Source organism: Xenopus laevis, chromosome 8S (genome assembly GCF_017654675.1).
Source record: "Xenopus laevis strain J_2021 chromosome 8S, Xenopus_laevis_v10.1, whole genome shotgun sequence".
NCBI classification, from domain to species: domain Eukaryota; kingdom Metazoa; phylum Chordata; class Amphibia; order Anura; family Pipidae; genus Xenopus; species Xenopus laevis.
This window is the reverse complement of record NC_054386.1, coordinates 74,626,250-74,687,197: the sequence shown is the minus strand read 5'-3', so window position 1 is coordinate 74,687,197 and position 60,948 is coordinate 74,626,250. Positions and strand designations below refer to the sequence as shown.

Genomic DNA, 60,948 nt, shown 5'->3' with positions numbered 1-60,948 from the left:
CAGTAGAATTCTTAATGAATTAGATTAAAGTAAGAGTAGGACTGGCCAGACCAGGGATGACCCTTACATAATCAGCCAGCTTGAATATATTGTAATATATGGACAAACAATCCCTTCCTAACGGAAGGGAACTTTTGGTGGCTTTGTGCACAAAATGTCTTAATATATTTATAAATGTGGGTGCAGAGGGTCTCTTGTCTTTGTAGTTATCTGTAAATGTAATTGAAAATAAAAGCAGTATTATCTGCACTCACTGCTGCTTCATACATATGAAAAAATATAGCAGAAGGCAAATCTTTTCCTGTTAAGACTTTATTTCCGACAATAACTGGCATGCACCTTCACAGATTAACTCTGTAGAATGGACTTTAAACAACTGAAGCTGGCCATATGTGGCTGGTAGAATGGAAGGTGGGTGTAGCCCATTCTTCCACAATTGACAACTGTGCAATGCATATACATATTCGAGTATAAGCTGAGTTTTTCAGCATCCAAAATGTGCTGAAAAAGTCTACCTTGGCTTATACTCGAGTCACTAGGCAGTAGACGAGATTGCAGTCACTTTTAATTATTCCTATACCAACAGTTTGCTTGGGGAGAGACTGCAATATCACACAGCGCCCTCTGTTGGTTATATGAAAGAATAACAGTGACTGCAATATCACACAGCGCCATCTGTTGGTTATATGAAAGAATAACAGTGACTGCAATATCACACAGCACCCTCTGTTGGTTATATGAAAGAATAACAGTGCACCCTCTGTTGGTTATATGAAAGAATAACAGTGACTGCAATATCACACAGCACCCTCTGTTGGTTATATGAAAGAATAACAGTGCACCCTCTGTTGGTTATATGAAAGAATAACAGTGACTGCAATACCACACAGCGCCCTCTGTTGGTTATATGAAAGAATAACAGTGCACCCTCTGTTGGTTATATGAAAGAATAACAGTGACTGCAATATCACACAGTGCCATCTGTTGGTGATATGAAAGAATAACAGTGACTGCAATATCACACAGCGCCCTCTGTTGGTTATATGAAGGATTAACAGTTATGGCAATATTACACAGCACCCTCTGTTGGTTATACGAAAGATTAACAGTTATGGCAATATTACACAGCGCCCTCTGTTGGTTATACGAAAGATTAACAGTTATGGCAATATTACACAGCGCCCTCTGTTGGTTATACGAAAGATTAACAGTGATGGCAATATCAAACAGCACCCTCTGCACATGGTAGTGGGACAGTGGGACAATGCACACAGTAATCAGTTTTGCAATTCTCTGTCACCATCAACTTTGCAAAGAAGTCCGGTTGATGGCTGGGGGGGGTCGCTTTGGCGGAATGTGCGTTGCTGGGAGACAGGGCTGTAGTTGTGTCTAGGCTTATACTCGAGTCAATACGTTTTTCCAGTTTTCGTAGGTAAAATTAGGTACCTCGGCTTATACTCGGGTTGGCTTATACTCGAGTATATACGGTAAACGAGCTGAAGGGGGCAGGAGCAGTGCCTAGGCCAGTGATATAAATCAGCCACTTATTATTAACAGCCAAATATCCTTTTATATGCATTTCCTATATGACCCATAGAGTATAAACATACATTATGAAGAAAAATTGTACAGAGCTCTATTGTTCTTTGTGTAAACCCTGACCTGTGTATATTTTTACATGGTTAAAGGGATACTGTCTTGGGAAAAACTTATTTTTTCAAAATGCATTAGTTAATAGTGCTGCTTCAGCAGAATTCTGCACTGGAATCAGTTTCTCAATAGAGCAAACAGAACTTTTTATATTTAATTTTGAAATCTGACATGGGGCTAGACATATTGCTCATTTCATGTCATGTGACTTGTGCTCTGATAAACTTCAATCACTCTTTACTGCTGTACTGCAAGTGATATCACCCCTCCCTCCCCCCCAGCAGCCTTATTTGCAGTGTAAACAGAGTAATTTAGAAATAAAAAATAAATTAAAAAAAATCATGACAGAATTCCTTTAACAAACCCAGAGCATTGTTTTTGCCATGTTGATTCCCAAATATGAAAAATGAATAATAAGTTATCAAGAAACAAAGGGAGATAATGAGAAAAAAAACACATTGTCTGTGGGCAATCATTTTAAACTGAACCTCCCCTTACAAGAATTTTTAGATTAAAAAATAATTCACAGTGTGAAAAACAAAGGAACATTACCAGACAGGAAGGCATTATTAAACCTACTGAACAGAGAGGAAATCACCCTTCATCCCAAAGCTGCTATATTTGTGTATATTGGTAGGAGAGAATCTGTTTTGATCTGAATTTATTCAAGGAGAATGTTTACACTGTCAATTATGAAAAACTTTTCTACTACAGGTACCAAAAAATAATTGCTCCTAAGCTGGAGCTTTCTAATCAAAGATACAAAAACAATTGTAGACCTGCCAGTTCCTACGGCATGTTGATGCCAGGTAGAGACTAAACACGCTGCAATATTAAATATAAATCATCATGGATGCCAAAATACCAGGCATCCCCCAAGTTAATAGAATTGGTTTGTTTCATAGGCTGCTTGCCCATGTTAGTATAAGGTTGCACCAGCCTCCTTTGTAATAGAGTAAAAGTAGAGTGCCATCAGGAGGGTAGGCAGAAGAGGCACCTGCCTAGGGCACAAAAATAGGGGGGCTTGTGCCTACCCCTAGTCTGTATTTGCTGCCCTCAGTCGCTCTCCCTCCCCTCTGCTACGACACATGCATGGTCTAATGTGTGGTCGCGTTGGGGGCACACGTGCACGGGGGAATCTCAGTGGCCGGCCGGGTTGCCTAGGGTGCCCAGTCGGCTTGGACCGGCCAGGGTTCACTAGCATCAATGTATGCGCTTTCACTATTCTTCAAATCACAATGGACAGGCACATTATTTCTCTCAGCAAGTAGCACAAGTTGCTAATAGCAAACAAGAGGACAATAAATACTAAATTAATGCTTTGCACTTGCATTGCCAATGATATTTTCATGCTCCTGCACTGTTAGGTTACAAGACAGATAGCAATCTAAAAGATTTTCTTTATAAAATATATTATTCTGGCATACAAAGGGCAGACGTAACCTTTACATTAAAAGGGGCCTATATATTATGTTGTGTAAACATTGACAACCGAATACACCACATATCACCTGGCTTTAAAAACGTGTGTACTTATCAAGCTTTGAGTTTATTTTCAGCAATTGCTTACATCAGCAGCTGCTTGAAAATGCTATGTGAAAATATTTTGTTCATCGGTCATGTTTTTTTTCTCCAAATAATGTCATCAAATTTGGTGGTGTACAATAAAACACACGCCTTTATAAATTCACTATTTATTTTACACAGCTTTTTACACCACTTTTCACGCAGTATGATAAATAGGCCCTGAAATGTGTGGCTAATGATCACCAACCACCACTGCACAGAGGTGGCAACAGAGACTTGACATTATTATTATATATTATCTGGATACAATAGAACCCAGGGCCTGCAGAGATGCAATGTCTGTGTTGCTTTAATGGATTTAGTGGTAATGTCTTCGGTTTCTTTTTGGTTTGCTTATTTTAGTTGTAACTGGGCTTTTTCCACCGTTCTACTGTTCTCTTTGTTCTTGGGCGAAAACTTGGCATTGTGATGATGTGCAGCACATGGAATCTTTAAACTGGATACAGTAGCACACCAGGGTCTAAATGCAGTAAGTAGATGTGGGTGGAAAATCTTCAAGATCCTTGTTATTTGCAGAGTAAAAGTAGTATTTTCTCCCACTGTTCTACTCAATTTATTCCTCTCTTTGTGTTTGCAAAGATGTTTGGGTTGTCCACTGCTGGTTAACCAGATTTGACTTTGCACTTTGAAAGGAATCCATTACACCAAGTCATGTGGCATCCTATACTTCAAAAGACTACCAAAACATGGGCCAAGTTTTCGCCCAAGAACAAAGAGAGGACATTTTAACAGTAGAACGGTGGAAAAAGCCCAGTTACAACTAAAATAAGCAAACCAAAAAGTAACCGACTTACTGGTCATAACGCAGGTGGCAGTATGCAACAAACTGTCTAGCAGCATGATATACAGCTTAAATGCATTGCACTATAGGTATAATAAGGTAGTTAGAGTTGTGTTATTGTACTTGTTTCTGTGGCTTTGTGGTGACTTTTGTACATTTTAACCTCCCATTTATGGTGGCAATGCAGGCCCACACTGCAAATGATAGGCACGGAGGTCCATTAAGGGCAAATAAAAAAAAAACAATATGCAAGGCGACTCACTTCGAGAGTTTATTAGTGCAAAATACTCACAGCAAACAGCACTTAAAGAACATTATACTTAACAAACCACAAGGCAGTATCCTCCCTCTATCAGTAAACCTCCTGCCAAACACTCCCTCCTGACGCATTTTACGACGTGAAAGTCAACCATTGACCTGGCACTGATTTCCTTCTTTCAGGTCAGTGAAGACAAGACAAGTGAAGAGTATTCTGAGGCTCTCCAGCTTTTGCTGAACCACATCATGTAGCATCCCCCAATAACCTTTTTAAAAGAGAAACAAACAACTATAAAAAAAACCCTACCCACCTACTATGGGTAGACCAACCTCCCTCTTCCCCGAAAATTTTCGTGACATTTGGCACATGCATGTTCGTGACCGGAAATGTACTCCAACTGCGCATGCACCGAAATTCTGATCAGATTCTGAAGAAGGCCAAAAAAGAAGATTGGCTGTGGGGGAGGAGGGAGGTTGGTCTACGCAGAGTAGGGGAGTAGGGTTTTCTTCTAGTACGGGTTTGTTTCCTTCTTTAAGTATTTACCAGTGTGTTGCAAAGTACACGTGGCTGCATTTTCAGATTATGAAACAGACTTTTCAGATGTCTAAAAATGTCTTTTCTCTAGTCATGAATGCTTTTTTTTGTGTAATAACTGTGTTTTTAGTTCTCACTCCCTCATTTTTAGATTCTTCTTTCTCTTCTCTCTCTCTCTTCTCTAGTCTCTTCTGCTTTTTTTTTTTTTTTTTTTTTTTACATATTTTCAGTTTCACCATTGGGTAACAGATATTATTGAATTTTATATTCTTAAATAATAGTTGAGGTATCAGTGGCTCCTTACTAAGTGAGAGCATACATGTAAGCAGCAGTCACAGTATCATTTTAGTGCTTCAAGTGAAAGACACAATGGGTCTTAGAAGCAAGAGAGAATGAGCTGGAAGATGTTCTGTGAGATGCTGATGACAGACAAGTAGTTTTCGGTTATCTCTCCTCCCCTGTTACCAGTGTACACGATAACAACTTTTTGGAATCCTGCACACAGGGTCGGACTGGGGGGCCCGGGGCCCACCGGGACTCATGTCCAGGGCCCCCTCCGCCTCCTGCCCCCCTACTATGCCGCGCTGAGCACGCATGCGTGAAGGATCTGCTCAGCGCTCCTCAGTGAATAGGTGCTGCGAACATGCGCAGATGTTGCTGTGCTGCGCAGCGCCTAAATTTTTTTTTTTCTTTGTTGAATCTGATCGGGAGAGAGGCTGGTCCGCCGGGGGCCCATACCAGGGTCTTGGCCCAACGGGTTTTTTCCCGGTATCCCGCCGGGCCAGTCCGACACTGCCTGCACATACTTTACAGATACTCCTGTATTTCCTAAAAGCTCCACCACTCAAAGTCACACTGTAAATACTGACTTGCTGTCTCTCATGCCATTGGCATATTTCCTACCAGTACATTGCAGTCAGCAGAGAATCACTCAAAACCTTCTCATTATCATAACTGGCAAAGCATGGCAGCCCTTCTAGTGCTGCTTTCCCACCCAAAAAATATTCTGCTATGAAGCTGAAGTTCCAGCGCTGTCACTTATTTAAGTAGCACCTCTAAAATGCCAGGGGAGAATATGTTCCATATGCTATAAGCCTTATGATTTTACTTAAGCCATAAATAACTGAAATTGTATGATAAAACCAGTCCATTTTATAGCAGGATAGTCAGGCACACATCCCTCTAATTATGTTTAGACTAGAAAATCCAGCATTCACTGTCAGCCATCAGGCTTTGGTTGTTGGGCCCATCATTTTCAAAATCAGCATTATAATGCCATATGTTGCATGGATTAGACTTCTTTCCTTTGTCTTGCTCATTTTTGACAAAACTCTGCAACTTTTAATTACGACATTCCTACAGTATGTTACACTAGATACCACAAAACTGCTTTTACTTCCCCATAACACCATGTTCTAGTCCTAAACAACTGCAACCTTCCGTTTATTGACCTTCCTCCCCAAACACACACATTTACTTGCAACATAAACGTTACTGGTATATTTACGTATGTGAATAAAAGTAAAATGTGGTGTTCACATTACAACACACATTTTTTCAGTTGAGTTGTTTTCAGATTGTTCACCAGAAATAAAGACTTTTTTCAATTACTTTCCATCTTTTATTTTTTATCGTTTTTACAAAATTGAAGTTTAATATTTAACATTCCTGTCTCTAGTGTTTCAGTCTGGCAGGTCATTAATTAATATTTAGATTCTGAACTGTTACAATTTGATACATTTAATTGATACATTAGTTGATGCATATCTCAACAGTACCTTTGGAATATTAGCAACTATTGTATCAATTCTAACGCAGGGATTCTGCTCAGCAGGGACAAAGATTAGAAATGTATCAACTTAATGTATCAATTTAAACAGTTAAAGAGTTTGCGACCCCCTCCCAGAGCTGCTTTAGAAAGTGAAAACTTAAACTTACACTTCAATATTAGATAAATGATCACGTATAGAAAATAGAAAGTAATTGGAAACAGTATTTATTTCTGGTGAAAACAACTAAACTAGAAAAAAGTGTTTAAACAACCCCTTTAAGTAATGGAGAAAAGGATTTGTTTCTCTCTTAGACTCCTGTTAAGTCTTTTATCTGATTCAGTGCCTGGCACTGGGCTCCTAGAAAAAAAATGCAAAAATTACCATATGTTTTAGGGTAAGGTCACACTGGGAGATTCTGGGAGATTTAGTCGCCCATCGACTAATTGCCTCTTCATTGGGGCGACTAATCTCCACGAACTGCTTCCCCCTGTTTTCCGCCTGCTAGAATGAAGAAGCGGCATAGCACTCGCGGCGATTAGTTTTCCGAAGTCGCCCAAAGTTTCCTTGTGAGGCAACTTCGGGCGACTAGAGAAAACGAAGCTCCGCGAGTGCCACGCCGCAGGCGGTTGTTTATTCCAGCGATTTCTTCATTCTGGGCATCCACCTACCTCTCACTTATATATTATTCACTAAGCACAAGCATTAGCATCTATCGACACTGCGTTTTGTTTCACTAGAGGCTGACTTTAGTATCTCATTCAGTGGTGACAACTTGGTCCCAAAGATTATCCTTGGGTAAAGCACTTTTTTCAAACTTTTTGGCTCATTCAGGATTTTCTTAAGACATTTATATTCAAGCACAGCAGTGTGTGTCTTGTTTTGTCCTCCTGAAGAAATATATTGGAATACTGAACACAGACACACTTAGGGGCCAATTCACCAAGGGTCGAATATCGAGGGTTAATTAACCCTCGATATTTGACTGGGAATTAAAATCCTTCGACTTCGGTTATCGAAAATAACGCAAATAGTTTGATCCAATGACCGAAGGATTATTGTAACAACCTTACCTGGTGGTCTAGTGGGAGGGGGTCTGCAGGGACGCCCGCCACACTGTTCTTCTGGGCTGCAAATGGGAGATGTTTAGGGCACGCGCGGCGCGTCTCTTCCTGCTTTATGTGCGCATGCGCGCTGGCGTGTGATGTCAGCGCGCAGTGGCGCGAAATTTAAAGTATTAAAGGCACAGTTTGGATTTTTACATTGCCCGTGATAGGATTTCGTTCCTGGTGCTTTTGAGCTTTTGCTATATTCTGCTTTTGAGCTTTTGCTATATTTTGATTCCTGTTTTTGACCCCTGCCTGGCTATTTGACTATTCTGATTTCTGGATTCTGACCCTTGCCTGATTACTGACTACCGCCTCTGATTAACCCTCTGATTGACTCCCTGGTTTGACCCTTGCCTGTCTGATAACGATTATTCTCTGCCTGCCTCGACCCGGCCTGATCTGACTACTCCTTTGCCTAACGCCTTGTACTGCGATCTTCTGTCCAAAGACTTTGCTTTACTGTCGTGCCCCTCTGCCTATCCAGAACCCTCATCTTGCACCTCTCGTTTAAGTCCTGGTGGCATCCAAGTAAGCCAAAGGCTCCTCCCGAGGCCCAAAGGCGGTCACACTACTGGTGAAGCACGAGCCGAGACCAGGGTGCCTTGTGTTTGTTCTGGTGTTGGGTGCCGACCGTGACAATTATCCTTCAACCAAAAAAACTTAGGAAAGCCTATGAGGACCTTCCCCATAGGCTAACATTGACTTTGGTAGCTTTTAGATGGCGTACTAGGGGGTCGAAGTTTTTTCTTAAAGAGACAGTACTTCGACTATTGAATAGTCGAACGATTTTTAGTTTGAATCCTTCGATTCGAAGTCGAAGTAGTACAAAGGTCAAAGTAGCCAATTCGATGGTCGAAGTAGCCCAAAAAACACTTTGAAATTCGAAGTTTTTTTACTTTGAATCCTTTACTCGAAGTTAGTGAATCGGCCCCTTAGACATGCACATTGTTATCTGCAATCACATGTCCACTCATAGGTACAGCCTCCATATAAAATATTGTAGTTATTGGGTGTGTTGCCCCAGACCCAAAAATAGACCCTGGTTGAGCCATTGTGCTGCATTGCCATTTGCCAATTGAATGGACAGTTGGACATATTGCTTCCACAGACGGACATGACACACCACTACTTCTTTGCTGTGCAATTATTCCTTTGTTATGTCCGTCTGTGAAAGCATTTTTGCAATATGATGATGTGGCCATATGTCTAGGATTAGCACTACTGTGTAAGCCAGCTCTGAGTAGTGCTCCCTACCTATCTATATTTATATCAGTAGGTGTATGAGCAACATAAGGGCCTTCCCTGGAGTGCCTCATAGCATACTTAAAGAAGTGATTGATGGTTCACCTTAGTAATAAAGTTCATACAATCATTTCTGGTCACAAAACAACCCTTATTCTAATTTACAACCATTGTCTAAAATGTCACTTTTTCTGAGAAAACTGACCCGCAACATGCATTAAAGCCTCCTCAGGTTGGCTTTTTGAGAAAGGATCAATGACACCACTCCAATGTTTTTCCCACTCTTCTTCAGTGATGATTAAATCACACCCAACAAGGGCACCGTTAGCTTCAAGCATTTACTGCATGCTCAATAAACACTGTGCATAGTGTGGATTGGATGCTTCTGGTGTATTGAGCCAATAGCTAGCACTGATGGAGGGACTCACTAAAGGATAGTAGAGTAGTAAGGGCAACAGATTTGGGACAGATGTTGTGATGCTCAGGGTGGGGATGATGAGAAAGGAGTTTTTAAACACACCTACTGATTTTGCCACGGGGAAATACATTATTGTTTAAAAAGCTTTTTTTTTTTAAATTAAAAAGTCAGGAGTGAGCTGAGCTTTTATTACACTAAACATCATGATAGCATAAATTTTCTATCAAAGGTGAATCACCCTTTTAATATTTAGATACAAATGTTAGGAGAGGCCTAGCAGTGCTGCATTCTAAACCCAGATTTTCAGTCCAATGCAAATGCTGTGTGCTTGGGCCCTAATTAATTTTGCAACTCCAGGTGCTGAAGCAATTTGAGGTGCTATAGGAGTATATCAGAAACAAAGAGCCAGACATTCATGAAATACACTTCCAGGTTTTTTTGGAATAAAAAAAACAAGTAAAACGTTTTTGTAAGGAAATTAACCCTGATGTAGCCTTAAGTGTTTCATGCCCAGGCACTTAGTCACAGGCACATACTGTATTGTTATTTAACAGTAAAATGGTAAACGAGGCCCAGGTGGATTGCTTTTGTATGTTTTTTTGGTTTGGCAGTTGAAATTGTATACTTCCACTAGAACAGAATCACAGTGGGAGATGCACTGCGTGGCTATTTAGAAATTCATTTCGATGTATGCAGTCCAAATGTATTCTTGCAATATGCATGTAAATTGCTTATTAGTAATTTATATTTTGGACTAGGGTGTGGTGGAACACCTAGTTGGAGTCTAAAGTTTGAAATAAATTATACAACAAGAAATGACTGCCTACATAATTGTTTCCATAGAAATTGTTTTCTATATATAGAAAGAGAGAGAGAGAGAAAGGTCACACACACCCTTCCTTGTGCTTAGCCCTTCTTCTTCCACACCCTTGCACTATTCAGTAAACTGACAACCAGAATTCCCTTCTGTATACATGTTGTTTCATATTACATATCTTAATAAACACCCAAGATTCTTAGGTTATTAGATTAGAATATCTCTTTAATAAAGCCATTCATTTAAGGGGTAGCGGGGTGTATGCGGGTGTTGAGGCAATAAATCAGTTCATATCGACATCCTTTTACTGTATATAGCAACAATTTCAGAATATTGTTTGCTGAAGTGACTATTGTGCATCCCAAATCTGCATGTTACATTACATCTGGTCCCAATGTTCACAGCTCAAAGAGGATTTGAGGGGCACACACCTGGTTAATTTTCTCAATTGTTTGGGTGCCCCTCCCGCAGTTTCCTTCCCCACTGGAATACAGGAATCAGAGATGAAATGGGCAGCATTCCAGGATAAAGTTAAAAATTGCCTTTATTCACCAACAGCAGGGCAGCCCTGCTGTTGGTGAATAAAGGCAATTTTTAACTTTATCCTGGAGTGCTGCCCATTTTGTCTCTGATCCCCATGTTTACAGCTACCATCAATGGACTCCAAAATGAGGCATGCAGTGGAGGACCCCTAAAGACTACAAAATGGTCTTAATTGAGAACAGGCAGGGGTTAAGACCCATGTAGTATGGATTTATGACAACTGCTTCCTTATATATTCTATGATGAAGAAAAAAACAGTACTTGGTTAATTTGCCAAATGTTTGATAAATCACAAGTATGACATATAACAAAGGTTGGATTCACTGAAAATGTATCATTCCAGGCATAGAAGATCTTCTGAATCATATTGACAGGTACCCATGAAAAAGTTGTGCTCATTAATAAGGATTCCTTAAGGCTTGGGAATATTTTTCCCTGCAGTGCTGCAGAGCTTTTCATTTAGACCGATTCCTCTTGAAAATGACGCATGTGGCCTTGCATTATTCCAAGCTATTTTTTTTATTACAGTGCACACACTTCCCAAATGTGATTCATTTCATTGTGCAAAAAAGATTACAGTGGCTAATTCCATTGTAAGATAAAGGGGAACAATGATTCATTTCATTTTTATTGTGAGATAAATGGAAACAAGGGTTCAGTAATTATAGATACTCAAGCCACAGACCCAACAACCCATAGTCAGATTCTATGGCAGGTGTACATCAATGCTTTCTTCCTGAATCTGAGTTAGGAGCCCAGCTGCAGTAAAATTATAATATATTACTAATTATATATATTACTATATATATTAACTAATTTTATTCGGCCCCTTAACATTGTTTACACTGAGCACTTTCTCTCAGGTGGCAGTTGGAAATGATGGGTGCATGGTAAATTTTACAGTTAAAGGAGCTAACCCTGCAGTGAATAAAATATCTTGTCATTCTTAGGGAATTAATTGATCCACTGATTTCTGGGGAAATAGGCGTGTATGTGTGTTGGGGTGGTTTACAAGAGAAAAACATAGAGAATGTCGCAGGGGAGAATATGAGAGCAACAGCAGAAGAGAGCAGATCATTTATACATAGGAATAAGTGAGCAGCAGAGAAAAGGCAAAAGGAGCAGAAATGTGGCAACTGATGGATATAATAAAGCAGAAAAGAAGAAGTGGAGAATATAAACTAAAATAAAAATAGCCACGTAATAGTAAATAATGAATGATTGTCAGACAAAGTACTGAAGGCCAGATACGATATTTCTTAGCACAGGTACCTCTAAAACATACTAAAAGTTAATATAGGTGAAGATGGATGCTGGATTTTCATTTGGAGGAGTTGAACTTGATGGATTTTGTCTTTTTTCAACCAGATTTAACTATGCAACTATGTAACTATGATAGGTAAAAAGGGTGTGTACTTACAGAATGTTGAGGAAGAACATAAGCTTCAAACTTTGGTCCTCTAGAGTGGGACTGTCCAGCTGGAAGTCCATGGGCAGGATGTGGTCCTCCAATTTCTTTTTATGGTCTTCTGCCTGTATAGACTGTTATATATTATATCATCAGTTTAACATAATCTAGCCAATAAACATTTGTCAATTAATTGGCCCACTATATGGAAGGAGTTGGACATATATAGAGGAATATGTCCATGTAAGTGTAAGGCTCACCCTGGTGGTGCCCTCCAAACAACTCAATATACAACTAGATGTGTACATCTGCCTGTACGTGCATGAGCGCAGTACTCATGTTGATGCGTTAGAGAGCTTGCACATGTTTTGGCTCCAAGTGCCTCCCCTTTTAAGGATGATGAAGTCGCCAGTCAGCACATGGTTATCTGCCTAGCTCCCTTACTGTTAGCTTGCCTTGAATCACTTGTGTTTGACCTCTCATCTGATTTCAGATCTTGCCTTCTTGACCTTTGCTTGAATTGTTCTCTGCTAGAACTCTACCTGCCCTGACCTCCAGCCTGATTTTAACTTTGCCTGTCCTGACTAATTGCCTGTTTCTGACTATGTTCATATTCTACCTGCTTCAATCCTGATCTGCTTTGATTTAGATGATTCTGCTCTCCTCCACTACGTCTGGCTCCTAAGATACTATTCACATCATTGACCTTTGTCGAGTAAGATTGCACATTAAGATTGCATTGCTGCTATAGTGTGAAGGCCTCATGGTAATAATAATTTTTAGAATCAGGGAACTGTGCAACACCTTTCAACGGAATATGTTACATCTCAGCCATAACAATAAATGCAGTGCATAGTGCTAATCATTGTATCATTTCAAATTGCATTACCTATCCTGACATTATCTCTGTAGACAAATATAATTCCTAATTGACAATCCTCCTGATATTGTTATATTATTTCTCAAGAGATAAATAGCAGTTCATTTCCAGCAACATTTATATCTATACACAAACAAATTAAGCTCAAATTAAAAAAAAAAGCTTTTATCTTTAATAGAATCATTTAAAGCCTAATTTGTTTGGCAGAGTCCATCTATCTTGTCTCTAAGCTAAAATATATTCCTAAACCCACCTTTTAGCTGCAATACTTTGTAATGATATTATTAAGCTTTATAAAGCACCAACATTTTTCATAGTGCCATACAGAGATTATACAGCAATTACTGCTTTAGTCATACTTGGATGCACTCAGCTTCTCTCTGCCTGCAGTTTTCCACAGGGGGGAAAAAGCCCTCCACTGCTCTCGGTGAATGCACAGCCTGTGTGCCAACACACGGAGCAAATATCAGTACACAAATGGAAAACTATGCATGATTTTCTGATATCCATTCAATGTGTCTGTGCATAGGCCAACACTGACAGTGCAGAGGCACAGAACAGTGGAGCACATCAGCTTTTCTAAAGGAGGGAAAAATACAGATGAAGAGAAGCCATGGTGCAGCTCAGTTGGCCATGAGCCTTACATTGTAAAGTCCCTTTTACACACTACCGTCAATTACATCCGTAGCCAGTTAACCATCCTGTATGTTTTCAGAGTATGGAAGGAAATCAAAGTAGCTATAATATTGGAAAAACATAAAAGGGCCACTCCTTGCACTTCCCTTTAGTTCTCCTTGGCTCGAATTATACATCTGACTTCTGTTCTGAATCACACACCAGTGTGTATATTGACACAGGAGAACTCTGTTGCTACATCCATGGTTCCCACAGTGGGTAGCGTCAATATGTACAACATACTTGCACTTAAAGAATAAGTCATAGAAATCACATCACAACATTTACCTTTATTAAACCCCACCTGCTACATTTGGGACCCGCTTGCTATACTTTGCTATACTCTGGGGACCGTCTGCTAAATGATTATCTCTCCTCTGTCATAGATATATATTCTGTCTTTCAGACATTTGCTTCACTCTTATGTTACTTGTTCTATGTTCTAACATTGGGCAGTCTCCTATTGAATAGAGTATAACTGCTCATATGGAATTCCTTTTATTCCACAATCCATTAATTTGATACACATCTTGTGCCTTATCTTGTAGCAGTAAGTTTTTTTAATATGTGTCTCAATAATGGATCGATGGCAACATTAAATAAAAGAGGTGATAAAGGGCACCCTTGACACGTGCCTCTGTTGATTGGAAACCTCTCAGAGTTAGTATTATTAATTGTTAAATATGTGTTGGGTGTGGTATATAAAGTTTTATTTAGATTGAACATGTGAATGCTAAAGTGTTGAAATTTGAGCAAGTGATGTAAGTGATATCCTGTCAAAGGCTTTATCGGCATCTAAATTTATTAACATTCTATGTTTTCTTTTTTTCTAGGTTACTATAGTAAACTGCTGTTAATCTTGAAAAAGGAAACTAAAATGTTCTGAAAGCTTGTTTTGATTATCTTAGTTAGCCAATAAAGGTATTGTATACATTTTATTATTATACAAGCGCCTGAGGAAGGATCTTTGATCCGAAACATGTTGTGCATTTTCCAATAAAAGGATGACTGATGAAATAATGGATCTTCAGAGTGACATTATCTGTAATTTGTGAAAGCTTGGAAGGTCTGGCGGTGCCTTGTTCTGATGGTATAACCTCTTTTATACTCGATAACCAAGGATAGCATCATCCACATGGTGTGTATACCGTAGATTTTTTCCAGCAAATGTTTATTTTCCCTTTAGATGGGTGTTGTGGGGGGGGGGGTTGGATAGAAATACCCACTTCATCATAGCACAAAAGGTTACCAGTGGAGGGCTCTCTGTATGATACATTGCAATATGTTTTCATGGTACCTATTTTCTCCATTCAATAATTACAATCTAACTGCAGCAAGTAAGCTTTCCTTAAAGCTACCCATTACCCTGTTACAGATGCAAAAGATCCAACATTATGGCAGCCTTACACTGCTGTTTAATATAGGCAAATCATTGTACACTTTTGTATGACTGTATTGTCTTTGTATAACTATATTTCTCTTCAAGAAAACAAAGTCAGTGGGACATGGATTTTTCTATTGAGAGCTGTTCTTATGTCTACCAGGGAGCTGTTATCTGGTTACCTTCCTATTATTCTGCTGATGGGCTGCTGTGGGTGGGGGGTGATATCACCCCAACTTGCAGTGCAGCAGTAAATTGTGACAAGTTTATCAGAGTACAAGTCACATGACTGGGGGCACCTGAGAAACTGACAATATGGGGCGCATTTACATAGCTCGAGTAAGGAATAGAATAATTTTTGGCTACTTCGACCATCGAATTGGCTACTTTGACCTTCGACTACGACTTCGAACTAAAAATCGTTCGACTATTCGACCATTCCATAGTCGAAGTACTGTCTCTTTAAAAAAACTTCGACCTCCTACTTCGCCACCTAAAACCTACCGAGCATCAATGTTAGCCTATGCGGAAGGTCCCCATAGGCTTTCTAGCCAATTTCTAATAGAAGGAATTCTGTTTGATCGATGGATTAAAATCCTTTGAATCGTTCGATTATTCCTTTGATCGTTCGATCAAACGAATAGCACTAAATCCTTCGACTTCGATATTCGAAATCGAAGGATTTAATTCGAGGGTCAAATATCGAGGGTTAATTAACCCTCTATATTCAACCATTAGTAAATGTGCCCCTATGTCTAGCTCTTTGTAAGATTTCAAAATTGAATACTAATAAATCTGTTTGCTCTTTTGAAAAAAAAAAAAACAATTTCACTGCAGAAGTCTGCTGGAGCAGCACTATTACTGTAACTGCTGATTTTGAAATCATATGACAGTATCTCTTTAAGCGGCAATGCCTTAAAGGACAAAGAAAGTTAAACTAAAGAAGTAGGATAGAAATGTTGTATGTTATGTTTTAGGCTTCTGTACCAGCCCCAGGCAACCACAGCCCTTTAGCAGTAAAAATCTGTGCCTCCAAAGATGCCCTAGTAGCTCCCCATCATCTTTTCTGCTGATTCACTACACATGCTCTGTTACTGAGCTAAGGGACCAACTCAAAATATACAGTACACTTAGAATATAACACAGTATAAGGTTGACTAGTAATTAATATGGATAATTACTACCTGACACAACAGAAACCAGTGCAACTAGTATGAGAATTTAATAATTAGTCCTGTAGCATCAGCTTATATTACAGACAAACCTAATTTTCTGCTTGATAATTTGCAATGACCTCTAAGCTTTGCTTCTCAACAGCTGCTCAGAGCCCACTGAGCATGTGAGTGTTGCAGACACTTTCCAAGATGGTGACCCCCTGTGACAAGTTTGAAGTCCTGGATCATTGCTGCTATTGACAAGCTGAAACTTTAGGCTGGTGCAATAAGTTCAGTATATAAAACATGGCATTTTTAGCCCTATTCATTTTTTAGGGTTTAGTTCTCCTTTAACCTTGTGCACTTTTGCTTTCCAATTTGTGCCTGTTATCTACTCACTTAGATTGTAAGCTCTATGGGGGCAGGGACCTCCTTCCTACTGTTTCTCTTACCACATGGCACTTAAACTCTGTGTACGTAAATATTTACTGTATTGTATTTACTACTTGTCCTCCCTTTTATAAACAGGCATGGGGCCTGTTGTTTTCCGGATAAGGGATCTTTCTGTAATTTGGAACTCCATACCTTAACTCTATTTAAAAAACATTTGAAGATGAAATAAACTCAACAGGATTGTTTCGCTTCCAATAAGGATTAATTATATCGTTGCTGGGATCAAGTACAAAGTGGTTCAGAGAAAAAGGAAATTATTTTTAAAAATGCAAATTATTGGATTATAATGGAGTCATCCCAAAAACTCAGAGTTTTCTGGATAATGGGTTTCCAGATAATGGATCCTGTACTTTTGTAAGATTGTATAGCTCTGCGTATCTTTACATAAATAATGTTGTATGTTCAGTACATACATACACACTTATTCAATTTGTTTTGTAATTAAATATTACAATTTCAGATTTATCTCTCAGTTTGTTTTGTTGCCAATTAATCAAATGTGTTTAATGTCACAGATACAGACAACAACCAGGATCCACACTGGATGATTGTCTTGCAGTAGGAGGGCCACTGGCTTAAACAAAAGATCCTTTAACAATTCATCTCTGGGACAGCTGGGCTGTAGTGAAGCAACAACCGGGTGGAACTAAACACTATTATGAAGAATTTTTATTCATTTGGGTGTAGTGTAAGAATAAGAAGGAAAAGAACAAAAGAAGCAAACATAAAGAATAATATAGCTCTTAAACAAGAAAAGTCAAATACAGATGTGCAAAGAGATTTGTATTAATGGAAATGTGTTCAGGATCAGATTAGTTATGTAATGTAATATTTAAGTTCTGGCGGCAATGACTTTAGATTCTGTTAGTGACTTTCCCAGTAGCCAGCATGTCGTGGGAACTGACTTCAAAACAAATTGTTGTATTAGAAAAAATTGGGATCATTAAGACAATTATACTGAGATCTTAATATTTACATTTGGCTTCAGTTTTGTTCAGATATGTGGCCAAATCGCATGAGAAGGATTCTGTATTTATCTAAATATCTTAGATTTGGGGCATATAGTGTATGAACCTGGTCAGGAGTAGTGATGGGCGAATACATTTGCCAGACGCAAATTTGCTGTGAATTTCTGCGTTTCGCCACCAGAGAATGAATTCGCAAAGCTGCGTCGAAAATTCGCCAGCTGAAAATCCGCCGCTAGAAAATTATTCGGACACCCATTGACTTTAATGAATTTGGACAGAATAGACGTGTGTATAAAAATTGATGATGTCGTCAAAATAATTTTGACGCCGATTGACTTCAATGCGTTTTGCAAATTTCTCACATTAAATTCGCAAATTTCGCAGTAAATTCGCAAATTTTTCGACAAAGCAAACTGGAACAAATTCGCCCATCACTAGCCAGGAGTGATGTACCGCTAGTGATAGCAGACCCTGCAGTAACTGGACGGCCAGAAGTATAGAGGTCTTGCTGTGAGTCCTGACCAATGCACAGTTTCAGTATTTCATTGCAAAGCAGATTATTTTCCCCAAAGTGTTTAAACCTAATGCCTTTTAATTACGCTAATGGTTGAGGTTAGTGCCCCATATCTCTTCAGGGAAATCGGAGAATTGTTAGTGCAATTTGAGGAAGATATGAACACGAATTTAGCCAAGAATATTTTTGAAAACTTAAATAGTAACTATTTATTATAAAAAAAACTGAAATGCAATTTTTGCTTGTGTGAATTATTTTCATGACAAAATGTGACAGGGATATTTTGTCTGAATTTGTCCTTAAAATGCTTGAAAATAAAATAAAAAAATTTACAGGGGGAAAACGTATGAGTTTTGTGACAATTTTTTCCTATCTATCTCAAAATCTGATAAATATGCCCTTAATTAATGTTATAGCATACTTTACAGTAGTAAAACATTTATTTAGTACTACCAGTCTGGTAGCAGCACATAATCTGTAGGGCTACTTGTAAATCTCATATGTAATAAGTCGAAAAAAGTTTACTCAGATGCAGTATCCCATAGCAACCAATATAGTATGTTTGCTTTTAAATAGGTGCTGTTAACTGTTACCTGCTAATAAAATGAAATGCCACAGTATGTGTTGATTTCAGCACTGACCTGTCTGTATTCAGATCAGGACCATAGTTTTGCAGAAATACATTAGTCTAAATGCAGTTAAAACACATTTGCAGATGTTGAACATTCGAGCAAGCTTGATATACAGTACAGGTATGGGACCTGTTATCCAGAATGCTCAGGACCTGGGGCTTTCCGGATAACGGATCTTTCCATAATGTGGGTCTTCATGCCTAAAGTCTACTATAAATTCATTTAAACATTAAATAAACCCAATAGGCTGGTTTTGCTTCCAATAAGGATTAATTATATCTTAGTTGGGATCAAGTACAAGCTACTGTTTTATTATTACGGAGAAAAAGGAAATAATTTTTAAAAAATTGGATTATTTGGATAAAATTGAGTCTATTGGAGACAGCCATTCCATAATTCGGAGCTTTCTGGATATCGGGTTTCTGGATAAGGGATCCTATACATGTATATGTATCTCAATATGTTGGCTGAAATCAGAGACGGAACTAGGTGGGGGCGGGCCTTGGTGCAGGCCGTGCAGCCGGGCCCCGCCCCTACCCTCTTCCGTGCGGCGATGCAGCCGCTGCAGTGGGCGCGTGACTGCCAGGGGGCCCTGCGGGGTGCGGTCCCTGGTCCAATTGCACCCCCTGCACCCCCGGTAGTTACGCCACTGGCTAACTTCCCTTAGCAATCATGCATTTATTTAAATGGGAGACTGGAATAGGAATAAGAAGCCTGAATAGAAAGATGAGGAATAAAAAGTAACAATACATTTGTAGCCTTACAGAGCATTCATTTTTAGATGGCGCCAGTGACCCCCATTTGAAAGCTAGAAAGAATCAGATGATGAAGGCAAATAATTTAAAAAACTATAGAAAATAAATAATGAAGACCAATTGAAAAGTTCTATAACATACTGAAAGTTAACTTAAAGGTGAACCACCACTTTAATATTCAATATGCACTATAAAAGGGTCAAAGTGTTCCCAGCTCTATTAACAGATTGCAACTAATAACAACAATAACAACTGTTACTGACTGACTAGTTGCTATCAGACCAGTAGCAGAGTCTGCATCTTTTATTATTCCCCCCTCCCCAGTCTTATACATTATTTTTAAGCAAACATGAACTGAAAATATATAGAACAAGGCAGTAAGCTGTACATCAAAAAGTGCAAAAACCCCAACATGTAGCTACAAATACTTTGGTTCAATAACTGGAACAATTTCACATGGCTCTCATTTACCAGAAAACAAAGGTAATGTAATAAAAGGTACAACGTTTTGGTACAGGTTTATTAATCTGCAACAACCAATCATCACCTGGCATTTACTGGTCGGTGGTTGAAAAGCAAAAGCCTGTCTTGTAGCTATGGATTAGTGGGCCTTGGACAGACTTTTGCCTTTTTTTAATAACATTTAGCTAATTTGAGTAATTTAGTATGCAATAAATAGCATCAGTGAAGGAAACAGTAAAGGACATACCTCACCTTAGTCCTATGGGTCCCTATGGACTTGGCCAAGGGATAGTTTACTGACCCAAAATGATTTAATTTGCTCCCCACTTTAAATGTGGTGTGGTAAGTGGCCTGTATCGCCAAAAATTTAATGAAATGTGTCACTTCCTCTATGTTTTTTTTAAAGGAAGAATTTGATGTGAACTTTGCGTAGTAAATACATTAATTTCAGCTGTTAAATCTTACAAATCTTGCAAACAGCTTTTGTGTCAATGCATCTCTTTGTTTTCGGGATTCAAAAAAGACTTTTGGCTTCCCAAGTAAGCAGCTGATCCATTTTCTCAATATGCCATATTGGACAGATTGCATATTGTAATAACATAAGATTCATTGTCACCCCCAAGCTCACCCCAGTGAAAATTATTCAAACCTTTATTTGTTCCTCTACCGACCTTTGTTTGCTTTAATTCGTTTTCCTAAGAAATAGCATACATGGCAGCAATTATCATTAGTTTAGCGCAGTTAGAATAATGAAAACATCTGATTGGTTGCTGTAGATTAGTGGACCTAGAGCAAACTTTACACTTGTTACTGCTTAACCCATTTGTTTTCAGTTTGTCTTAACATTTTATACTACATATATTTATTTATTTGTATGCATACACTTATGTACATAGCTACAGTATATACAGTAAAACAGTGCAATTCAAATACATTAGAAATACATATTTGCCTTTAGATAATAACACATGCAGATATTTATCTAAAAGCTTTTTCTAAGCATCATTATATATTTTATAACATTTAGGTGCAACACTGATATTGCAGGATACATTCAAAATGGTTTACTTGTCTCTGCCTTTTTTGGTGAACTTTAATGATAGGATTATCTGCAGATTTGTTTGTGTTTAACATGAAACTGGCCATAAAAACTGCCAACTTTGCCTCTCTAGATTGAGGTGTCAGCTTATTGGTCCATAAATGCAGCCCCCCTGGCCCTGCCCGACTAATATCAATCCGGAAACCAACCAAATATCTATTAAGCAGGTTTGAGAATATTATCGAATGAGGACCACATTGTTGCATTGATGACTGATGGGTCTCTTTAAGCCCACAGTACAGTAAAAAAGACCTCACCAAATAAACAGATCTTTAAATTAACAACTTTAGGTGCAGAAAAATTAGGAGTAGCACCTCTGAAGCTGGTACTATGTTTGTTATTAGAGTCAGTAGCATGCACGTGCCCTTCAGTAGCAAATTATCATTTTGCTCTTATTTTTTGCCCTTGCATTAGTTTATACATGGAGTGAAATGCTTTTGGCTTCCAGTACCATATCTGTTGTGATTCTTTCAATATTGTACCAAATAGTATCTTACATGAGAACATTCAGTGGAACAGACTCAAATATGCATTCGATTTTTCAAAACAACTGTATAGTTTTCATTTTGTATTTCTTACAGAAGACTTTAAGTGTTATTATAGCTTTCACTGCTGTCTTGTTTCTCCTGCTCTTGGAATATTTCACTTTTCTCTTGTAAGCTAGCTGACTTATTTCTTTTACTCCCATGAGCAATACTGTTTACCGACCGCTTTCTAAGGGTGGAAAGCCTCCTCCTGAAGTTTTCTCCTGAAAAGAAGTACAGCAGTGGATCAAAGCAACAGTTGGATGCTGCCAGTGCAAGGGTTAATACAACTGTCTTCTGCCACGCTAAATTTTCTTTACAGTCCTTATTTTGTTTCAGAAAATGAAGGTGGACAGTGCGCTGGATATGATAAGGCATGAAGCTTAGAAAGAACACGGCCATAACTATGATGATCATTCGAATTGCCTTTTTACGGGAATCCTGTTGCTTTTTCATGGAGTTTTTCAGCAGTGTCCTTATGATCATGGTATAGCAGACCAGAATGGTGGTAAATGGAATGATGAAGCCAATGACAAGGGAAATATAATTGAGTATGATAATGTCTTTCTTTGCATCTTGAGAAGGTGGGGGTTCAAAACATTTTGTCCTGTTGCCAATTGTAAAGGATCCAGTCTTCAGAAATGGGGAGCTGGTTACAGTCACAAAAACCCATATCGCTGCACAGGCCCATTTGGCTCTTTTAACAGAGACTAGGTTTAAGTTTCTGACAGGAAAAACTATTGCGAGAAAACGAGTAATACTCATCGCTGTTAACATAAATATGCTGCAATACAAGTTCACGTAGAAGACATAAGAGCTTATCCTGCATAAGAAATCCCCAAAGTACCATTTTCCCTTGCTGACGTAATATACAATTCGAAATGGAAGAGTGCAAATGAAAAGAAGATCGGAAACGGCAAGATTTATCATGTAGATATGGAAAGCAGTTCTTTGCTTGTAGGTCTTTAGCAGAATAACTAAAGCAAAACTGTTACCAAAAAGGCCAAACAAAGTGAACATGGAATAAGCTGTTGAGTAGACTTTGTTCCGGAAATCATCGATGCTGCAGCTGTTATTATAGTCATATACGGATAATGGCGCATGCGTTGAATTTAACATGTTTGTATCGAAGTATACACTTTCAAGACCTAAAAAAAGAAGGAAAATACTGTTATATTTGTATGTAAAGTTAGTAAAAAATTTTCAAAGTTAAGATAAACTATATGTGTGAGCCGGATTCCAAAAGGTTTGTTTTGTTGTTCCTCCCTGATGGTTGCCTGATTCATGGTTTCACATTTACCTCAAGGGAGTATAAACATACAAACATGCCAAAAAGTTTGCTGTAGATTCTGGTAAAAGTGCACTATTGCCAAAGAAAATCCCCAATTCACCCAAGCATTAATGAATTCATTGTTTTATACTCTCCATAGTATTCTTGTTTGAGCTGAGCACTGCAGGTGTTTCTGTGAATCCTGAACGATTAGGACTTCTCGGTAGAAAAACAAAAGAATAGGGGTAGGCATCATGGCAATGGAACATGCTAATTGAGCTAGGTAAAAAAAGACAGAGATATAGCAGTCACATGTTCAAATATTGTTGCAATTCTTGCCTAATTTTTACTTTCAACGACTATATATTAGTATGAAGGCCCTTTTACAAATGTGAATTCTTTGAAATCTTCTCCCTTGCTTCTATCCAAAGCAATAACTCCAAAATTAGGGAACAGATACCAAAAGTGAATATGAACTGCTGCAAAAAGTTCTTTATACCCCCTTTGTGCTCTTTTATTCTGGCTTTTACTTGTCTTGCACTATTTTACTGTTGTGGGCTTGCACGCTCAAAAAAATCATATGCAAACTCTTGTGGTATTATGAAAGAAATCTCTTATAGAAAATTCATTAATACTACAAACAGCACACTATATACAGATAGTGCACATCAAAAGCATATTAAAGCAATAATGATATTTAAATACACACCAAATTGTAACCAGAAAATACAAGCTATACAAGGAAACGGACACCCTTGCCAGAGAATAAGAATGATCATGACTTTTAGCATAAAGCTTTTATCCAGGGGGATTCTCTTCACTTGTCTTGCAGTCTGTCCAGCATAAACTTTCCAGCAGGACATTTTAACATATACACAACCCCTGCGGCATCACAAGTTTTAATTTGGCACTATTTCCCAACATTGGATGTTGCTCAACTGCACCTTTAATAATGGAGGTGCAACATACACAGGTAAGGCATGGAAAGGTAACAATCCTTGGTACAGGTGTTGATGGACTTGCTGGTGGCCCCTTTTACAGTAAATATTTTTGTCTATGGAATCAGTGGCAGGTGTAAATAAGTGAGCAAGAAAAACAATGCCAGTTATACCAGTTTTTTTTCCCCACAATATGTATGCTGTTTTTTGTATTACCACTTCTCCTAACATTAACTATAAAGATATTATGTGTAAAACAAATAGCAACAGCTCATAAACTCTTAATTCCCAGCTGTTACAAATATAAAGATGGCCACTCCCTACTGACATTAAAAGCATACAAAGACAACTTCAGTTTACATAATTTTAGTAGAAACAAGTGCAGAAATGGAATATAAGTAATTTACAGTAGCTAAATGGGTTCTGTCCTGGTTCATGTCTGGAAATCTTTATGCTGGCTCAGCCCTGCTTGGGGAATGCAATGGCAACAAATCTTGGGACTTATTAAGCCACCACACCTCATGATTATCCACACCCCTCTATTGGGAGGGGTGTGGAGGTAGCTTAGAAGTGGTTCTAAAGATAGCTATATCATGCAAAGTTTTCTGACAAAATGAACATATTTGTAGGGATCTCTTAGGGCAGTGATCCCCAACCAGTAGCTCGTGAGAAACATGTTGCTCTCCAACCCCTTGGATGTTGCTCTCAGTGGCCTCAAAGCAGGAGCTTATTTTTGAATTCCTGACTTGGTTGTATAAAAACCAGGTGTACTGCCAAACAAAGTCTCATGTAGGCTGTGAGACCACACAAGGGTTACCAAATGACCAATCAAAGCCCTTATTTGGCACCCCAAGAAAATTTTTCATGCTAGCTTTGCTCCCCAACTAATTTTACTTCTGAATGTTGCTCACGGGTTAAAAAGGTTGTGGATCCCTGTCTTAGAGGGTACAATTAAAATATATAAAAACATTTAAAAGTGGCCTTTTCATGTACTTAAGGCCATATGAATTACATTTGTCATCTGGCAGACACAGCCGTGATATTCAAACTTAAGCAAAGGATGTATTTTTGTGACTAAATTCCATTCTATGACCCCACTCTATAAGCTTTTCAAACTGGTGTACAGTTGGTTTATGTGATATACCCCACAATACTGTACCTTTCTACCAAACTCTTAATGGCCTGTAATTGAGAGCAGAGTCTGCCAGATTCATATTTAGTTACAAACCAACTTAAAGTAGGATTTTGTTTTATATAGGTATAGTAGAGATAGCTGGAAGGTATTTAATATTATTAAGAAACACTGGCACATTCTTATGGAGGACAAGACGTTGAAAAAAATTCCAGATAAATAACTTAATCTTTAAGAGAGCCCCGAACATCAAGAACTCAATATCCCCCAGCTATTTGAGAGAAAAAAACAATAAGGAAAATAGAAATTCACAAAAAAAAAAATCAATTAAATTCTCCTACAAAAAACAAAGGGAATGTTCCCATGTGGGCATTGCTGAAAATGTGGCTGGGTAAAAAAAGGGAGACATTTCCAAATACACACTGATTCTAAAAAATATGAGATAAATAATTTCGATGACTGTCAATCGAAATATGTGGTTTATCTTATCCAATGTACCTGCAACTTATTGTATATAGGGAAAGCTATTCGCCCACTAAATAAAAGAATTGGGGAACATAAGTAATATAAGGAGAAAGAAAACTGGGGAAAAGGGGGAATCTGCTTATTTATACGTACACTGTATATCTGTCCATGGGGGGAACCTAAAAGATCTTAAATTTATGGCCATAGATGGAGTTCCCCTTTTAAAGAGAGAAGGAGATAGAGATAGGGTCTTGAGGTGTAAAGAGTAAAAATGAATATTTAATTTAAGTACCCTTCACCCAGAGGGACTGAATAGTAGGTTGGAGTTGGAACCTTTTCTATAATGCAAATATTTTTCAAACTGTTTCTGTTAAGCTGGATGTAATAACCATAATATGGGGTATACTTAGGCAATTATAATTGGCTCCCATTTTGAGCAGTGCCCACATGGTAACATTCGTTTTGTTTTTTGTGGGAGAAAATGTAATTGATTTTTTTGTGAATTTCTATTTTTCTTATTGTTGGCCACTTTAAGAGTAGGGTATATAAAGTGAGGTAAGATACCACTTCCTGTTTGCAACTGCTTATTAAAGCCTCATAGGTGAAACGCATTGCAGTATCTAGGTGGTGTGTCACTCCTAGGGTTGAAAATACATTTCTGGTGAATTTGCCCCAAATTCGTGAAAATTGGAAAGCTGCCGGGATCCCGTGAATCGTGAAACTGTGAAAATCTGTAAATTGCTGGGATTTGGTGTGAGCAAATTTGGAATTTTGCATTCTGCAGTGGAATGCATGCACTGAGATACATCTTGGTGACATCTTGGATTTTTGGAAAGAGTGATCTGTAAAGTGGAGACTTCATGAAAAGGCTATTGGATCCAGCGCTAAGTGACCTGTCACTAAGTGACCGTGCCCAACTGTACCCTTGAGGAAAGAACAGAATGCAGGATCTGTTGAGATCAGTCCATTATTGGGGGGCACATGTAGCTGGAAATTGGAGAACTATAACTCACACCATAATACTTCCAAGTTGGAGAACTGTAACTCGCACCAATTTTGCGCTATATAATTGTTGTTGCAAGACTGGGGGAATCATTTGATACAACCTAGGAGATTTTAGAAAATACCTATTTTAAGTGACCACCTACCTAAATCATTTTATGTATTTATATTGTTATATGTTGGGTTCCTTGCCGGCCAGGTTTTAAATGAAAAATATTTTTTTAAAGTAAAATAAAATTTGTATACTTTCAGATAATTTTGTCTCCAAATACACTTTTAATTATTTTTTTTACTGGTTTGTTATCCTCAAAAGGACCTGTGTGTTTCAGACCAATTAAAGAGACGTCTCCTTAATGCCTCACTACCTTAATCAATTCTATAGTTGTTGAAGAGTTTGTTTTGTAGTTCCAGTAAAACATATAAGGTATCATATGGTAAAGTAAAAGAGGTTACTAAAGAGTCAAATCAAGAAGGTCACATAAGTTATTACTCAATTGTATTTTGCAGACAAGGGACTATTCCCCCAAAATAAAATATAACATGTATGGCACAGTGTCTGGGAAAACTCTACAGGGAATGTACATATTTCCCAGGATGCTCTGTAAATCAACTAGCACAGATACTGTAAGTGATTAGTACTTACAGGAAGTAAGTGGAATCCCTCTGAAGCAAGGAGGTAAGAGATACTCCTGTTAGAACTAAAATATGGACTAACTGCCTAAGTGAGGATAGAACTGGGCTGCAAAGATCAAACAGGGTGGTCAGTCTGCCACTGAACCAGGCTGTTAATGAACAACACCTGTAAGTTGCTGTTAATTTGCTGTACATTAAGGATGAGCAAAATATTTTGCTGAGTTTTGTCCGAAAAATTATCCCCATAGACTCCAATAGGAAAAAAAAATTGGCACACAACAAAAAAAATGATGCTCAGCTTCATGCGACAAAAAAAAAATTATGCCATAATATTCAATGCATTTTGGCGAATTTTAGCCATTTCCAAAATTCCTATAATTACAATATAGTATTTAGTAAATAAACGATGTCTGCCCAAAATACTACTGACATACTGATGTGAAGTTTGAAGCAGACAAATAAGCTGGATTTTTTGTGCAAAATATAGACATAAGCTATTACTAGTAATGAGTGACAATTCCTGAACCACCGAAAATTGGGAAACATTTTTCACGAGCACACATTAAGGAAATTTTTCTGCACTTTCAATGGCGAGATGTGAAATTTTGCCACAAATCCATGCCTGCTGAAAAATGTTGCTCATTGCTTGCTTTTACTAAGTTGTATAATCAAGCGTTGCACAAGCTTTACAGAGAGGGGTTACAGAGAGATTGGTAAGATTTCTGAGAGTTATGTTGCTGACCCCAGAGCAGTGGCGTAACTACCGGTGGAGCAGTGGGTGCGATTGGGCAAGGGCCCGCACCCCCCTCAGGGCCCCCAGCAGCTTGCACGCCACTGACTTCTTCAGCAATTCCGGTCGGTTCCGGGCTTACGGAGGGGGGCGGGGGGCCCGGCTGCACATCCTGCACCAGAGCCCGCCCCCTCTAGTTACGTTACTGCTCCAGAGTGATTAATAACAATGCAAATATAAGTGCTTTTTGTTAACATTTATGCTTTCTGTGCTAAAAGCATGCTTAATGTGTGCCTAATTTGCTATTGATCTAATTCCACTTTTCATTGTTTTCAGAAACAAAACATGATTACATAAAAATTTACTGCAGATAAATGAACAGGAAACCAATTGTAATGATGTTTTAGTGCGATGTTACTTCACACGTGGGCAGAGAAATTCTTACTATTAACTATCTAATCTTACTAATTTCCACACTTTCATTTCCTTTGTAGTTAGTACAAAAAATTCAAGTTATTTACTTTTTAAATCCTATTTCAATAATATTCTATGCAAATAAAGCTTAGTAGGGCAAATAATGGTTTAAATATACACACTTATCACATCAACAGATGTTTTCAATAAAACAGATCATTTTGGGGGAAAAGACACAAACGTATTTAACCATACATTCATTTAATTAAGACGGTTGCAAGTCAGATTGTTATTATTGCTAGTGATGGGCGAATTTGCAAAAATTAGCGAAACGGCGGCGGTTTTTTGACGCCGGCGCCCGTTTTTTACGCCGGCGAATTTTTACCGCAAATTTTCGCTGGCGTTTCGCGAATTTATTCGCTGGGCGGGAATTCGCCCATCACTAATTATTGCCTGATATTAAATGATTAGCTATGGTTTGTCGTGTTGGTGAATGATGTATAGCAGTAGTGTGGGTCTCTGTAAAAGACAAGTTGAAGGATGGTAGAGAGTAAGCTGTACTTGTGCATCCACTGGCTTAGTTAATTTTTAGTTCGTTTTTTGTTATTTTTCATGAATGATATAGTTTTGATACTATCATGCCATTGTCTCCTTTGCAACATATTTTCTTCATCTGCATAACATTTGTTGTCATTTTGATTTCATTTGTTTAATATGAAAATAAAATAAAATATTTTAAACATTAGAGAGTAAGCTGTCAGAAAAGCAGATGCATGCCTTCTGTTACATTTAGGGGCTGAAATTGAATTGAAAATTCAAAGTAAAAAAAATCAAATTTCGAGCTATTTTTGTGTACTTAGACTGGGGAATAGTCCATATTTGATTTGAATTTGAAAAAAAATCATAAATTCGAATATCGAAATTTATCATATCTTTAAAACTTCAACGTCGCCCATTCGCCATCTAAAATCTGTCGAATTGCTGTTTTAGTCTTTGGAGTCAATTGATGGACTTACTTTGAATAGAATTCGATCGAATACAATCTTACTTCAATTCGAACGATCGAATACAGCCTATTCACATGCAGAAATTTTGGTTGGTCTTTTTTTATTCAAATTTCAAAGTTATGGGAGTTCCAAAAAACTTCAAAATTCGACACTTGATAAATCTGCCCCTTAATGTGATTATTATTATTATTTTAGCTCCTATCATCCAGCAACTTCATGCATGTGCCACCGATGGAGACAATATGTTTTTTGTTTTGGGCAAACAACAGTGGTTGAGAGCAGCATTTGTTTATACAAATCAGCCGTTATGTGGGACTACAAAATCACAGTTGCTAGAACAGCTTGGTTTTTTTTTTGCCGAAAATGTCTGATAATGGGTTTTTAAGTTCACGTATTGTGACAGATTCAATTCCGTTTTCCCCATAGACTTCTATCAAGTTTTCATGTGATAAATCATGACATAAGTTTTTCACCTTTACATTAACTTTAAGTATGCTGTAGTAAGATTCTAAGACAATTTAAAATTTACTTCTTTATTTACTGAATATTTTATTTATTTTTTGCCTGGCAGGGTCAATGACCTCCATTTGAAAGCTGGAATAAAGGAGAATAAAAAGGCAAATTGTTTTAAAACGATAAAAATTGAAGACCAATTTCAAACTTGTTAGGAATTGCTTATTCTATAACATACTAAAAGTTATCCTAAATGTGGAGCATGCCTTTAACATTTCTTTCCCACAGTACCTCAAAGGCATATCTATTTTGAAGTGTCTACGCAAACATTTCTGCCATGAGGCAAATTGTTTAGTGAAACATACCTTTCAGTTTTTCTTTTTATATTAACTCATATTTTGTTTTTTGCAAAACATGCATAAACTTTCGTGGTTCAAAAAAAGGGTAAGTGCACAATTTGCGTTTAAGACACACATCATAGTTTCAACTCTTGTTAAATTTTATTTATTTATTTTTTCATATCTTACTTTATTGTAAGTTCTAAAATTTGAATATTGTGTCATTATACTAATTGTAGCACATTTTCTTTTTCTGCATTCTACTTGTTGTCATATTGTCTTTATGGTTTAATGTGAAAACTCAAATAAAATATTTTAAACCATAGTTTCAACATGGACAATAATGGGCAATGCCATTTAAGCTTTATGCCTTTTCAACCACACTGCATAAAGGACATAATGGTAAACTGTATAAACCATGCAAAAAAGAAAAGGACATACAGATGCCACTTTGGTTTGCCTGTTTGACACAGAATAACTAAACACAGATATCCCACTTATCCCATTTAACACAGAAAATTGTGTCACAGCATCCCATCTAATTAAACCATTCCCCATTGTGCTTTGGTATGCTAATGAAAAGGTTAAATGCATTAAATGAGTTAAGATGACTTTAGATAACACAGTTTCTTTAATTAACCCAGAGTCATGACGCATTTAACTCACAAATCCAAGTGGCTTCATCTGTAGAAGCAAGACAAAATTAACAAGAAAGAAAAAAAAAAGGAAAACAAAGTTTGGTAGACTGAGCCCGGTGGATGGAATCAGTGTAGTGACTCTCTGAGTCAAATGACTGTAGTGGGACTGTTGATAGCCTAGAGAGGCATGGTAATGAGGTGTCCACACTGGTATGGTAACAAATTTGGGAGAGAAAAAAAAGATTTGTGTGTTCAGTTAACGGCCTCTGGGTGGACAGGGTATCATTATAAAGTGAAAGGTCTCTATGATCCGGTTACCCAGTTGGGATGTGCAATAAATCACATTGTACCCATATTTTATAATAAAAAAAACAGTTAATTGAGAGCGGTGCAAAGCTGCAAGGTATTCCATGCATTAAATGCCTTGTATTGCGACTTAAGATCAGTTAAGATGGTGGTTGCATTTTATTCCAATTGCAGGCTATAAGACACTTGGCTGCAGTTAATATCAAGTTAAACAGTTTCTGTACATCGTTTTTGAATTCAAGAAATGGGATTTCTAAGAGAACTATTACTGGGTCTGGCTGTAAAGGTCTCCCCATCAAGGGTTCTAATGGGGTCAGTACTTCTTTCCAGTAACACTCCATAAAGGGACAAGTCCAAAAGATATGATATAGTGTTCCATCCCCTCCACATTACCTCTAGCAGCTGGGTGAGACATTTCGGTAACATCTCATGTAGTTTGTGGATAACACATGCTGAAGCCTTTCTAAGATTCTTCCATAGTGAGATCCATTTGGGAAGGGGCAAATCATCCCCTAGAATTTGTTCCCATGACAGCATATAAACTTGTTTAGCTTCTTGGCACGTGTTAAGTAATCCATAGGTATTTGATATGAGTCCTGCATGCACAGGTTGCCATAATGGTATAGAGTGGTGAGTATTCTAAGGTCAGTTGAGAGCCCATGACTTTCAGGGTGAAATGCTTAATTTGGAGATATTGGATCTTGGTGTATTGTATTGCTCAGGCCATGCTTGGTCTGGAGATCTTGAAATGCATATAATTTGCGATGGGTTGAAAAAGTCTCTTAGTTGTGTTAGGCTTATACCAGGGCTGTGCAAATGTATTAACCAGGCCTGGGGCAAAATGCAAGGAGTTAGTCTGTAAGGCTTATAGACAATATTATACTGTTTTTGGAGTAGTTCCAAATTGAGCGAGTTACAGTAGCTTTACCGAGGTAAGTGAGATGTCTTTTGTATTAGTAGCCATTTCTACACTCCACAGTAGTGATGAAATGGTATATGGGGAAACAGTATCATTTTCCAGTGGTACCCTCTTCCCACAATGTGTTCTGTCCAACCATGCCACCACTTGGAGTAATTGGGCTGCCGGATAATATCTAAGTACATTGAGGGCCCCTAGCCTCCTGTATGGATTGGAATGTTAGTATCTTCTCAGATATTGTATGCGATTTGGAGGTCCAAATTAATTTTGTTATTTTAGTTTGTATTGCTTTAAGGACCTTAAAGGGTATCCGTACAGGTAGGGTTTGAAAACAGTACAGCAATCTAGGGAGAGTTACTATTTTATCCGTTGCAATTCGACCAAACCAGGAGACTGTGTAAGGTTTCCATTTGTCTAGGTCCTTGTATAGCTGTGCAAAGACAGGAGAGTAGTTTTATTTATACAGTGTGGCGTAGGTAGGGTGAGATGTATGCCCACATACCTAATTTAATCCAGTTTTCAAGTGTAATTGATGGGCTTTAATTTGCGTTTGGGGGAGGATTTTTGGGAATGCTTCTGATTTATCTTGGTTTTCTTTGTGGTTTGAGACTCTACCATATGTTTCTAGAAGGGCATGGTGGTTTGGGAGTGAAGTCAATGGTTGAGTAAGAGTGAAGAGGAAATAGTTCCGCAAATAAGGACATTTTGTATTCCTTTTTTCTTATTAGTAATTCCTGATATGTTCAGGTTAGAGTTTGATTGAGAGTGCATATATAAAGGGCAAGAGGGGGACTCCCTGTCTCGTCCCGTTTGTTATCTATATAATCGGTGATAGCCAGCCCTCTGTTTTTACTGCTGCCGAAGGGTGGTAGTAAAAAGCCAAAATTACCTTATGGAAAGGACCTTCTCTGTGTCTAAGCTTAGAACTAGGAGAGGGGCCTTCCTGGGATTTGCATAAATCTATCACGTTTCTAGTGTTGTCACCTGCTTGCCTTCCAGTGATAAATCCCACGTGATCTTGATTTATCAGAGATGGCATGTGCAGGGTTAAAAGATTTTACTATATTTTTAAATCAGCGTTCAGTAAGGCAATTGGGTGGTAGCTAGCACAGGATTGGAGGTGCTTTCCCACTTTTAAAATAAGAGAAATATGAGAAAAGAGCATAGAAGGTGGTGGGACAGATCTGTTTAAAATTTCATTGAATATCTGTTTTAAATTTCATTACATATTGTGAGTAGCTGAGGGCTAAGTGTATCAAAAAATGATTTGTAATAGAGGTATATAAGGCCATCAGGGCCCTGGGCCTTTTTTGTTAGGTAGAACTGGAGTGTGTATTTAAGGTGCAGAAGTTAAAAAGGAGGTACTGGAGATTACTTTTGAAGAGTCTGAGGAGCGAAAGTGTGTCTCCTTGATCAATAGTACGTCTGCTTTTCAATCAGGAGGTACTCAGAGCTACCTTGTTATGCCGCCTTCTTGTTTGCGTGTGGGCATGCACCCTCCCTTTCTTAACCTCTTTAGTTCCCTTAGTTGGTTTTGGCTTCTACTTTGGTGGCTTTGGCTCCAATGTTGGTGAAAGTTATTATGTAGCGGCTGTTTATCATGGTGCTTCATAGTACTTGTTTTACATCATGGGTTGTATCCAGGGCCATCATCAGGGGGGCACTGGGGGGACTTTTAAATGTTAAGGGGGGCCTGGCCGGGCTGCGATTCCTGGATTAGCCAGTAGCCCTACAAATTCTGATGGTGGCCCCTGGTGGTATCACTACAAAAATCACTATAAAATGAAAAGGTTGTCTGACCGAAGCAATCTATGGATAAATGTTTGAGTATGGGGAACCAGGTGCAGCAAGCTCGGGCCCCTGCTCTGCAGCTTGCTGAATGAGACTGCAAAAACCACTTGGGGCTAATTTGCTGGGTGGAAGAGTGAAACAATTACTAGATGTTTGGTTTATGGTCTCTTTAAAGTTCAAAAGATTAATTTTTCCCCTCCTTTGTTTGGGCAAGGTTCCCTACTGCTACTCAAAATGAGTCTTAAGTGCAAAGTCACGGGGTCCCTAAAATTCTATACATGTGGGAACCAAATTTAAACCCCAAAACTTGCCACAGATGTCTGCACATGTTGCTATGCATGATTCTAATAGAATACTAAAGGTCCCATCATTTAACGTTGGCATATCAATGATAAACATCACAGTTAGGGGCAGACCTGGAACCCACCAGCTAGAACTCTATGTTCTAATAAATGTTTAGCACAATTGTGATTAGAACAGGGCAATATCTGATTTGCTATAGAATCACAGTATTTGCCATTATAGATTGTGCAACTTGGACAGTTCCCTTATGATAGCCACATCCTCTTGTTTTGTTAGACCACACCTATTCTCCCTTCTAGTAATACCAGTACTGCCAGTAATACCTGTACTCAAGTTTATTTTAAATAAAGCCCAATTAAAATATACATTAAAGGAACAGTTCAGTGTAAAAATAAAAACTGGGTAAATAGATAGGCTGTGCAAAATAAAAAATGTTTCTAATATAGTTAGTTAGCCAAATATGTAATGTATAAAGACTAGAGCGACTGGATGTCTAACATAATAGCCAGAACACTACTTCCTGCTTTTCAGCTCTCTAACTCAGAGTTAGTCAGCGACTTGAAGGGGGCCGCATGGGACAAAACTGTTCAGTGAGTTTGCAATTAATCCTTAGCATACAGGTCAGATGGTCAGATTCAAAAGCAAACAGTTATGACCCATGTGCCCCCCCCCCCACTCAGTTCTCTGATTGCTTACTGCCTGGTAACCAATCAGTGGAAACCAAGAGAGCTGACATCCTGTCACTCCAGCCTTTATACATTACATTTCTGGCTAACTAACTATATTAGAAACATTTTTTATTTTGCACAGCCAATCTATTGATCCAGTTTTTATTTTTACACTGAACAATTACTTTAAGCTCTAATTAAGTAATTAATTAATGAATGTAAAGTAGTCATTTAGCATGGGGCTTCATGCAAAGACTAAAAGTATTTTGTGGGTGCTTATACATTGTAATAGGAATGTTTACAGTTAAATTGCTGTAACTAAATACTTTACATTATTCACTAGGTTTGGGCTGACTCAGACTCCTTTTAGCTATTAACCCTCTAACTATAAAGTTGATAAGTAGGTTGTACTTTAAGAGCTGATGCCAAACCTTCCCTTGTGAGGCACTGTTGAAAAAGTATCTCCTTCATGCTAATATGCCACATACATAATAGGGCTAATTTCCACCTGCAAGTGCAGTGAGCACAATCACTATGTTTTTACCCATGATGTTTATTATGATTTTTACCCAGAATTCCAGCATTGCTCTTGTCACAAGGGAGCACCTGCATACGATTCAGTACCCATGGATACCCTCAGATTGCCTACAAAGTGGTCATGTTTCGAGCAGAAAGCTCACTGACCATGCAGGCAGCCAATAGGGTAGCCCCCTGACTTGGTTGATCCACCTCCAGAGTGACATTGCTTCCACCCCCCAATGACACCACTTCCTGGTTTGAGAGAATCCCAGGTCAGATTAACATTTTGTCATGTGCGGGTGGGTTTGGGTAGTGGGCACTGAGGGAGCTAAATAACGGGCCAAGAGGTTACAAGTTAGTGGGACCAGGTCGGGCACTGCCTAATTGGACCCATGTAGCTGCAACTGTGTTTTTGGGGCAAAAGTACACATGCATCTGATTCTTTAGACGCAAGTGGAGTTGCACTTATTGACACATGATGCTGAGGGAACCCTGGAGCTACCAACTGGTCCAGAGGTAGCAGCAGCTCCAGCATTCCTCTATGTAAGTAGGTGGAACTACGCTTGATTTGGAAGGCAGGAAGGACTGAATGGTGTCAAGCCCAACTATACAGAAGTGTAAGGAGCACATTTTGATGCAAGTACCTTTAATGAATGAGGTTTTACATGCAACTGACTGCTGGGAAATCTGCACAAACGCAACTGCTTCAATTTCTAAATGAGCCCTAATTTCTTTTTGGTGTAAATTCTCTAGAGAATTTTTTCCCACTACAATTGTATGAGGAAAATACACTGAGAATTTACAGCAAGGGAAAATTCACCATATTTCTCTTGCAACAGCGTACTTACGGTTTGTCACACAATGTGCAAGATCCATGCAAGACAACATTTGAATGATGCACTTGTCTGAAAACACTCAATGCACATTGTATTGACCTTCAACTTTGAATTTAGCAAGGAAACAGGAATTATGTCACATTAGTCAAAATGGCAATTTTATGTCAGAGAGGCCACACTAAGGGGCACATTTATCAAGGGTCGAATATGAGGGTTAATAAACCCTCGAATTTAAATCCTTTGAATTCGAATATCAAATTCTAAGGATTCAGCGCAAATTCCTACGATCGATCGAAGTAAAAATCATTCGATCGAACGATAAAATCCTTCGAATCGAACGATTCGAACGATTTTAAGCGATCGATCGAAGGATCAAAAAAAGCTTAGAATAGTGATGGGGAAGGTCCCCATAGGCTAACATTGTACCTCGGTAGGTTTAAACTGCCGAAGTATGTAGTCAAAGTATTTTTTTTAAAGAGACAATACTTCGACTATCGAATGGTCGAATAGTCAAATGATTTTTAGTTCGAAACGTTGGAATCGAAGTCGAAGGTCGTACTAACCTATTCGATGGTCGAAATACCCAAAAAAATACTTTGAAATTCAAAGTTTTTTTCATTCGAACCCTTCACTCAAGCTTAGTAAATGTGCCCCTAACTATTCTTGAAATATGTCCTTTCTGTGTGTAGGCTTTATTTTGATTTTGCCGCCATGAAAGTTGCCGGTAAATACGTGGCCCAGGATATATCAAAGGGAAGCTCAGAACCACAGATCCTATTTATAAAATGGAAAGAAACATTTGAAATGCCTTTGTAACAGAAAATCTGCTTTTAGTGTACACAGTGCAATAGAGGGTGATAAGCTGATTCAGGTCTGCTGTACCCCTGGCTAATGGTACAATTCATTCTGAGAAACAAAGAGATGCGAGAGAGATGAGTCTATTACACCGTATTCATTTCTGAAGCACATATAAGAACATGCTTAATAGGAGCGGCACTATTTAAATTAATCATCGTTACGTAAGGCTGTCTGATTACTGAGCATAGAATATTTAAGCATGAAGCCACAGTTTAAGAATGGCCCTGGTTTTCATTGCTGGGCTGTGCTATTGCAGGCTTAAGCTTACTATGAAAAAGATTAAAGAATAAGAAATTATTTATCTAAAAATTGTTTTATAGGGGCGGGGAGGTGCCTATGGCAACAGTTAGAGTACAGAGTTTGGAATTCTTCATTGATACATTATAGCCATTACACACAGACTTCATTGTACAGTAACTGCTGTTTGGTTTGCTTCTGAATTGCAGCTCATTTTGTATTGAATCAATATGAAGTGTGTGAATCACATTTTCAACAGTTTGAGAACATGGAGCTCCAAATTACCAGAAGGCCATATCCTATTTTATTCTATGCAAATAATTCTCTATAATAATAAAACATTAGCTAGTACTTAATTCTACCTAAGTTGCATGAATCCATAACGGTGTCAAAACCATCTTCTTTGGCTTATTTTATGTTTAAGGAGCAGATTTATCAAGGGTCAGAGTGAAAATTCGAATTAAAAAAAATCGAATTTCAAGCTATTTTTTGTGTACTTCGATTAGGGAATAGTCCGAATTTTAATTTTTTTTTTCAAATTTGAATGGAATTTGGACTAGGGAATAGTCCAAATTCAATTTGAATTTGAAAATAATGTGAAAATTCTAATATCGAAATTTATGTACTGTCTCTTTAAAAATTCGACTTTGACTATTCGCCATCTAAAACCTGCGAATTGCTGTTTTAGCCTTTGGGGGACCTCCTAGAACCTATTTGGAGTCAATCGGTGGACTTTTTTTTGAAAATACTTCAAATTGAATTCGATCAAATACGATGTTACTTTGGTTCGTATGATTCGAACGAAAACGGCCTATTTACCCGAAAAAAAACTTAGAGTTTTTTTAAAAAATTTCAGTTGGTCTTTTTTTATTCAAATTTCAAAGTTTTTTTTAATTCGAAATTCGACCCTTGATAAATCTGCCCCTAAGTGTTTTTTTTAGCAGATTTAAGATATGGTGATCCAAATTACAGAAAAAAACCCTCATACAGAAAAACCCAGATGCCAAGCATTATAGATATTAGATCAAATACCCATATTATGACAGTTGATGTACAGTATAATATGTCATTTTTACTTTCATTTATGACATTTCAGGCAAAAGAGCCCATTTCAGCTGTCCAGGTAAAATGTTCACCTTTGGGGAAAATTAAAAAAGGGTCACATTGGGTATTCTTGTATTACACCGATGCCATGCTATACCAAATAATTGGATACGTTGCCAATTTAAACTCATGTGGCAGTCCATGATTTTCAGGGCTCTGGACCAATAGTTTACCACAGTCAAAATGCAATTACAAAACATGTCAGCTAAGGCTATGGGGTATATTTATCAAAGAGTGAAGTTAGAGCTGACCACAGTCCACTAGAGTGAAATACTGCCTCTCTCCATTCATTTCTATGGGATTTTTAAAGGTGTATATATTTATCAAAAAGTTCCCCTATGATAAAAGTGACCCATAGAAATGATTGGAGAGAGGTGGTATTTTACTCTAGCAGACTGTGGTGTTCTCTAACTTCACTTTTTGATAAATATATACCAATGGGTTATGGTGTTGCATATTCAATATCAGTATGATTTACTGTGCAAGCTCTGCTGAGTCTTAGAGACTTACAGAATCTGCAGGATTTGGCTTTTAACAGAAAAAGTCCTAGATAAATACGATGCATAAACTGACATCCGCAGTTATATAAACAGCACCCTATAGGAGAGACAGTCATTAGAGGAGAGAGCCAGTTCACCATTCTTCCCTGAAGTTTTATCACTCTATTACTTATGGCAATAAAAACTTATCTCATAACACCACTAGTTTTGCCATAATATTTCTGCATTATTGGCACAGTATAAGAACATTTCACTTCCAAATTTGTACAGTCAGTCTGTGGCTTGTGGCCAATTCATTCCTTGAAAACAAACACAATCTCTTGCACATGGTGATTCAAGATCGGTTCCAATACTGCACAGGATTCCTACGAAGAATTACTGTATGGATTAGCCCTAAACCCAAAAATTAGCAAGGCTGTGGCTATCCTGCTAAACTACATCTCTCAGTATCCTCAGTCACACAGTTAATAATTTGCAGCACAGATACTTCAAAAACGCAGAGCTCAGTGCATTCAGAAAGGTGGAGTTCCCTACATAGAGCCCTGATATAAACTATTGAAATCTAAAATGATTATCACAAGGTATAACAAAAATATTCCAGAAAGAAATATAAAGAGTGTTTGCCTTTTGAGAAAATAGCACAGGAGTCTGTATAGGCTTACCATGTAAAGACTTGTCCTGATCTGACAACATTGGAAAGTTTTCCTGGTGCTCAATGTGAAACTGGCACGTGAATGAAGAATCGTCTCTGTGCTGCGAGGCAGGGAAGTGAGCTGAGCTTTATTTGAGCTACTATTTGATCTACTCTGTAGCTTTCATGTCTCTGCCTGTACCGCCCAGCTCCCAGCCACAACTTATCCAACTGGCTAAAAGTCTGACATTAAAGCAGTCTCTCCACATTATTCACCATCACTTATGCTGCCTAATGCTTTCAGTTTGTCTTTTATTAATTACCATTCTATATTCTTTGCTGGCACATAAAAAGAAACGTGACAAATTCAGAAAATCCTACCCATGGTTAAACATTATGTTTTACAATATATTATTTTATATATATATTATTTTTTTTTTAAACTTTATTTTTGAATTTTCAAAATGTAATTATTACATTTGACATAGATGACATTATCACCTTCCATCTTCCAGTTATGCAGTTCGTATTTTAAACAGTCATCACAAATCAATTCTGCGTATAATAGTAATTATCATTAAAAAAAAAAGGGAAAGGAAAAAAAAGAAAAACAAGACAGAAAAACAAGGAATTGCAGATTGTGAACAGAATAGGGTTCAGTTTTATCAAGGTTGTCACCTAAATATATTGTTTCTTGGTATTCATTGTATTTTATTATTTTAATTATAACAGTTCTGTAATACTAATAGAAAGGGGACCTGAATAAAATTGGATATTTGCCCAGCTGGGGACAGCAGAGAGACTACAGTCCAAGACATGACTTTATTTGACATTATTTCCTATTACTAGTTTCATTTTGTAATTTAAATGCTTCAATTTCTTATAAATATTAGTTTTCATGAAAAGATACTGCATTGTCACACTAGGTGGCGCAGCCAGTGAAAGCCAACAGCAGGAAACAAAATCTGCTACATTTCTTGGTCAATAGCATTATTGCAAAGGTCCCAGACTGAAATCGTATTGCTTTCCTCTAGATACCCAGACTCCTGAGTCAATGGCAGAAGGAATGCTGTATGTCACTGATAGTAGCTTCTATATTCTGCAGCACTTTCAGTTTACTTTATTGGCTTTCAAAGCTAGAAAAGTGACTTTGCTCACTGCAGGCAACACTTTGCCTGCAGTGCTCACTGCAGGTATATAGTGGATTTTTGGACCTGTGCTCTGTTGTAAGGTCATCTTGCTTTCTCCAGTTCAGCTGCCAGCTTATGAGCATTGTCACATCAGCTACTTTGGGTCTATGAGTGCCTCTCTTCTTTATCTCTCTCTACCCCCTGTTTCTGCCGCCTCCCCCAGTACTAAGTGCTGTGAGTAAAGTTAGTGCTGGTCCCTGCATGTGTGAAGGCGCTGGTCCCTGTCTTTGTGAAACAAGCGCTGGTCCCTACGTTTACTTTTATGCAGTGTGGGTTCCTTATGTGGAGCTAAAGGAAGGCGTATGGCCTAGACATGTTATTTGCACTCTGAGGGTGTCCTGCTCTAAAAAAGATGGTGGAGGAGGCGGCGGGGATGTGGAAGATGTCTGGATTTGGCTTGCTTCATGGTTCTCTCCAGTGTGAACATGGACATGCCGGTTTGCGGGAGGGCTTGCTGGAGGGTCTTTCTGCAGGGGAGAATGTTGGCAGGAGAGAGTGGCGTTCAAGGTAGAGTAGAGAGAGACATTAGAGTGGTACAGAGAAAAAAATAATATGGTTGGTGGGTGTTTACCCCATGAGAGACGGAGACACATTGATATATCAGAACAATTATATGGATGGTTCTGGCATGCAAAGAGTGAGGACTTATAAGGCTCGTAAAACAATAACAACATTTAGATCAGCAGTCATTGGTGAATTACATCAAAAATGAGCAGGAAAAACAAGGCAAGGAAGCTGGTAGACAACCTGAGTTCGCCAAAAATTTGTGAAATGGCAAAAGAGTCCCCAAACGTATTTCTAACAGTGCAGCATTTTTTTTTACTATCCATTATAGTCTATGGGTGTTTTTTCTAGGCAAAATATTGCATCCCATGTGGTAAAAGCTGAGAATGAAGTCTGTGTGTCTATATTATAATTAATGTGTTTATATTATAATAATTAAGTATTGGCGCATGAATGCAATGCTTTTGTCTGTAAAATGCAGACAGATTGTATTTGCCAAGGGGAATCCCTGTAATTGATGTTTATGTGCCTCCCAGTGCAAATGCTGAATTGTATGATGCGATTAATAAGATCCAAGCAGCATATCCTGATTGACTGCTCATTGCTGCAGGTGACTTCAATCATGTAAATCTAAAATCAGTATTTTCAAAGTTTTATCAATATGTTGACTTTGTAACACTTGGAAAAACTACTCGTCTATTCACATATCAAGGATGCTTATAGATCTTTTCCACAGCCAAGTTTTGGTCTTCCAGATCTCTGTTGAATTGATTCCTGTATATTAACCGCTGCTTAAGGGTAAGGGCACACCTGGCGATTCGGGGAGATTTAGTCGCCTGGCAACTAATCGCCTCTTCTTTGGGGCGACTAATCTCCCCGAACGGCTTCCCCCTGTCTTGCGCCGGCTATAATGAAAAGTCGCCTGCGGCATGGCACACGTGGCGCTTCATATTCCGAACTTCGGGCAACTTCGGAATATAAAGCTATAAAGTGTGTGCAGGCGTGTGACATGTTATTGTAATGGTTTAGATTACTAACGGCCCATTTACTTAGCTCGAGTGAAGGAATAGAAGAAAAGAAACTTTGAATTTCAAATGGTTTTTTTGGCTACTTCGACCATCAAATGGGCTTCTTCGACCTTCGACTACGTCTACGACTTTGAATCGATTGATTCGAACTAAAAATCGTTAGACTATTTGACCATTCGATAGTCGAAGTACTGTCTCTTTAAAAAACAAACTTCGACCCCCTAGTTCGCCACCTAAAACCTAAAGTCAATGTTAGCCTAAGAGGAAGGTCCCCATAGGCTTTGCTAGCTTTTTTAGGTCGAAGAAAAATCGTTTGATCAAACGATTTGCGGTAAATCCTTCGACTTCGATATTCGAAGTCGAAGGATTTCAATTCGGCAGTCGAATATCGACTGTTAATTAACCCTCGATATTCGACCATAAGTAAATTTGCCCCTTAATGTAATGTTTTATGATCTCTAAGCATGGTGTGGATTAATGCATAGGCTACCCAGGACTATAGCCTAGGGGCCCAGTGTGATCATCGAGCTTTTCTTTCAATTATATCTATTTTCTTTTCTTTTAATATTTATTTTTATTTGCGCTGTTATGTCTGGTCAGGCGCACAGATCCAATGATGTCACACAACATACCCAACACGGCATAGAGTGCTCAGGTACACATGTACCTGGATCTGCACGCATCCGGACCCAGCAGTAGCCTAGAAGGGGGCTGTGTGGATGAGGTCTCTGATGAAGTACATAGTTACGAAACGCGTCAGACCATGTGTTAGCATTTCTTCTTTTAAACTGATGTAAACCAATAAAGGATGAATTTTTAACCAACAACCTATCTGAGCGATCCTTTTGACTTTGGAGTGCGCTGCAACGACTTGGATGTGGCTGTGTGGATGTAGCCTAGGGGACCCACATGCCATTCATCTGCCACTGCAAACCACTGAAATCTGGTGAAGTTTTTTTTACTGCACATCCAGTACATAAAAAAAATTAAGAATGTGAGGATAAGTTATGCCATTTTAATTTTACGTGTGTAAGAATGAGGTTGATTAAATGTAAGTAAATATATTTTGAATTATGTTTAACAGAATAATGCCGGGCTGAGTTGTTTACATAAAAAGGATTGTAAACTTTGGTTTTGGAGAAGAGCTGTTTGGCCTGTAACGTACTTGTTGAAACATTATCATCATTATCCTCATCACATATGTCTCAACTCCCCCAAAAGGTTCCAGACAAGATTATCAGCTCATACCAGACGGCCTGGAGGATTCGTCACATAACATGGACTAAAGTAAAGAAGGACTTATGTAATGTTTATGTACAACTTGTGTCATACTTGAGCATTCTATAGAGTCTGTTTGCCTGTAAACCTGAATCGTTAAACAGTCAGTGCTGGGCTATCATATGAATTACTCTGTGGCATTCCATAGCATAGAGAATGTTTTAGCAGGTCAAATCTTTTGCAATACAGTGGTTTTTAAAACATGATTGTGTTATTTTTTTAAAGCTGTAGCATCCTATATCTAGGCAACACTGGGTACAATCAGCTCTTATTACTATATAGAATATAGTATACACCTAACTAAAAAACTGTTGGGCCAACAGAACAAGATGTTTCTGCTATAGCATCACACAAAATACTCTTCTCCATTCCCCTGTCCTTCCCACTCCAAATGTATTTTCTTCTATTCCCCAGACGTACCTCACATTCACTTTGATACATCCTTTTCTTTCATGTCCCCTGTTTCTTTCTCATAACTTCTTGGCTCATTCAGTTCAGTTTTACCCCCCTTACCCTTTTTAGCCTGTTCTTCTTTCTGACCCATATGTTACCCACCCCACCAACTTCTGTTTTCTCATGTGCATTGTCCTTCACTTTCACTATTTTTTATATTGTTCTCCACTCTCTTGCATTAACTTTCCCTTCTGTTGCCACTTTTCCCCCTACAACCCATCCCCTCCCATACTTGCCTTGATCTGTTTGCACTTGCAGGTAAAAGATAAGCGAACAACCAGGATGAGCAGTTCGGACAGAAACAGTGGAAAGGTCTGTTCAGCTGCCACACTCATTCCTCTCACTAATCCTGATCTGGTGGTGACGTATCATGTGTCACGGGGTCATGCATCAAGTCAGGGGCCGACAGTGATTGCAGATCGCTGCTGAATTAATAAGCTTTTACATCCTGATCTTTTGACTGAATTGCCATCTCTCCTACAATTTTGCTACACATGGAGCTTCCCCATAGGTTCAGGATCCGGGGGGGGGGCAAGTGCCTCCCCTTTTCCCTATGTGTGGACGCTCATGCCGATCAGATGACTGTGGTCGTGTGGGATCAAGCCTTTACCCTACCAACTGGGTTGGAACTCCTTGTGGAGGAGAGAAAAGGGTAAAGAGCAGGAAGAGAACTTGCCCACACTGGGTAGAGTTCCAGGAAAAATGGGGAGTAGATTAACAAAAAGGAGCCATGACAGTGAATTTGATTCTCTGGGAAATAAGCAGACTTCAGCCAAGCAAATGGCTGAAAAATACAGGTTGTGGAAAATTTGTCAGAATGGAGTCAAATGACCAAGAGTGATCCATTTGGTGAAGTTTCAGTTTAAACATATGGGAAAATTTCATAGGTTAGACAAACAGGGAATAGGATGGCTGTAAGCATTTGGATACTGGAATGTGGCCAATATACCCCAGAGATTAACAGTGTTGAAAGTGTGCATACTTGTTTCACTAGGCACTAGGAATGTCCTTATATTAGAGAGATAGAGTAGGCAGTCAAAACCCTTTGTAAATGCTGTATGGGTGCTAACGTTAATGCTGAGAATTTAGCTGAGCTGCTTAACAAATTACAGATCCAGTGTGACCTGGAGTGAATAGAGGTCCAAAAGGGTTCTGGGCATTCACCACAGATACGGGAAAACAATAATCTCAGCAGTTTCAATGAAACATAATATTTGATATACTGAAAAATGTTCTCATTATTTCCCCTGGGAAAACACACTTCTAAAGTGAGAAGAAGACAGAAGAGAAAAGTGGATCCTCCACTCACCGGGTCGGGGAGATGGGAGGGAATGTCTGAGGTTTCTGCAAAAGCTTGCTCCCTCTCCAGCTGAAACAATTCTAGTCCTCCAAATAACCAGGTGCTCTGTCTGACTATAGCTGAGATACAGATAAATTGTTCTAGAATAGATACACAAAAAACTACTGGTCCTGATCAGATTCCTGGTCATGTGCTTAAGGAATTTGCAGATCAATTGTCAGGTGTTTTTACTGATAATTTTAATACATCTGTCTGTGGTTCCAGTCTTTTAGGGGCAGATTTATCAAGGGTCGAATTTCGAAGTGAAAAAACTTCTAAATTCGACCATCAAATTGAAAAATTCTATAGTCTAATTTTTTTTGTTTAAATTTAGCAGTTTTCGTTCAAATTAAAATCATTGGATCGATCGTAGAAATCGTTCGAATCGAACAATTTAATCGATCGATCGATTTTCAAAACAAAAAACAAAAAAACTTCGACTTCTAAAAACTTAGCCAAATGTTGGCTATAGGTTCTAGGCTAACATAGCAATTCGGCAGGTTTAAAGGGATACTGTCATGGAAAAACATATTTTTTCCAAAATGCATCGGTTAATAGTGCTGCTCCAGCAGAATTCTGCACTGCAATCCATTTCTCAAAAGAGCAAACAGATTGTTTTATATTCAATTTTGAAATCTGACATGGGGCTAAACATTTTGTCAGTTTCCCAGCTGCCCCAGTCATGTGATTTGTGCCTGCACTTTAGGATGGAATTACTTTCTGGCAGGCTGTTATTTCTCCTACTTAATGTGACTGAATCTGTCTCAGTGGGACCTAGATTTTACTACTGAGTGTTGTTCTTAGATCTACCAGGCAGCTGTTATTTTGTGTTAGGGAGCTGCTATCTGGTTACCTTCCCATTTTTCTGTTGTTAGGCTGCTGGGGGGGGAAGGGAGGGGGTGATATCACTCCAACTTGACATATTGTCAATTTTGCCAAGCTATTTTAACTGCCCATCTCTCTTTGTCATATTTGAGAACAATAACACTTATGTTAGAACGCTGTTCATTGATTTTAGTTCTGCTTTTAATACGATAATTGCAGAGAAGTTTATTTCTAAGCTTGAGGAGCTTGCATTAAGTGATACACTCTGCAATTGGATTTTATATTTTCTCAAAAGGCATCCAGCATTGTGGATGATCTTTCAGATCCTTTTCACAGCTTTTTTTGTCTTACTGCCATCCGGTAGACGGTATCGCAGCATGCAAGCTTGGTCAGCTAGGCTGTGCAATTCCTCAAGTTGTAAGATTTTTAATTGAGCAGTTGCCTTTTTTTAACCCTTTCTTTTAATTTCTGTTGGGTCCTAAATAGCAATCAAAATAGCTAATTTATTAGAGGTTTTTGAAACCACGGCTAAACTCACAAACTCTAAAACAGCGACTGTCATTGAAGTTATTAACCTGATCTGGAAAGAACGGCAATAAGGTTCCTTGGACGCCAAAGCCTGAATATCGCTTATCCTTCTGGAAAAGGTTATAACTGTAAGGAATGTCGCTTTAAAGGAAAGATGCTTTAGATCTATTGCTTCCAGGGGTTCGAAATGGGGTTCACATAACTGCTCCAAAACAATATTGAAGTCGCATTAGAGAACTGGATTGAGGGTACTAGGGCTTAACTTCTTGTCTAACCCCTGCTGCAAGAATTCCAGAATTTCATTGATAATTGGTCTGTCAGCATTCACCCCTGTGCAGAACACCACAACTGAAAGATCTTGATAACTCTAGAATAAGCCTTACTAGTTGATAATTTCCTAAACCATATCCTCTTTGGCCAGAAGGGGAGAATGGCAATAACCAAAGTCTGATCTCCCTGGATTTTCCTGATAACCCTGCTGATCATAGGAATAGAAGGAAAAATGTAAGGCAGACCAAATTCCCATTTGATTGTCATTACATATTGAACCCACCGCTGAACCCAGTGATACAGGTAGCAGAATTTGGGAAGTTTGGCATTCTTCCTGGTTGCCATCAAGTTGACTTCTGGAACTCCCCAGGTCTGACTAAACTGTTGAATATTTCTTGATTCAGGGACCATTCCTTTGGATACAGCATCACTCTGCTCAGACGTTCCGCTAGAACATTGTCCCTCCCCTTGATGAAAACCGCAGCAATATTCAACAGATTCTTATCTGCCTAATATGGAATTCTCTTGGATTTTTTCAGGAGAATCTGAGATCTGGTTCCCTATTGACAACTCAAGTAGGAGACTACTGTTGAGTTGTTGGATTGTATAGTTACTGCCTGACCTCTGATTAAGTTGGAGAAAGCCATGAGGGCATTGAACACTGCCCTCATCTCTGAAATTGGAGATAAGCAACTTCTCCATAGCATTCCAAGGCCCCTGAGCAGTGTGCTTCCCTAGATGAGCTCCCCATCCTTTGTTGGAGGCATCCATTGTTATTAAGATCCCTATGAGATTTTGAATTGGGCTCCCTTTGATATATCTGGCTGTCTGAAGCCACCAGTCTAAAGAGTCTATGACTTCTTGGGAAAGTATCCAAGTGTAATCTAGGAAATTCTCCAACCTGTCCCAGAGTGTAAGAATCTCCTGTTAAAGGGGATGCATTGTCACGTACGGCTCCCTAAATTCAGAACAAGTGCTAAGCTCCCTGGTCACAACTCAATCTTCTGCCTTTAGCAGCCACCTTTGGCCATGGGAGGAGCCCTCAACTACTCAGATGCCACTGGGTCTTAAATTGAAATGAGCAAAGCAGATGTTCTGAACGAGCAAAGGGGCACGTGCATTTCCAAGGTTTTTTGTACGGAAGGCACAGTTCAGGGAATAGACAAAAGTAGGTACAGGTGGAGTTCAAACAGAGTCAGACAGGCAGTGGTCGGTACAGTGGAGTTCAAGCAAGGTCAATCAGGCTGGGGTTGGTACAGGCAGCATTTGAGGAATAGTCAGGCAGGCAAGGGTGAATACCAGTAGAGTTCAGAATTGTCAGGCAGGGAAGGGTCAGGATTGGCAGAGATCAGAATAGTCAGACAATCAAGGGTAAGAATTGGTAGAGTTCTGAATAGTCAGGCAGGCAAGGGTCAAAACTGGAAACAAACAAGACAGAAATTGCACCTAGGATACTTACAATTTAGACATAACAATGGGCAATGAGTTTGGATTCAAAAATGTAAGAATTTTGCCACAAACAAATGGCTAGGACAAACCAGCACGAACTGAAGAAGAGGAACTACTCGGCTGACGTCCCCACCAGAGTCACGGGAGATGTCCTTGCCGCCCCACTAGACCACATGGGGATGTCTACTTAATGTGTAGACTTGCCCAACCATGAAATGGTTCATCAAAGCAACTAATGCCCCGGCAAAAGCCACATGTGCTACCTCGAAAACTTGTTGCAGCACCACATCTCACCTGCTGCCCCGCAAAAGCCACATGTGCTACCTCGAAAACTTGTTGCAGCACCACATCTCACCTGCTGCCATGGCAAAAGCCACATGTGCTACCTCGAAAACATATAACTTGAGCATACACCTTGCGCAACTATAAATGGATGCGCTACACAAGAGGGACTCCAAATCCCACAAGTAAATTACATTAGTTGTGTCACAAGTAATCAATTATTTCATTTTATATTCTATGTTTGCCTGATTCGATTTTAACTGACTTATTTGTTTTTGTTTGTGCTTTGCTATTTTACACGCATTACATCGCATGCATTTTGCAAAGCCCTTACTATTTCCCAGCCAAGTTGGGCCTCTTTCTTCAAAAACCTTGGGTCTAGGGATTGTCGCAAAGTACTTGGACGAGTGAAAATAATCTATGGCTTTTCTCCTATCACTTCTCGTAGTTCATCATCCATCTGTAGGACATGCCAGTGTTTTCTTAAGACATTGGAGAGTTTGTATCCACCATTACTAAATTTTGTAATGAAAGGGATACCTTGTAACTCTTTTTTCTTAGTATTTGTTGCCAGCAGCTCCACTCTATCTATTTCATCTATCTGCTTCTTAGCATTTTGTATTATTGTTGTATCATATCCTTAATCAATGGCCCAACTTGGCTGGTAAATAGTAAGGGCTTTGCAAAATGCATGCAATGTAATGCGTGTAAAATAGCAAAGCACAAACAAAAACAAAAAAAGTCAGTTTAAATCTAATCAGACAAACATAAAATACAAAATTAAACAATTGATCACTTATGACACAACTAATGTAGTTTATTTGTTGGAGTGCCCCTGTGATAAACAATATGTAGGCAGAACCACTAGGAAACTAAAGGTGAGGATATGTGAGGTGAACATATAAGGAATATTAAGAAAGTTGTAAAAACCCACAGTGTATCAGAACATTTTTTGCACATCAGAATAGTGACCCAAGTAACTTAAAAGTAATAGGTATTTCCCATAAAGTGAAAGGCTGGAGCCGGGGTGGCAATAACACACAAATAATATCCCAGGAAGAGACTAGATGGATTTTGACATTGAAAACACTAGCGCCTTCTAGCTTAAATATTGAGTTGGATATAAATTGTTTTTTATGAATTTCAAAATTGTTCTCTATTTCTATATGTATTTATATATCCATTTATTTATCTATTTATTGTTTTTTAACCTGACTGGATGGTTTTAATTAACTAAGTAATTAAGCAATTCAATATTCAAATTAAGAGGAGTATAACAGGACTGCTCCAATTGATCGGTTAGGAGCCTCTGAGGAAGTGAGGTTCTCACGATATTTGCAGTTTTAAAATAGAGTGTAAAATATTTATTGTAATAAAACTTTGACTGCACTTCTGAGCCTTTCTTCCTGTTTGCCCGAAAACAATTTCCCAGTCTACAGCGCTGAGATCAGCCATCTGATGAGAGTGAATCATTGCAGCTGAGCCAGAATACGAAGGAAGCTCATCAGTGTGTGTGAGACTAGTGGAACGAGAGGCAACTGAGAGGATCTGTGAATTAACCCAGTTTTGTGAGCGATTTCGGGAGTATCCTGTGAGTACTAACTAAGCAGGGAACCTGCATGTATCGTAACTGTAACATTCGCAGCGGGAAGCCGCTGTAACAGGAGTTAGTCTCACACTTGGAAGTGGGTATGGGGGAAGCCCAGGGGGATAGCCATAAGCAAGTGGAGAAGGCATAGTGATTTTGCAGGTTTAATGGTAACAGAAGAAAACAGGAACAGGCCAAAATCAAATACAAGGTCAAAACAAAGTCATTACCAGGAAGGCAAGGAATGCTGGAACAAGATCACAGGAACAAGAACACTGGAACTAGGATTTCAGGAACGAAGGTTATCCAGGAACAAACACTCAGGAAAGCTCAGGGCTGGGTTTATAAAGGGCAGGTGATTGGGAATAGAAAACACATGAGGGTAAAAAGAAGGGAGGAAACCAGGGAGGAGACAAACTGGAAACAGGCAGAAAAACAGGAACATCAAAGACAAGATCAGGACCAGCCCCGACAGCCTCCAGTGGCTCACATGGTAAGTGCAATAGTGTCCAGAACAGCATGAACAAGAGTTTGAGTCCCAGGCTGCTCCTTACAGTAACAGTATACAACTGTGTTTTCTCTCTTTTTTGTCTTCGAATTTTGCCATAGGTGACTGTGTGCACTGATATCACAACATGTGATGGTCTCCAGGGATGCAGACCAAGAAGCCAAATGGATCTTTTATGTGGGGACTAGACAACCCACGGGAATGAGCTTTGAGTACAATGTTCCTGTTTTGTATGAACCAAATGACTTAATTTTATTTTCTATTCTGCATAATAATGGCTTTTCTACAATGCAGGTAATAATGCTTTGCAACAAATTTTTTTATTTTTTTCTCTGTAAGAACCACACAGTAGATTCAGATGTAAACCTGTATTTTGTAAACACTTTTAAAAAGTGATACTATGAGAAGTCTTGTACCATTCCAGCCTATGATTAAGTGCTACTTGAGGTTCCTGCAGCTGGAAAATGCAAAATGTTGGTTGGGGTTGTGTCGGCCCATGAAAGCTGCCACATCAGGGGGCTACACCTCCCCAGGGCCTCCCTGCCCCCCCTCCTCTACCCCCACAGCCCCCCATCCAAAGAGCAAATCCCCCTCTCCTCCCCAGTGCATACCTTCTTTGTGCTTTGAAGAACATTATTTCAGCTACAATCAGGCGGGTGTTGGCCACGAAGGTAGTGGCTCTGCTAGCCATGGGAAGAGGATCTGGTTTGGCAGGGCCCACAAGCAGTGTCGAATTGGGGGGCACATCATGGCCCCCACAGACCACCCCTCCCCAGTTGCAAGTACCCCTTTCCCCCCACCACCATTGCGTACCTGTGTGCTTCATTTCTTCAACTAATGGGCAGGGGGGAAGGTCAGGAGCACAGGAAAAGAGAAAGCTGCCGGTTGTGTGGAGTAAGTCTGGGCCAGCAGGGCCCATAAGGTTTTTTCCCATGTCCCGCTGGCCCAGTCCAAAAGTGTGAACGTAGTGTCTTTAGTCTAAATCATGCACAGACTCTGTACAATCAAATACAAACAGGATTCACTTGTAGAGCAGCAAGGCTCCATTCTTCAGTATTATATGTGCCTGCTATGAATCTGGGCTTCATCAGTAAAATAAATCCATCCAGACTAAGCATTACCAACCTGATGCTTTGTTGGGCCTTAGTAAGGATGGGTTGAACTTTATGAGGCATAAAATAAAATAAATGGCGAAATTGTGTGTAACTTTATGTCAAGCAAAGGCCAGATTTGACACAGTTATTTAACATTGCTTCCCGCGGAAGTCACATAAGAAAAAAACCATACAAATTTTACTTCCTTTTTTTTACACAGCGAAGCATGTCGATGTGTGGTGTATAATCCCTCCATTGTTTACACAGCATAATAAATATGACCCTATGTATTTGTTTTATTTTCCAACCAGTTGCATCTGTGTATTGCAGTTTTGCAAGAATCCACAAGTAGCTTTGATCAGTTTAATGCATAACTTTTCCTCCATCTGTCTATAAGGCATTTCTAGTTCCTGCTGCAAAAAGCTGATACAGCCGTAGTTGCCAGAATGTAACCTCACCTTCCCCATTATGTGTAAGCATTTTTCCTTACATAACTTGGGCCAAAATCATCATTGTCATGATATCACTCCACTTAGCACATGGATATGGGATTGTTGAATGTAGTTCCGGAACAAGGAAGTAGGAGAGTAAAAGAGACTGAACAGATTTGTGTCTCTGTGTGCTGATTGCAATACACATAAAACCAAAACATTACATGGTGTCAGAAGTGTGGCTGCAGAGGAAACATAAAAGATGGATAATCTTAAACCACCTGCAGGTCTGGAAATCCTACAAGGAAATCTATCAGAAAATTGGAGAAGGTTTCGTCAGCGTTTTGAATTATACCTTGCTGCCACAGGAGGAACAAGTAAACCTGCTCAGGTACAGTCTTCTCTATTTTTACATGTGGCAGGGGAAGATGCGCTGGAAGTATATAATACATTCACATTTGCCACAGAAGAAGATCAATGGAATTTGCAGACTGTTATGAAAAAGTTTGAGGAATACTGCAATCCAAAAAAGAATATCACATATGAGAGATATAAGTTTTTTACATACATGCAGGGAGACATGTCCATTCTTCAGTATGTGACTGAACTAAAAAATAAAGCAAAGTCTTGTGAATTTGGACATTTGCAGGAATCTCTTATCAGAGACAGACTGGTATGTGGCATTACATCTGATAACATGAGAGAGAGACTTTTGAGAGAAATGGATCTGAGTCTGGATAAAGCAGTTCAGTTATGTGTGGCAGCAGAAACCACAAAAGTGCAGTTAAAATCTATGCAGGAAGATAAGAATACACAGGCCTTTATGCAGGAGAGCAAACATGTGGACACTGTGAAACAGAGCAGCTGGCACAATAGCAAGCAAACTGAAAGTGAAACTAAAATCCGCAAGTTCCATTGTAAAAGATGTGGAACTGAACATTTACCACAGAACTGCCCATCTTATGGTAAAGTGTGTAACAATTGTAAGAAACCAAACCATTTTGCAAAAATGTGCAAATCTAAGAAAGTACATGCTGTAGAGGATACTGAGCAACATTTCAGCTTATTTGTTAGTGTGGTGAAATCACAGACTCACAGAGAGGAATGGAAAGTTAGTTTGAAAATAGCAAATAAGTTTGTCAGCTTTAAACTGGACACTGGTGCTCAAGCAAATATAATTCCTTACAGTGTACTGAGGAGATTGAGAAAAACACAGGTGTTGCAAGACTCTAAAGTGAGACTGACAACATACACAGGACAGAAAATCCCTGTTAAAGGAATGTGTTATTTGGAAGTGCTGCACAAGAATAAAAGGTACACTTTGCAATTTATAGTTGTGAAAGAGGAAGTAACACCGATAATAGGTCTGCAAACATGTGAGGAAATGAATCTCATCCAGAGAGTGATGGCAATAAATGAGCATGAAAACCTAAACATCCTTTCTGAATATGCAGATGTGTTTCAAGGAATAGGCTGTCTGGAAGGGGAGCACACTATACAAGTAAATGAAGGTATTTCCCCAAAAGTTCATGCTCCTAGAAAAATACCAGTCATGTTAAAGGACAAGTTAAAGGAAGAACTAAATAGAATGGAAAAATTGAATGTAATAGCAAGAATAGAAGAGCCAACAAAGTGGGTGAATCCATTAGTAATTGTAGAAAAACCCAATGGTAGTTTGAGAGTGTGTTTAGACTCCAGGGACTTGAACATAGCAATAATGAGAGAACATTATCAGCTTCCCACAGTTGAGGAAATCACACATAAACTCCACAAAGCAAAATTCTTTTCAGTACTGGATGCAAGTTCTGGGTTTTGGCAAATAAAGCTAGATGACAATAGCTCACGTTTATGTACATTTAACACACCATTTGGGCGCTACAGATGCCTCAGGATGCCATTTGGTTTAAAATCTGCTCCAGAAGTTTTTCATAAAACTGTAAAACAACTGTTTGAAGGTATTGAAGGTGTGGAGACCTATATTGATGATATATTAATTTGGGCAGAGACAAAGGTACAACATGATGAGGGACTTAGACAAGTGCTGGAGAGGTCTAGGCTAAAGAATTTTAAACTCAACAAGGATAAATGCAAAATTGGTCTAAAAGAGATCAAATATTTGGGACATATTTTGTCAACTGAGTGTTTAAAACCAGACCCAAGCAAAGTGGAAGCTATAGGACAGATGCCTACTCCAGAATGTAAAGCAGATGTGGAGAGATTCTTAGGAATGGTTACTTTTTTAGGTAAATTCATCCCAAATCTCTCAGAAAACACTAAGACACTTCGTGAACTTAGTAGAGATGATGTTATATGGACATGGAAGAAGAACATCAGCAAGCATTCAACAAGCTCAAAATGTTGCTGACACAAGCTCCAGTCCTTAAATATTTTGATGTTAATTCACCAGTGACAATCTCTGTTGATGCTTCTCAAAGTGGTCTTGGAGCTGTTCTACTTCAAAATAACAGGCCAGTGGCTTACGCTTCAAAGGCTATGACAACCACACAGAAGCGGTACGCACAAATAGAAAAAGAGATGCTCGCTATTGTTTTTGGAGTTGAAAGATTTCATCAGTTTATATATGCAAAAGAAGTTGAAGTTGAGACAGATCATAAACCTCTTGAGGCTATTATGAAGAAACCACTCAGCAGTGCCCCAGCAAGAATTCAGAGACTGTTAATGCGTTTGCAAAAATATCAGCTCAAAGTAAAATATGTTCCAGGAAAGGAAATGTATATTGCTGACACGCTGTCAAGAGCTTACCTACCCAATACAGAAGAACCATCCGAAGAAATCGAAGCTCAAGTACACATGTTACTAGCAACTTTACCTGTATCAGCAGACAAAATTCTGGACCTCAGAAGAAAGACACAAGATGATACAACATTACAAAAATTACAAGCAGTAGTACAAGCTGGATGGCCAAAGAAAAGAAATCAAATACCACCAGAGATACAAGACTTCTGGAATTTTCGAGATGAGATCTCAGAAGCAGATGGCATTCTATTTAAGGGAGAAAAGATCATAGTTCCATCACAAATGAGAAAAGAAATGCTTGAACGCATTCATGAAGGCCATTTTGGAATAGACAGCTGCAGGAGAAGAGCACGAGAAGTGTTGTTTTGGCCTGGAATGTCTAGGCACATTATGGACATGATTAACAATTGTTATGTGTGTAACACACACAGTAGATTCCAAGCTAAGGAGCCATTACTACCACACAAGGTACCAGAAAGACCATGGCAGAAAATAGGAGTGGACTTGTTCACTTTTAATCAACAGGAATACCTATTAATTGTTGATTATTATTCAAAATACATTGAAGTTGAGTGGTTAAATAAAGACACTAGAAGTGTGAAAGTCATTAGCCTCCTCAAATCACAATTTGCAAGGTATGGGATTCCAGAAATTCTCATGTCAGACAATGCTCCAAAGTTTACTTCCAAGGAATTCAAAGTGTTTGCTAAAGTATGGGAGTTTTGCCACACAACATCAAGTCCACATCATCCACAGTCCAATGGATTAGCAGAGCGAAGCGTACAGACTGTCAAATTGATGCTTAAGAAAGCCAAGGAAGATGGAACAGACCCTTTTCTGTCGCTCATGAACTAGAGAAACACACCAATGGAAGATATTGGAGCATCCCCAGCTCAGCTATTGATGGGCAGACGGGTGAGAACAAGATTGTTAACATCCCTAAATCTTCTGTACCCTAAAACAATTTCTGCAAACATACAATCTCAACTGAAAGAAAGGCAAATAAAACAAAAACACTATTTTGATCAAACGACTAAACCTTTACAGCAACTTAAAGTTGGTGAAAGTGCAAGGATATGGCAAAATGGAACATGGAGTCCAGCTAAAATCACAGCAGTTGCCGAACAACCAAGGTCTTACATTGTAGAGACACCTGATGGCCAGAAATACAGGAGGAATAGAAGGTTCTTGAAAAAGACTCAAGAAAGAGACTTAAGTGAACCAATGATGAGAAATGAATCAAATGTGGTTTCGAGTCAAGAAGATACACAGAGCATTCTATCAACAGAAGAACAAGTCCAGAGTGGTGCTACATTTGAAAGAAATATTGAAGAGTCAGAGACCCACACATCTCCAGTTAGAACATCTAGTGGGAGGATTGTAAGAAAGCCTCACAGACTTATTGAAGAGTGATTACTTAACTGTACTTTACTTAACTTGTTTTGTTTTATATGTATAAAAAAAAAAAAAAAAAAAAAAAAAAAAGGGAAGATGTCATGATATCACTCCACTTAGCACATGGATATGGGATTGTTGAATGTAATTCTGGAACAAGGAAGTAGGAGAGTAAAAGAGACTGAACAGATTTGTGTCTCTGTGTGCTGATTGCAATACACATAAAACCAAAACATTACATCATATTTTACTCAGGGCTGCATAACAGAAACAGCAAACCTAGTAGCTGCTTGTAGTAGAGAGACAGCAGTACAGATGGTCCAATAAGGAGTGTTGGCTACTATAAAAATTATAATGCAGAGTATTATTACATGAAACAAATAGTTTTTGCCACGGTTTGGGGATTTTGGTCCTCATAGAGATTGTATGGGGCTTCAACAAATAACCAAATTAGACAACAAAAATACTAATTATTGGTTATGGAAATTTACTAGTGTCCATTTGTAAATTGGGTTGATTTACATGTTTTGTGACTAGGGATGCACCAAATCTAGGATTCGGTTTAGTATTCGGCAAGTCTTCGGTCATTTTCAGCAGGATTCGGCTGAATCCTTGTGCCTGGCCGAACCGAATCCGAATACTTAAAATCATGTGACTTTTCGTCCCCCTCACTGATTTGCATATGCAAATTAGGGTTTCGGATCCGGTTTGGTATTCGGCCAAATCCTTCACAAAGGATTCGGGGGTTCGTGCAGCCCTAATTGTGACATTCTAAATATTACTACAGCAACCATATGATAATTAGGTAATGCTTGTATAACTAGTGATTACATAAACAGAATATGTCTGTCTGCTTATAGTTCAACAAATTTCATACAACTTGATTCTAAAAAAATTTCTCTCACTCAGCATAGCAATTATACTGAGAAATGACAACCTATACTGTGCATTTATATAGGTAATGTTATATGTTCTACAGGCCTGAATATCTCTCTAATATGTCATTAGAATGTTTTCTGGAAGTGGATAGGTCTCTGGTGCTATAATGTGCAGCATAATGCTTATGCTATGTTGTCAAGGGCTGTATGAATAGGCATACATTTATTTCTCTGCCTGCATTCTATACATCTTAATACAGGAAAATATTGTACTGCCTTTAGATAAAACACACTAGAAACGACTACAAAGTGCACTTCATGTTACCATATTTAGCACGAGATTCATAGATTTTACCCTAAAGGCATGCTTTCATGCTGCAGGAATTGAATACCTTAGGGCAGAGACAGAAGCGATGATTCGGGGAGATTTAGTCGCCGACAACTAATTGCCTCTTCTTTGGGCAACTAATCTCCCCCAAAAGCCCGCAGTTTCCTTTCGCGGCAACTTCGGCGACTTTGGAAAACTAAGTGCTTCGGGTGCCAACCCACCTGCGATTTAGATTCTAGCCGACGGGAAGGCTTTTAGGGGAGATTAGTCACCCAAAGAAGAGGCGATTAGTTGCTGGGCTGCTGAATATCCCCGAATCTTCACGTCTCTGTAGGTGAAGTAAGGATAGGGGAGTTTCAGGCAAAATACAAGGAAAGATTTGGAAGGTGAGGTTTAGTTTTTGTGAGCCCTGGACACTGGGAAAGGTATAAGGGCAGTGTCGGACTGGGAGACCAGGGGCCCACCCAAAAACCCTTAGACCAGGGGCCCACCCAAAAACCCTTAGACCAGGGGCCCACCCAAAAACCCTTAGACGAGGGGCCCACTCTAACTATTATTTTCTTCCTCTCCTCACTCAACCTCTATTCTCCTATTCTCTTTTCTTTACCTATTATTCCATCTATTTAGCCTCTTTATTCTCATAGAAATAGGCAATGACCATTAAATAGGCCAAATGTTTATAAGCAGGAGGGCCCACTGACACCTGGGCCCACCGGGAGTTTTCCTAGTATCCCAGCGGGCCAGTCCGACACTGTATAAGGGTGTCCAGGTAGCCTAATTATCAGGAATAGACAAGTTTCAGGAAAAAAACAAGGAAAGGGTTAGAAGGTTAAGTAGACTTTTTAATAAGTGCTTAGGAGGAATCAATGAGGGGTGCTTTTTGTTTTGTTGGTTGGTATGGTCTAGCTGTCACTGTCATGTCGCCTTGGAAGGCAGGGGTACAACAGTTTTGTTAGATTAGTTAGGACATAGGGGGCAGTGTTAGGTCCTAACAATATATTATAGCTTGAACAAGTTACAGCTTTTTGGTATGGGTCCTTGTCAGTCTGCTAGTGTGATTGGTGTGAAAAGATTTGCTATAGTGGAGACAATTGGTCAGTGTTCCCCTTAGCTATGGATTGTGGCTTCCTGGGCTTTGTTTATTCGAATAACAAACTGACAAGGGCCTAGTGTGTTCATATACTGTTATAAGATGTTATGTAATTCATTTCTATGCAATGTTAACGTTCTGTTTTGCATTCTTTTGTTTGCGTATGCCTATTGTGTTGTGAGCTGTCGGCAGTATCATCCAAAAAGATATTGTCACGTCACGCTTTTATTATTGACTGGTAGTTCAGTACTGTAGCGAAGAAGGAATTAGACTGTGTCATGTAATAAACCAACCATGAAATCTTGCATTTCATTTAATTAAAACCTCACCGACAGCTATGCAACTAAAGGCCTAATATCAGTGTTTCTTGTGTGCATGCACGCATGTTATGGCACCAGTATATACCATATATTATGCAGAACATTTTGTTTGCACACAGAATTGAACACTTACACTTTTGCATATAGTTCCCTTTAAAAATCATTTTTGTGCAAAGAACAGGAAACTGGAGGGATTGTTTCTAAATATGTTCATTTCAGTCTACAACAATGACTTCTCCTTTATTGAAACAATGGTTCCACATATTATCTTAAAGCTGTTAAACAATGTATTACATAAGAATATCCACAATTCAGACTTTTTCCAGGTACACAAAAATGAGGGAATAATATAAATGATTAGCCAAATGAATTGTGCTTTACAAAAGAATCCACCGTTTTCAAAGTATTATTGTTAATTTCATTGCATACTTCCATTATGCAAGCAAAGCACCTTTAATAACCTGCATGGCGGAGACTTTTTTGCTGCAAAATTGTGACCTTTGATCACTACACTGCAAAAAGGAGCAAACTAAAAACTGTAGAGTCGGCTGAAAGACACTGACTCATTGTGATCCATGTTATGCTTATAACTACTAAACTACATTACATAACCTAGTCTAGCAGAACATGCAAAATAAATTTAAAAAATTTATAAATAAATAAATAAAAAACTGCTGAATCACCTCTCCTCAGCGCTACACCAGAAGTCTTTTTTCTGTCCGCCAACTCCATGTAGTGTCTCAGGCTTGAATGTCTGATCAAATCTTTTACATTTTTTAATGTTTGTAATTATATGTGATGTTGTTACTGTATCCACCATTAGTCCCTTCTAGTGATGGGCGAATTTATTTGCCAGGCGCAAATTCGCGCGATTCGCCGGCAGCAAATAAATTTGCGAAACGCCCGCGAAAATTCGCGGCAAAAATGCAAAAATGGGCGCCGGCGTCGGGAAAAATGGGCGCCGGTGTGAAAAACTGGCACCAGCGTCAAAAAAGAGACGCCGGCGCCGTTTCGCGAATTTTTCGCCGTTTCGCGAATTTTTCACCTTTTCGCGAAATTCGCAAATTTTTCGGAGAAACGGCACAAATTCACCCATCATTAGTCACTTCAGTTTTAAACTGTTTTACTGCCTCACTTATTTTGTGTCATCAGCTGCTTGCTTTACATTGTCCCACCCCTTGCGTCTGCAAAATGCTTCTTTATGTGTTGGGCTCTTGCAATAGTTACACCACTGTGACTTTATTTTATTTAGTTTGCTTGCCCATGTGTTAGCTTTGTGGTCCTTTTGGTCGCACTTGTAGCAGACAGGGTTAGTGCTCTTACTGACTAGCAGTTGTAGCTGCGCTCCACTGCGTTCCGTTTTTCTGTGTTCAGCCGCAGGGGAGCGCAGGAATAGATGCATTACATTTTTTCCAATGGGGCTGTACTCACACAGGCGCGCGTAGGCACCGAACGCAGGAAAAATGCAGCATGTTGCGTCTCAACCTGCTGACCTGCATCACATTATCAGTGTTTGGGCTGACACAGTATTTCTCAGTGTGCTCAAAACTTCTTACCTGTGTTTTAAACTCAGTAAAAGTCACTTTCATTTACCTTGTGTGATATGGATAGCAAGGATTTAAATGATTCAGGTAGGCCCTTAAGAATCATTGCAATCAACAGTCCATCACTTCAAGGGTTGAATTGAAAACTTGAATTTTTAATCTCGAAATTCAAGTATATTTTAGTGTAATTCGACTAGGGAATAGTCCAAATTTGATTCGAATTTAAAGAAAATTTGAAATTCGAATTTTGAAATTTATCATGTACTGTCCCTTTGAATTTGACTATATCTAAAACCTGCAAAATTGGTGTTTTAGCCTATGGGGGACCTCCTACAATTAATTTTGAGTCATTTGGTCAAGGCCATTCCTGCCATGAGGCAAGGTGAGCACCTTGCCTCAGACGGCAGTGAACGGCCAGTTACAAGGGGCGGCAAAAAGCAGCCTCCTGTAACTTTAAGAGCCAAATTCCCATTTTTTAAACCGGAAATTCGGCTCTGCTAGTGTAGAAAGAGCAGTACGCGCTTATTGCACCGCCCCTTTTGACCCGCTCCGACACTAAACTT

The 60,948-nt window shown here is 38.9% G+C and overlaps 1 protein-coding gene across 1 annotated transcript; it reads right to left on the bottom strand.

Moving 5' to 3' along the window:
* Positions 1-19,676: 19,676 nt before the first annotated feature.
* On the bottom strand, positions 19,677-39,467 carry cysltr1.S (cysteinyl leukotriene receptor 1 S homeolog). Its single transcript, XM_041575061.1, has 2 exons — positions 39,338-39,467; positions 19,677-22,762 (listed from the first exon to the last, which is right to left on the bottom strand). Exons 1-2 carry the CDS (start codon positions 39,366-39,368, stop codon positions 21,678-21,680), a joined length of 1,116 nt encoding a protein of 371 aa, XP_041430995.1. The 5' UTR covers positions 39,369-39,467; the 3' UTR covers positions 19,677-21,677.
* Between the last annotated feature and the right edge of the window lie 21,481 nt (positions 39,468-60,948).

Excerpts from the sequence above, each read along its gene's own strand:
- cysltr1.S (XM_041575061.1), bottom strand. The coding sequence starts at position 39,368 with ATGTTGTCAGATCAGGACAAGTCTTTACATG. Across the intron at positions 22,763-39,337 it reads TCAGGACAAGTCTTTACATG|GTCTTGAAAGTGTATACTTC; the intron begins GTAAGCCTATAC and ends TTCTTTTTTTAG.